The sequence below is a fragment of the Triticum aestivum genome, chromosome 4B (genome assembly GCF_018294505.1).
Source record: "Triticum aestivum cultivar Chinese Spring chromosome 4B, IWGSC CS RefSeq v2.1, whole genome shotgun sequence".
In the NCBI taxonomy this organism is placed as follows: domain Eukaryota; kingdom Viridiplantae; phylum Streptophyta; class Magnoliopsida; order Poales; family Poaceae; genus Triticum; species Triticum aestivum.
The window spans coordinates 48,933,132-49,004,600 of NC_057804.1; the positions used below are offsets into that span (position 1 = coordinate 48,933,132).

At 47.2% G+C, this 71,469-nt stretch overlaps 3 protein-coding genes across 3 annotated transcripts; 2 read left to right on the forward strand and 1 right to left on the reverse strand.

Moving 5' to 3' along the window:
- The first annotated feature begins 22,060 nt into the window (after window positions 1-22,060).
- On the forward strand, window positions 22,061-22,573 carry LOC123090932 (uncharacterized). Its single transcript, XM_044512287.1, has one exon. It carries the CDS (start codon window positions 22,142-22,144, stop codon window positions 22,430-22,432), a length of 291 nt encoding a protein of 96 aa, XP_044368222.1. The 5' UTR covers window positions 22,061-22,141; the 3' UTR covers window positions 22,433-22,573.
- Window positions 22,574-23,105: 532 nt separating this feature from the next.
- LOC123090931 (lariat debranching enzyme) lies at window positions 23,106-27,747 on the forward strand. Its single transcript, XM_044512286.1, has 10 exons — window positions 23,106-23,258; window positions 23,411-23,527; window positions 24,178-24,335; window positions 24,855-24,976; window positions 25,118-25,311; window positions 26,185-26,367; window positions 26,456-26,574; window positions 26,684-26,823; window positions 27,085-27,165; window positions 27,420-27,747. Exons 1-10 carry the CDS (start codon window positions 23,253-23,255, stop codon window positions 27,521-27,523), a joined length of 1,224 nt encoding a protein of 407 aa, XP_044368221.1. The 5' UTR covers window positions 23,106-23,252; the 3' UTR covers window positions 27,524-27,747.
- A 1,804-nt stretch (window positions 27,748-29,551) lies between these two features.
- LOC123089946 (uncharacterized) lies at window positions 29,552-37,051 on the reverse strand. The gene is made up of 7 exons (XM_044511475.1): window positions 36,931-37,051; window positions 35,712-35,765; window positions 35,371-35,615; window positions 34,348-34,455; window positions 34,119-34,205; window positions 33,740-34,002; window positions 29,552-29,932 (listed from the first exon to the last, which is right to left on the reverse strand). The coding sequence occupies exons 1-7, from the start codon at window positions 37,049-37,051 to the stop codon at window positions 29,872-29,874; spliced, it is 939 nt and encodes a 312-aa protein (XP_044367410.1). The 3' UTR covers window positions 29,552-29,871.
- Window positions 37,052-71,469: the final 34,418 nt, after the last annotated feature.

Consider the following 71,469-nt stretch of genomic DNA (forward strand, 5'->3'; position numbering starts at 1 on the left):
GGAAAATGTGGTTTCTCAAAATAAGTAGTAGGAACAGCTGGATCAACATTGTAAAAAAATAACTTTTTCTTCCTTAACCTCGGGGGGGTTTTCTTTACTTTCTATAGGAGGATGGTATTTGAAGCACTTATCCTTAGGAAGATCAACATGTGCAGGAAATGATTCACAAAAGGAAGCTACTATCTCATAATCAAGTCCATACTTAGTGCTAAATTTCTGAAAAGCATCTGTTTCCATAAAAGGTTAAACACAATCAAACTCAAGATTTATACCTAATTCATTACCTTCGTCGATCTCCCAATCTTCATAGTTGCGCTTAATTTTCTCAAGAAGATCCCATCTGAATTCAATAGTCTTCTTCGTAAAAGAATGAGTCGAAGAAGAATCAAGCATAGTTTGATCATTATGAGAAAGCCAAGCATAAAAGTTTTGAAGAATTATTTCTCTTGAGAGCTCATGATTGGGGCATGTGTGAAGCATATACTTGAGCCTCCCCCAAGCTTGAGCGATACTTTCTCCTTCATGAGGCCAGAAATTATAGATGTAATTCTGATCATGATGTACCAAATGCATAGGATAAAATTTCTGGTGGAACTCCAGTTTCAACTGATTCCAATCCCACGTGTTAGTATCATCACATAGCCTATACCATGTCAATGCCCTATACCATGTCAATGAATTTTCCTCCAAAGATAAAGGGGATACTTTCTTCTTAGCTCTATCTCCAGATAAACCTGCAAGCTTAAACAATCCACAAATTTCATCCACATAGATCAAGTGCACATCAGGATGTTTAGTTCCATTGCCTGCATAAGGATTAGCTAACAGTTTATCAATAAGACCAACAGGAATTTCATAAGCAATATCTTTAGTAACTTTAATAGGTGGTGGAGAGGCAACTCTAGTGGTTTCCGGTTGAGGGGAAGATACCCCGAACAAGCCTCTTAAAGGATTACTTTCCATAGTGACAAGTAGCAATAAATTTCAGCACATAAAAAAATGTTTTCTTACCAATTTCCACTTACCAAAGGTGCTTCACTCCCCATCAATGGTGCCAAAAAAGAGTCTTGATGAGCCACAAGTATAGGGGGTCCATCTAGTCCTTTCGATAAGTAAGAGTGTCGTACCCAACGAGGAGCAGAAGGAATGACAAGCGGTTTTCAGTAAGGTAGTTTCTGCAAACACTGAAATAAGCAGGAACAGATAGTTTGATAGCAAGGTAATTTGTAACGAGTAACAAGTGACAAGTGTAAATAAGGTGCAACAAGATATCCCAATCCTTTTGAGTGCAAAGGATAGGCTGGAACAACTACTTATAATGATGCAAACGTTCTTGAGGACACAAGGGAATTTCATCTAGTCACTTTCACCATGTTCATTCGATTCGCATTCGCTGCTTTGATGATTTGATATGTCGGTGGACCGGTGCTTGGGTGTTGTTCTTACTTGAACAAGCCTCCCACTTATGATGACCCCCTCTCGCAAGCATCCACAACTATGAAAATAGAATTAAGACAAAGTATAACCATAGCAATAAACATGTGGATCTAAATCAGCCCCTTACGGAATAGCGCATAAACTGGGGTTTAAGCTTCTATCACTCTAGCAACCCATCATCTAATTACTACTCCACAATGCATTCCCTTAGGCCCATAAATGGTGAAGTGTCATGTAGTCGACGTTCACATGACACCACTAAGAGAATCACAACATACATATCATTAAAATATCGAATACCGAATTCACATGATTACTTATGACAAGACTTCTCCCATGTCCTCAAGAACAAAAGTAACTACTCACTCATCATCATGATGTTCAAGATCAGAGGGGTATTGAATAACATAAAGGATCTGAACATTTAGTAAATCACAAAGCAAACCAACTAGCATCAACTACGATAGGTAATCAACACTACTAGCACCCCACAAGTAACAATCTATAGTTTTGATACAAAGATTGAAGACAAGAGATGAACTAGGGTTTGTGATGAGATGGTGCAGTTGATGATGATGATGAAGATTGGTCCTCCCATGATGAGAGGGTTGTTGGTGATGACGAAGGCTTTGATTTCCCCCTCCCAGAGGGAAGTGTCCCAAGCGGAATCTGCTCGCCGGAGAGCAATAGTGCTCCTGCTCTAGATTCGCCTCGTGGCGGCGGCACCTCATCCCAAAAGTCCCCCCATTAAAGTTTTAGGGTAAAATGAGTTATATACTAGAAGGAGAAGGATGGAGGTGGGCCAGGGCCTCTACATGGCACCAGGGCGCACCCTGGGGGCGCCCACGTGCCATGTGGGCACCTAGTTGGCCTCTTCCAGTAACTTCTTGGCCCAGTATTTTTTATATATTCTAGAATAATTCTCCATTGATTTTCAGCCTATTTGGAGATGTGTAAAATAGGTATCTCTATTGTAGCCTTTTCAGGCCCTGAAATCCAGCTGCTGGTATTCTCCCTCTTTGTGTAAACCTTGCATATTAAGAGAGAAAATGCATTAGAAATACTCCATGAAGTGTTATATTGAATAAAAACTTTATGAATAACAGCAATAAATCATGATGCAAAACAGATGTATCAATCCTCGTTACCCATAAAAGTATGGGTTACGAAGAAGAACTAATTCTCTCTTGCAGGAAATCTCTCAGGGATACCACACGCTTATTATAAGCCCAGAGATCTGCTATTGTTGGTGATTCGTTCTTGTGTCTTCCTGGTGGTTTGTCTCTTTGTTACTCACTGTGTCTTGTGTTTTTCTCTCGCTTGTCGTTGTGTTTCCTTTTTTGTTTCGTTCTTTGTTCTTTTCTCGTTCGTGTTGTGTTTTCTGTCATAAACATGCAATTTGATCTGAAGAAGATTTCGTTCCAACGTCCTTGGCTATGAATGAAATAAACTTCAAACTTCTATCCGTCTTGGCGTTTGCCCTTCCTCAAACCTTTCAGACTTCCATTCATTTTCTGAGATATACGTAGGTAACATTTGACACGTGCCAACGATCTCCACGATCGTGATCTCGTCCTTCGAATGTGGATTGTCCCGTGCTTCTCGGCCGTAGATCTCGAAGGGAGCGGTTTCACCCTTAGGCTATAAAAACCCCTCCCTGCTTCTCCTTCCTTCTTGTGTTCTCCCTCTGTTCGTCCTCAAACCTCCCTCACTCTCCACCCGAGCTCGAGCTCGAAGCAGTGTCGTCGTCGCTCTTCGCCGTCCAACTCCGGCGAAGCCTCGGCATCACTGTTCATGCCACCGCGGTACTTTCCTCCTTAGCGTTGTGCCATAGCTGATCTTTGCTGCCAAGTTAGGGCGCATAGATCTGGAGCTAGCCCTGTCTTGTTCCTTTTCTAGGGTTGTTCTTACCGACGCGTATTCTTGTTGTTTTATTCTCTTGCGGTAGATCTTTAGGGTTCTCTAAGTAATGGCATGTACGGTTTGTAGTTTTATCACGTACATGTTATCTGTGTTCTAGGGTTCATGTGCATTATGCCAAAAGATTAGATGAGTTGTTGTTCTGTCCTAAGGCGCATTGCAATTCCATCGATGATATCTTACAGATGCCATGAACTCCCCTGTTGCTTCTGAAATACTATCTGCTTAGTATTTTCTACGTATCTGCATGTCTGTGACCTTGTCTTATGTTGTCTTTTGCCCCTTCTTTTCGTCTCTCGGGTTTGGTCATGGCTCAAAGCTTAGAGAAGCGGTCTGGTTCTGAGGAAGATATCCCTCAAGTGCCACGAGTAGTTGAGCAGAAGAGATTGGCCATCACTGCAAAATCTTCAAAGCCACCAAGAGTGCTGAAGAAAAAGGTAGCTTCTGAACCAGAAAAAGAGGAAGATGATATTCCCTCAGCACACAGCCCGCCCGAGGATGATCTGGTCACTAACTCCAAGACACTATCTTCCGATGGAAATCCCAAGAAGAGTGGTCATGCAAGAGATAGGAATACAGCTGCAAAAATGTCCGATCAGGAAGCTTACAAGACCCATCCAGAAGGAGAAACTGCAACTGAAAGAAATATCAGGTTCCAAAGGATTCACCATCACTGGGCGAAGAAGTGGTTTAACTATGAAAATGTTCAGAGGAAGTATTAGATCTTGTTCGCCTTCAACCCTCCATGGAATGATTGCATAGCTGAAGCCTACCTTGGACCAAATGATGTTAAGGACAGGCCATCTCTGAATGAATTTGCTCATCCTGACTCTCTAAAGATAATTGCTACTTTTCCCAGGCAGAATAGAGAGCCAAAGCTAAAGCTAAGCGTGAAGAAAGAGCTACGAGGAGAAATCAAGTTGAGCAGAGAAATGTTGAATTGACTCAGCTAGATGTTCAAGAGAAGAAGGAATGGGCTTCTGCCCGAAAGGAAATAAACGCAACATCCCGAAAGAAATATATGTCCAGAAAATCCAAGAAACTTGCTTCTACCTCATCAGATGATTCCTTGATGAAGATGTTGGCAAAAAAATACCAATTTATGATCAACGAGCTCTTCTAGACAAGCCATACCATACTCCATCACCCTCAAAAGTTTCACCTCCATTGAGATCTTTGTTGGTGTCAAAACCGGTGGATCTCGGGTAGGGGGTCCCGAACTGTGCGTCTAAGGCTAATGGTAACAGGAGGCTGGGGACATGATGTTTACCCAGGTTCGGGCCCTCTTAATGGAGGTAATACCCTACTTCCTGCTTGATTGATCTTGATGATATCAGTATTACAAGAGTTGATCTACCACGAGATCAGAGAGGCTAAACCCTAGAAGCTAGCCTATGGTATGATTGTTGTTGTCCCCTACGGACTAAACCCTCCAGTTTATATAGACACTGGAGGGGGCTAGGGTTACACAGAGTCAGTTTACAGAGGAGGAGATCTACATCCGAATCGCCAAGCTTGCCTTCCACGCCAAGGAGAGACCTATCCGGACACGGGACGAAGTCTTCTATCTTGTATCATCATAGTCCAACAGTCCGGTCAAAGTATATAGTCCGGCTGTCCGGATACCCCCTTATCCAGGACTCCCTCAGTAGCCCCTGAACCAGGCTTCAATGACGATGAGTCCGGCGCGTAGATTGTCTTCAGCATTCCGAGGCGGGTTCCATCTCTGAATACTCCAAGATAAATTCCGAACACAAGGACCGTGTCCGGCTGTGCAATATAAATACCATATACCGCCGTAGAGAGAATAATAATCCATGAATCTAATCTGCTGACAATTCTTCGACAAGTGACATCACGCCTCGGCCCGATTTTTATTTGAATCGTTTTTCTTTTACAACCTGCCTCTGCACATATCGCGAGGCGGTTTCTTCGGCACGCCTTGTCAAAGCAAAGATCGTGTCCCCTTAACGCAGGATCCTCTTCAATACGGGCGTGGGTAAACCAACCTCACCATCAATTACGGTAACTGGGGAACGAGCAGGCTCCGTTAGGCAAGCGGGGAGGCATAAAGTTTTATCGCCTTTATAAAGGGGAAAAGCCTCCTCCTTTCTACCCATGCCTTCTTCTACTTTTGCTCGCCCCTTTCTTTTCGCCCGAGCCCTAGCGCCAAAGCATTCATCCTCCCCACCAAAAAAGGTCCTCCGAAAATGTCTGGATCCGGAGCAGGAGGCAAGTGGATGGCCTCCTCTGTCCAGGAGAAGGATATTAAAAAGCTGCGGGCGGCCGGATATCTCGCCAAGAAAATCGGCCACCGTCTTCCAACGGCAGGACAGACCCCGCGAGAGAGTCGTTTTCCTCCCCCATTTCGTCCGTGGGCTCGGGTTCCCCCTCCACCCTTTTGTTCTCGACATCATGTATTACTACGGGATTGATTTTCACGATCTATCCCCCAATTCTTTCCTCAACATCTCGACATTTATTGTCGTGTGTGAGGCCTTTCTCCGTATCTCGCCACACTTTGGGCTATGGCTCAAGATCTTCAACGTGGAGCCCAAAGTGGTGAGTGGCGAACATGCCGAGTGCGGAGGCGCCATGGTGAGCAGGATGCCCAAGGTCACATGGCCGACGGGTACTTTCAACGACTCCATCAAGGAGTAGCAGCAACAGTGGTTCTATATCACTAAGTCGCGTGGCAAAAAGTGGGCCGCTGCTCCTGAGTTTCGATTTGGAGCCCCTTTGCGGCTCACGTCCTGGCCCAAGAAGGGCATGAACTGGTCGTCGTCCGACGAACTGTCAGTGATCCAGGCGCGCGTCAAAGGTATGGAGGATAAGGCCAGCAGGCTTGTTGATGTGGTCCAGGTGATGCTGGTCCGCCTGATCCTTCCTTGCCAGCACAGAGGCTGTGATTTGTGGGAGTATGACCCGGCCGAGCACCAGACCCTACGGGAGCTATTCGGCTCCTCGCACAAGGACATCTAGAAGGTGCTCTTTAAGTCCGGCAAACCGTGGCCGGACTCTACCGCAGACAGCGGGTACCAATTGTCCCACCCCGCTAGTCCGGTAAGTCGTCATCACATCTTGGCTATTCACATGTTTCATTGATATGTCCCGAAGGGGATGTTTTTTAACGTGTCTTTCCACAATTGGTTCAGGGATGGACGAAGGTGGTGGAGCAGATTCATTGTCCGGGGCCGCTGCCGGAAGAACCGGCAGGACCTCTTCTGACAAAGATGCTGGTCCCAGCGCCTTACAAGGCGCCGGGGAAAGAGGCTAACAAAAAGGCCAAGGAGACCAGGAGCAGTCTCCGTCGTCGCGGTGCTTCGGACACGAAGTCCGAAGACTCCAGCGACCCTCCCTCCTCCGGAGAGAACGAGGAGGAGGATGAGAAAGAGGATGAGGAAGAAGAAGAGCCCGAGTCCCCTACAAGGGAGAGGAAGAAAAGGACAGTCTCCTCATCCTTAGAGGCAGATTCGCCTAAGAGGGGAAGTACATCCATCCCCGAGGCATCCACCACGGCTACCGACAGCAGCCCGGAGTGGGATCCCAGGGCCCGGCCCCTGGTAAAATTGTAAGTGCACGAAATTCGAACATATTCATGCATCCAGAATTTACTAGAATGTAGTATTTTGATTCACACCGTACTTTTTACAGTCCGGCAAGGTCTCCGTCCCAACAGGCCTCATTAGAGGACTCGTTGAGTTCTGATGCCTTGGAGAGTGAGACACCTCCCAGGGCCCCTTCCCCAAAGCCTGGCTGTGACACCGAGGTGTCGTCCAAAGAGGACCTGAGCCAGGGGGTGTACCTCGGGGGCCGGGCGCGCGGGAGCGGCAGTTCCCATGAATGTCGACGGCGGGGGCGGTCGTGGATCCGGCCAGCAGCCGGACACGGTCCCGGAGACCCTTAAGGCTCCGGAATCAGGCAGACAGCCCCTCTTGACTGGAGGGGGCGATCCTACTCCGCCTGCAACCTCCGTCCAACCAAAGGTGTCCGGCGGCCTATCGACAGCATTGGAGAGTGCGTCCATCATTAATGAACACCACGCCCTTATGGGCGTGGTGATAGAAAAGATTCAGGCCACCGAGAGCGGACTGAATGAATCCTGCGTCAGCCTTATAAAAGGCTTGGAGGTATGTGTATAAGACTGTCATAGTATAGATAGTAGCCCCTGATACACTGTTCGGAGAGAACAGGAACCGGACATGGGATTAATTTCCCATCCGTAGGAGACTTAGCTAATGACATTTATATTTTATGAATCAGGTGTCTGTAGCGGCTGCTTCCTCTCATACTGCGGAAGTGACCGGACTCAAGCAGAGTCTGGTGCGGGCCGAAGAGGAACTCGCCCGAGTGAAGAAGCGGCTGGAGGATAGACAAGGTATGTTTTGAAACTTGTAGTAAGTTTTAGCACAAGTAAGTAGTTGTGACTATCTTAAGTATATATATCATGCACTAGGGGCAAATGCCGAAATCGAGGCGCTCAAGAAGGTTGTTGCCTTGGCCGAAAAGAAAGCGGCCGCGGAGTAGGCTCTCCGTGAGAAACACGAGGCGAGGGTCGTGGAAGTTGAACGAGAGCTTCAGGAGGCCGTAGAAAGAAGCAAGAGCTTGGAGCAGAGTTTATCGTTGAAAGAATCCGAACTTGCCCAAGCTCTCCGGACCGCGAATGAGGCTCGGGAGGAAGCCCAGGCCGCGCTGAAGGATATTCAGGAGGTGTGGAAAATTGCGGCTGGTAAGGGCTTGTTTTTTTAAGGTGCCTTACGCTTTCACAGGGAAGATTCATGGTGACCCATTGAATCCTAATCTTTTCAGGGGCATTTGCAGATTTGCCGCGCAGCATATCTGATGCTGCCCAATTCTGCCGAGCTGAGAAGAAGGAAACTGCATAGAAGCTCTTCTGGTCGCAGTATTTGGCGCCGAATTATCCGGTGCCATTTGTCAACCAGCTCAAACAGCTGATCGAACTGCATCAGGCGGCCGAACTAGCCATGAAGGATTTCGTTATCCGGCTGTGGCCCACCGAGCCCATACCGAGCAGTTTCTTTGGGCTCGTGAAGCGGATTGGGAGGGCCTGCCCTTGGCTGGACGTCATTAAGCGGTCAATTTGCATAGAAGGGGCACGAATGGCATTTGCCCGTGCAAAAGTGCACTGGGGGAAGCTTGATGTTGAGAAGCTGATGACCGAGGGGCCGCTGGAGGGGAAGGAGCACCGCAAGCCCAAACTATATTATGATGGCGTCCTGAAAGGCGCCCGCCTCGTGGCTGAGGAATGTACGAAAGACATTACTTTTCCCTAAAAGCAGTTGTGCTATCCTTTGTAAGGCAAAACAGAGTCACTTATATGTAGGTGCCTGTTATGTGTAAATTTTATTCCTGCGCGGCCATTTAATATGATAGTCTTGAGAGTTGGCCAGTCGTCGGCTTCTGCCCCCACGTAGGAACTACGGGGGTGTTCGGGATACACCTGAACACTCTTTATCCCATTCTTGGGTCCATGAAGGAGGTGTTCAGCACAGCGAACTAGGCAATCGGACTATAAGGCTTTATCACTCTCACTTAGCCATAGGATTTCGAGTATGGGTGGCGCAGCCCCTGGTGTTCGGAAGACCGCACGGGGGGCTCTAATGGTGCCTGATCGGTGGATCGATCCTTCGCACGCTGCATTTTATTATTGCATTATGCGGAATAAATCCTTAAAGATTTGACAACCTCTCGAACAGCTGACCAGCTCTCGCCTTATCATGACAGTCGGTTTTCGACTTTCTCTACTGAGGTGTTCGTTCGGCAGAACCTGGACACAATCGCAGTAGTTCTCCCAGCGCTACCTTAGCCGATATTGCGGAACGTAAGGTACCAAAACATGGGAGCCGGGCAAACCCAACCAATGACCCAAGACATGATTCAGAACTGATGCATATAATGCTATAAGTTCGGGGTGCCGAACGACCGAGAAGGTGTTCGGACTTTAGACGCCATAGTACGGGTGCAAGGAAGCCCCTGACGTTCGAAGGCATAACACGATGTTCGGATGCCGTTATGACAAAATGTCGTTGAGAAATAGCAGATAAGCGTCAAATGACTCTACATGCTGTATTTAAGTAATACGTCTATGCGTATGAGTACTGTGCATGTTATAAAAGAGATGCATGACGGCAGAACCTGTTGGGGCCGGTCGGCGGTTGGCTGTGCGCGAGTCCGGAGGAATATCCGGATTGTATTCAGGTGGGGTGGAGGTTCCCCCTCTGTGCGTCTGAGCTGATTCCAAGCCGCCGGTCCAGTTATGCGCGAGGGCGAACCTGCAAATAATGCTGAAGAGGTGTGTGTAGGCAGTGGCTGAGCCAGGGATGTGATCTATCCGGCTTATGCTGGAGGATCTGTATGAGCTATGCTTAGGTTGGGGTATCATGAAGTAGTTCGGACTCCCTTGTCGGTGTCCGGGAGTTTGGCTGTCGAATCTAAGTTCGATTGAAAAAAACAATGGCTCACTGCTTCAGTGAATAAAGTAGCCGAATATTCTTCGGCGCCGAGGTGAAGCTCGGTTTTGACCGCAATTGTGACTGCATCACGTGGGTCTTGGGTGATAATGCGTCAAGTCGCAGTGTATCCTGGTGGTGCTGAATAGCTACTGTCTAGAGGTGTAAGACCGAAAGTTGGTATGACATTTTTTGTCTATCCGGAGACCATCGGGGTGGCGGGGCCTTGGTGGCCTTTACGCCTATTTGTGATACTCTAAAATGAGTTTTTTGGTGGGTCTGATCCTCGAGTGATTGGTCCCTAGACATGATAATCTGGGCTTCTTGCCCTAGGACTTCTTCATGCTCCTTCCGGTGCCGGCCTGCCGATTTGTTTAAAGACCCAGCATTCTCTATTGGTATGATTGGCTGCCGCTCCTGGGGTGCCATGAATTTGACATGGGCGGTCAAGTATGCGGTTCAAGCTGGAGGGGCCCGAATTAAGATGTTGAAGTCTCTTCTCCCGCTCAACGGGTTGAGGATTACGGGCTCCTGTGTTGATCGCCGTTCCCTGGGCGCCATTTTTTGCCTTGGGACGCTTATATTTGTTGCACCAAGGTGTGTAGACTCTGTTTTTGTCCGCTGATGCGTCGGTACTTGCTATGTTGCTGTTTGGTATGTAATGCTGGTCTTGTGCGCAGCCCCTTGCCGCAGTGTGCTGTCGGCAGGGTGTAGGCCTGCGTTTGATTTTTAGTGCCGCCTCCTCGAATTGAGGTAGTAGCCTGCACTTTGGGTAGTATTTTGTTCGGCGCTCAAGTCCGTATTCTTCGGCTGCCCGGGCTTTAGTCCGTCTGTGTGTGGGCATATTTTTATTAGCTTGAGGCTGCTGATGTTTCTTTTTCAGGCTTCTTGCAGTGGCTATAAGCTGGCGCTTGAAGCACTCCTGCTTTATGGGATCCTCTGGTACGCCGAAATTGTCGTTACCGAGGCTCACCTCGTCTCCGGAGGGAGGCATATAGTTATCGTCCTCCAAATATCCATTTGTCGCCTGTTCGTCTTGCCTAGCCTGCCCGTGTTCCTGTTCGGCTTGCTCGAAGGTGGGTTGATCAGGATCGCATTCCTCTTCGGCACCATCTGGATTTTCTTCTCTAGTGCCGGTATTGTTGTGGCGAGGCTTGGAGCGGCGCCGATGACGCCCATGTTTTGCTTTCTTCCCCGAGGGGTTATCTCCCATTGCCTCATCGTCGTTGGTTTCTTTGGGAGTATCCACCATATATATATCATATGAAGGGGTGGCAGTCCGGCGGCCTGTGGGCGGTGGTTCCTGCTCTTCTCCCGCATCGTCGTCTATACCGTCGATGTCTTCAGAGTCGAAGTTAAGCACGTCGGTCAAGTCATCGATCGTGGCTATTAAGTGGGTGGTGGGTGGGTAACAAATTTCTTCGTCGCCAGCTTCCCACTCGAGCCGGACATAGTTCGACCAGGAGTCTCCTAACAAAGAGAGAGACTTTAATGAATTCAGCACGTCTCCGAAGGGCGAGTGCTGAAAGATATCCGCGATGGTGAACTCCATGACTGAATCCCAGTTAGATTTGATGGGGACGGGCGCGCGCGGTCCGGAACACACTACCGAAGATGAGTCAGGGGGTCCGGAGGCATAGATTTCCTGAGGAGAGGAGTATGCGTTCGGATCCAACACCGATGAGTGTGCGGCCTTTGGGGCGGGGTCCATCCACCCATCCTCGAAAGGCATGACCTACTCTGGAATGAAGTCCGGAGCTATAGCAGGTGCGATGTTCCAAATACTGTCCGACTGCAGATCTAAGTCATGCACGTCGTGATTGTTCGGCGCTCCTGACATGGGCCCGAATCCGTCGAAGATCAAGTCTCCGCGGATGTCGGCAGTGTAGTTTAGGTTTCCAAACCTGACCTGATGGCCAGGGGCGTAGCTATCGATCTACTCCAGATGGCCAAGCAAGTTGGCCCGCAGTGCAAAGCCGCCGAACACGAAGATCTGTCCGGGGAGAAAAGTCTCACCCAGGACGGTGTTGTTGAAGGTTGGAGAAGCCATCAAGCCTTATCGTGACGGCACAGAGGAACTCTCAATGAAAGCACCAATGTCGGTGTCAAAACCGGCGGATCTAAGGCTAATGGTAACAGGAGGCTGGGGACACGATGTTTACCCAGGTTCGGGCCCTCTCGATGGAAGTAATACCCTACTTCCTGCTTGATTGATCTTGATGATATGAGTATTACAAGAGTTGATCTACCACAAGATCAGAGAGGCTAAACCCTAGAAGCTAGCCTATGTTATGATTATTGTTGTCCCCTACGGACTAAACCCTCCGGTTTATATAGACACCGGAGGGGCTAGGGTTACACAGAGTCGGTTTACAGAGGAGGAGATCTACATCCGAATCGCCAAGCTTGCGTTCCACGCCAAGGATAGCCCTATCCGAACACGGGACGAAGTCTTCTATCTTGTATCTTCATAGTCCAACAGTCTGGCCAAAGTATATAGTCCGGCTGTTCGGATACCCCCTTATCCAGGACTCCCTCAATCTTCTCCAAGGATTGGTCGTCCTCAGGCCTCAGATAAACCTCCGGGTTCTATGGCCCCGTCTGTGAAGAGAAAGATGTTGTCAGAAGAGAAACATGTAGCTTCTGCCAAGAAGGCAAAGTCAGATATTCCTGCTTCCGCATAGGAAAAATCACATGACTTCAATCTCTTTATTGGCATCATTGAAAGTGCGGCCTATGAAGGAAAATTAGCTGACTTAAGCAGTTTGGGCCTTCCTGATGATGTTGCTAGGTTGGTATGAAAGCACTTTGCCAAGCTGGGAGAGATTTCCAAGGAACTAAACCAAGTTGTCGAGGACAAGAAGCTCCTTGAGCAAATGAGGAAAGATGCCAGCAGTGACACTGAAAGGAAAGACCTGAACAAGGAGATCTCTTTGCTCACCAAAGCCCTCATTGTTATGAGGAAAATAAGATTGAGTGGCATTCCAAGCTGAAACATGATATTTCTGAGCTTTGTGATCGAAGAAATGAAGAGATCAAACAGCAAGCAAATCTTTCTCACCGAAGTATAAAAGAAGAAAAACGTCAGAAGGCTTTGGCTAAAGCCAGCAAGCCAAAAGTCATTGCAGATCATCGTATTCAGCCTGCTACTGCTGATGCACTTACTCCTCTGCAACAGTTACCTCCATCCCCTCATCTCGAGCAAGAAACCAAGCAACAAACTATCCCTGAGGTTGTCATTCCTATGACTACAGCTCAAGAGACTGATGTAGTGAACATCTTTCTGAACCTAGATGGAGGAAATGATCGGCCCGAGCAACAAGTCTCCGAGGAGAAATTAGATGAGGAAATTGAGGTTGAGAAGTCTGCTACTTCGCCTCCGAAGGAAATGCAAGTTGAGCCCTCCGGACCCAAGGAGGATGACAAGATTGAGGGGAGGCATGATGCTACCCAAAGGATGTACCACCCCAGTCACTTCATCTGGTGCCACTACCTAGATGGAAGTTGATCCTGCTACTGGTTCTACTGCTTTGCTACTAGAACAGGAAGAGAAGAATGATAAAGAGCCCATGGCTCCCGAAGTTATTGTACCAGCCGCCGTACTCCAAGAGACCGAAAAGAATGTTGTTGAGACCCAATTGTCTGATGAGGAATATTCACCGAAAGAAAAGGCCCTAGAGCCTCTAAGCCAGAAACCCGCCGAAGGAGTTCAAGCGAAAGAAATTGAAGGACAAACCAGTGCCCCAGTGCCATCAGCACCTGAGAAAGTGAAAGTGCCATGTGCTCAACCATGCAATCGAGCATATTGAACATGCTTTCCTGAAAGGATTTATGCGTTTCAATCATGGCTAGAACAGAGAAGTTATCCTTCAGTTCTACGCCACACTGTATGTCTTAGGAGAACTTGGAGACACATCCACCTGGATCTTCGAATGGATGACTGGATAGGAAAGGATGAAGTGCTCAACAGATCATTTTCTATTATTGCTGAATATTCCTCAATGTGAATTTGAGTAGGATAGAGAACACAACCTGCATTTCTAGGAAGTGTCCGATGAACAACTTCATATGCTGATGGACCCCAACCTAGTGGGCGATGAATGCATTTATGTGGATCCCAAGAAGCTGGCCTATGATCACAAAGTAATGTCTCACATCCTTTGCAATACCCTCGCACCAACGAACAGATCAACTTCTATCAATGGCATAGTGGGAAATGCTCTTCTGGCCATCTCTCAAGGCATTCGGTTCGATGTGCCAGACTTATTCATTCGGAACTTGGCTTGTGCTGCTGACAGTCCTTAATCTCTGAAGCCATATGCCCCATGGATAATGCTTGCATTGAGCAGCTCCTAAATGAGAAATTCTTCTGGGCTCTTATCCCGAAGGAATTCTTGACACCAGTATGTGACACTCTCTGTGTGGTGAAGAATATTGGAAAAAGAAAGGCATCTGCTGATGCTGCTGCAACTGGTTCTACACCTGAATCCGCTCCGAAGGTTACGAAAACCAAGGTTGAAATTCCTCCAAATGAAAACCCTTCCCTGTATGAAATCTCCATTCGCACACAGGAAACTTTGGGGAGCCACATCAAGCTGGATCGTAAGGAAAAGCTACAGCTGATGACTGAACTGAATTTTCTTCACAATCACACTCGCCAAATTCTTCTTCATGAGAAAGAGCCAAAGAAGCATTCATGGACTCTACTCAGGCAACATTACTCTCACAAGCAGGTGGCTACAAAAGGAATTATGAAGGATCATAACTACCTGGATTTGCTTAAGGTTCCTCGCATCCGGAGACAAACTCCAGTGCTCCCACATCGCTCAGACTCTACTGACCTGTTGTTTGTCAGCCACGATGATGATATTGAAGACACTGCTAGGACTCTCATACTCAAGCCAGATGCTCGCCCTACCAGCTCCTCAAGAGGCCATGCTGCTACTCCTGCTTTAGCCTCGACCATTCCTCGCACTACGGATTCTGATTCATTGAGTATTTTTAATTCTGATTCTGAAGATACGCTTGAAGAGTAGTTCCTCGTCTGCTATCTCTTTCCTTTTTGACACTTGTTGACAAAAAGGAGGAGTAGTACATCGAGTGATAGATGAACGGGGATTTGCAGGGTGTTTTCCATTCACAGTTTGCTTTTCTCAGTTGAGTGTTTTGGTTTCCCTCGAACAATTTGGTTTGAAGAACTTATCGCACCACCTGTGGTGTTGAAAAACTTGGTCTTCATGTAACGTTAATAACCCCGCCTACAATACTATTTGCTGCCATCCTATGGTTGCAGGTGCTATCGAAATACTACTCCTATGCAATGATTATCTTTGATGCTTATGCGTCATGCAGAAATTTGACAAGGACAAAGGGCCCTGTTACAAAGGTTGAGTAGTACATCATGAGATAGACAACCTATATCTGTTATGATTGGATTTATTCTGATCAAAATTCTTGATTATCTAACCTTGCAGGAAAACTACATTATTCCTTGTATATATTCTTGGGACAACTGCATTTTTACCCCTAGTTGGTTCCTACCCACGGGTTTTGCCCTTACTTTTCGAGCTTGCTCAGTTTTGCCCTTACTTTTTCCATCGAGGTCCCTCGAATGCCCTTTGACCATTTGACCAAAACTTTGAAAAATCATAACTAATTCATACAAACTCAGAAAAATGCAAATAAGATATCAAAATGTTCAGATAAACATTACCTTTATGAGCATATCATTTGCATTCAAGATAAAAGCATCGTTTAAACTACCCAAGGTAATTAATGTTATTAACATTATTAAAAATAAATAGGTATAAACAATATTTTTTTTCATGAATAAAAATTACATGCAAATGTAGGTGATGTTTTCTGAACATCCTGATAACTTATTTGCATTTTTCTGAGTTTGTATCAACTTGTTATGAATGTTCTAACGACTTTGACCATTATTTGGAAACTTCATAACAAGTTGATACGAACTCAGGAAAATGCAAATAAGGTACTAGGATGTTCAGAAAACATCACCTACATTTGCATATAATTTTTATTCATGAAAAAAATATTATTTATACCTATTTATTTTTAATAATGTTAATAACATTAATTACCTTGGGTAGTTTAAATGATGCTTTTGTCCTAAATGCAAATGATATGCCCATAAAGGTAATGTTTATCTGAACATTTTGATATCTTATTTGCATTTTTCCGAGTTCGTATGAATTAGTTATGAATTTTCAAAGTTTTGGTCAAACGGTTAAAGGGCATTCGAGGGACCTCGATGGAAAAAGTAAGGGCAAAACTGAGCAAGCTCGAAAATTAAGGGCAAACCCCGTGGGTAGGAACCAACTAGGGGTAAAAATGCAATTGTCCCTATATTCTTCGAATCATTTCCTTTGCAGGAAAACTACATTCGTTGGCTATCAACTCCGAGCTAGTCACTCATGTTTATCATCTCGAGTGGATTCAACTTGTGTTCTGAGAAAACCCCCATGACATATCCATCGTCACAAATCATGTCAAAGCACTTGTTATATCTATCTAACACATTTTTCAAAGATTATGTGATAGGAATTATCTCAGGCACTAAAGTGCATTGAAAGGACCTTCGATTCAAATCAGAAGTCAATGTCACTCATACAAAGGATTACCATGCTACCTCCCAGTTTATATTGTGCCATGATGCACACCCTCCGGGGGAGCCAGTCTTAATCTTCGTACTTATCTCTCATCTTTCATTTTTTTTTCCTTCGCATTACATTCAACTTTCATCTATCCTTCGATGTGAACTATTTTGTCAATAATCGTCCAAAAAAGGGGAGATTTTTGGTGCAATATCTGCCTTCCTATGTTTTGGAGATTTTTGATAGAAACAGATGTGGACTGATTTGTTTGCTAGTGCATAATAGAGAGAAATAGTCCATGCAAAAGCCAAAGAGAATATTGTCTCCGGTGTCAAGTTCGAAGAACTTCATTAGAGCATATTTGCGCTGCATAGAAGTACGAGCTATGTCTGTTGTAGATATGAAGATGAGAATAAAATCATGAAGGGAATTACCCCTTGAAGGTTTTCAATGCTGAAGTTAAGCACTTGTTTCAGTGTCGTCCGAAGAAATTGACTGCAGCGAATGGAAGTCGAAGACAAATTGAAGATGTAGCATTCTTTTTGTTTTTCTTCTTCTTTTCATTTGAGTCATAGGACCTCCATACTATTAAGAGGGGTATAGGTTCTCGGAGCATAGATCCGCTGTGATGCTTAGCCCAAACCTATGAAAGTTGTGAGAGAATTCTCTTTGTGCTCCGACAAATACTTGCCAGCAAGAGACTGTGATCTTCTTCACTGCGATAGATTTTGCTCGGACCGAGGAGTTAGCATTACTTGTTCCTCAAGTAATGTTACCGTTGCTCTGAAATCTAACCGTTGCAAACATGTTGGTTGGCCATTGGCTGGACCCCATGTCCAAAATGGTCATTTCCCTGCTGGGAAGGCTGTGGCTATAAATAGCCACCCTGCACCGGCGTTGTCCGGTGGCTGCTCCACTTAAAGATTCTGAGAAGATCGATTTGAGCACCCCCTCTTTGAGAGATTTGAGTTTAAAATCCATCGGGAGAAAATCAAGAGCCCAAACTTCGATAGTGGTTGAGCATCACTGTAGTTCTGAGTTAGAGTTCTTGTACCTATTACTCTTGAGAGCTATGCACTCTCTAGACGGATAGGTTTCCGCTCGAGTGTTGAAGAGTTGTTGTCTTCACCAAGCTGGATCTTCAGCAACCAAGAGTGATTGTAGCTTGCGAAGATTGACCGAAGGTTTGGAGATCGCCGACAAAGTATCTACCACGAGTGAATTCAACTGAAGTCTGATCAGCTTCAAGTTGAAGGAGAATAGGGTGAAGAGAGTTTATCTTTCGTGTTAAGTCGCAACCCCTCCAACAAGACATAGCCCTTTGGTAGAAGGATGAACTGGTCTACCAAATCTCTGTGTCACCATCGAGCACCACTAGTTCTATATTCTTCACTGTTTTACCTTCGGCAGTATTATTATCGTGTGCTCTATGTCGAAAATTATTTGATCAAATTTGTACTATGTTGCTTGTTATACGTATCACATCTTGTCGTGTCTGCTATCTTTCATGGATCACCTGCTTGCACGCATATCAACCTTTCATGGCACCTTAGTGATTACTTTCCTTTGAGATGTGATCTCTTACATCAGTTTTGCTCTCCATCACATATATCCATCATAGTTCTCTATCGTGATATTAAGTCTGTTGGCATACTGCATTACCATTATCATCATCAAGCCTATTGTAATCTATAATCGAACTGTTATTGCATCCTATCTTGAAGGTTTTATTCCTCAATAGTGAGCTTGACTGATTTCATATCTGCCGAATATTATTTTCGCTGCTGTGTGTGGGATCAGTTCAAAACTTTCGAAAGAAATTTTTGAATCTCCCATTCACCCCCCCTCTGGTCGATATACTCTCGGTCCCAACACACCACTTCCCATGGCAAGATAAATCAATCTAGTCGGCCAAACAAAATCAATAGATCGCAGAAGAAATACGAGACTATAATAATCATGCATAAAGGAGTTCAGAAAAGACTCAAATAACTCAAATACTTTCATGGATAAATCTGATCATAAACTCACAATTCATCGAATCCCAACAAACACACCACAAAAAGTGATTATATCGGATAGAACTCTAAGAACACCAAGGAGAACATTGTATTGAAGATCAAAAAGAGAGAAGACGCCATCTAGCTACCAAGCATGGACCCGAAGGTCTGTTGTGAACTACTCACGCATCATCAGAAGGGCAGCAAGGTTGATGTAGAGCCCCTCCGTGACTGATTCCCCCCCCCCTCCCGGCTGAGTACCGAAAAAGGCCTTCAGATGGGATCTCTCGAGAGCAGAGGGTTGCGGCGGCATAAAAAGTATATCGTGCACTCCCCTAAGGGTTTCTGAATATTTGGGAATTTATAGCGCATGAATTAGGTCAAACGGACAAAGGGGGGCCATAAGGCACCTGGGCGCGCCAGCCCCCCTGGTGTGCCCAAGTGGCTTGTGGCCACCTCCCTAGTCTTCTAGCCTCAACCCAAAGCTTCTAGTGTCCTTCATGCCCAGAAAAAAAATCTCCAAAATGTTTCATGGCATTTGGACTTCATTTGATATTGATTTTCTGTAAAGCAATAAACATACAGAAAACATCAACTGGCACTGGGCACTAAGTTAGTAGGTTAGTCCCCCAAAAAATGATTTATAAATGGTTAATAATGTATATAAAACATCCAAGATTGATAAAATAACAGCATGGAACAATAAAAAATTATAGATACGTTTGAGACGTATCACCAGTTGCTTGCCCTCACGCCACCCGGGTCGTCGGCAGTGGCGGCTGCTTAGCTACCTCTTGTCTTCGCCCCCTCTCTCTCTGGATCATTATTGTTTTCCCATGGATTACAATCTCAAACTGCTATTGTAGAATGTTCGCAGTCTCAATTCTGGTGCGAAAACGTGCCGCCGTGCTTAGCGTCATCTCCTCAGACATGCCGACCGTCGTTTGCCTACAGGAAACCAAGTTAGAGCTCTTCTCCCCGCCTTGGTCTCGGAGACGCTTGGACCTTCCTTTGATGCCTTCTTCTACCTTTCGGCGACGGACACCTGTGGCAGGATCCTACTCGCGTGGCGCAACTCCGAGCTAATGGACTCCAACCCAGTGTATGGCACTCATCACATCACGACAATGGTCTCCTCCCTCTCCGACGAGCACCCATTCTGGCTTACTGGCGTGTATGGCCCCCAGACCGAGGCCAACAAGATGGCCTTCCTCCAGGACCTCCAAGATGTATGTGCTCTCTCTGTGGGCCCGTGAATCATCGATGGGGATTTCAACATGATTGTGGCCGCTGCGGATAAGAACAACGTCAGGCTTCACCCGTGTCTTATGAGACGATTCCGCCGCTTCATGGCCGACATGGAGCTACGTGATCTATACTTGCATGGCAGGCGCTACACATGGTCGAACGAGCGCGAGAACCCAACCCTAGTCCGCATAGACAGGGTGCTCTGCACTAACACCTGGGAATCTGCCCACCCAACCTGCTTACTATGATGCCTCTCTTCCGTGCGGCTTCCGACCAGACCACTGCCCCCTCATGGTTGACTGCACCCCTGCGTTCTCCAGGCTTGTGGCGCTTCCACTTCGAGAAGTTTTGGCCGAAAATGGATGGCTTCCAGCAGGTCGTCGCTGATGCTTGGTCCTTCGTGCCGCCGGACCCCGGTCCATACCGATAGGCTAGCTTTGCACATCAACACATTACACATGTTGCGAGCCAACCTGTGGTTGGATGGTTAGAGGGACAGTGGTATCCCAGCCCACCAGGGTTCAAGTCCCGGTGCTCGTATTATTTCTGGATTTATTTCAGGATTTCCGCGCGATGTGCTTTCAGTGGGAGGAGACATTCCCATCGACGACGAGACGCTTACGGTGACTTCGTAATGCCCTGTACAATGCTAGGTACTTAAGGAGGTGCTTAGAAAAAAACAGTTTTTCTAAAGCACCAGTGCCTATTTCTGCAGGAGAGACACCTAATTAAGCATCTAGCCTATACAAATAAGCACCGGTGCTTAAGGAAAGCACTAAGCACCTTGCATTGTATAAGGCCTAAATTTCAAGATGATATGTCGGCTAATCTCTCAGAGGTGCTAATAGAGGTAGAGTGTGCGTATATGTGTTCATAGGGTGAATGTATACGCATATGTATGAGCGCTTACGTTTGTATCGTGTTAAAAAACACATTACACATGCATACACAGCTCCCAGACGAATCGATCTAGTTCTTAAAGCTAACATTTGCACTGTTGTGCAGACCCAACGTTCACTAAATTAAATATCGGTGCTGCATATATTATGATGATGAAGGCTCGGATGCTATGGCGGTCGTGCTGCGAGATGAGAAGGGACGATGCCTGCGGCTCAATGCACGTTTGTTTCATTCATACTACCGGATGTGAGGGCATCTTCAATGATTGTAAGATAGTTGTTGGTAGACTTTGTTACATAGGATTTTTGATGACGTGTCATGCAATAAATGAGGGAAGAGAGAAATGTTGTATGTAAATGAACCAACATCCTCTGCACAAGCACCAATGTAGAACGAGAGAGTACCTTATTTATTATCTTACATCCTATTGAACAAATTAGATATAATCCATTGAAGTTGTTGTATGTTAAGATGTTGGTTGATGACATGGTATATTTTACCAACAAACTAACATACAAGTTGTTAAAGATGCCCTGATGGCAATGGAGGAACGGCTATCTGGTATGGATTGGCTCTAGCCAACTCCCTCGGATTCCATCGGTTGAGGCATAGTCGAATTCTTTTAATGTGATTAATTGATTTCTAAACGCCAAAGTCAATGGTGGGATGCAGTTTTGGCCCTTCCGAAGGACCGGAGAAGAGGACCAAAAAGAAAAGTTTCTCCCATTAGGGCTCCTTTTAATATAAAGGAATCTTCTAGGATTTTTATAGGATTTGGATTCTTAGGAAAAAAAATCCCGTGATGGTCGTTTGATTTTCAATCCTTCGGATTTTTTTCATAGGATTTATTTGTATTACATTTTAGAGGAAACTTTTCATCCACTCAAACTTCTTTGTAAAATTTCCTTGTTTTTCATCCACTCAAACGTGAGAAAATGCATCCACTCAATTGCCTTTCGGCTTTCGCCCTCCGCCAATGACCGCCGATAGGTAGCGCACCTACGTGGCGGGTGGCGGGGCATGTGCTCGGCGCCTGGCGACGCTGACCTCCCACGCAGCGACGCGCCCCTGCCCGTGCCAGCGCCCAGCCCTTCAACCACCGCAAATCATTTGGCTCCCTGCAACCTGCATTTTCTACTTCATCCACCGTATCAACTTTGTTCTCACCATTTTTTTACCTGAAAAAACCTTTGTTCTCTCACCAGCACCCCCCCCCCCCCCCCCCCCCCCCAAAAAAGAAAGAAAATTCCTCCCATACCACGGGATCCCGCCCATACCACCGGCCACCCAGCCGGATCTCCAAACATGGCCCACCGGTTCCCCTCGAGAAACCCCGGGCGGCACGCGCCCGCATGCCGACGTGGCGGGCCCGCCCTATCCATATTCAACAGCCACGTCACGCCCATCCTCTCTCAGACGATCGCCGATAAATACCCCCGCTGCCGGGAAGCAAGACGAACTACATCCCAATCCAACCTAATCTAATCCAATCCAAGATCGTTGTGTTCCTTCTGAGAGTATCGATAAGAGCAGACATATACGTAGGTAGGCGATGGCCCCGAGCGCGTCGATGCTGTTCCTGAGCTACCACCAGCTGCACCACGGCCCCGCCGACGCGCCACACGGCAAGGATGGCGCCGACGGCTTCCGGTTCGGCCTTGGCAATGTCTTCTTCTCCCTCGGCGTCCTGGCGCCGAAGCGGCGGGATGCGGCGCCAGAGGCGACGGTGTTCGACGGAAAGCAGAAGCAGAGGGCGCGTCGGTCCGGCGGCGAGGAGGAGGAGCCCGCGACGCTGGCGAGCAAGTTCGATGAGGCCGTGCGGCTCAGCTGCTGGTCGTCGTGAAGCTTAATTTCCGCGTAACCCTGTAGCTTTTGCCTCTTTGGCCATGCAAGCATGTGCCGTGCCGTGCCGATCGACGACAATGGCGGCATATGTGTAGATAAAATGTGACTGTGCATATGAATTTCCTTCCTTTCTTTCTTTCTTTCTTTCTTCCTGTGAAATCCTGGGTGCTGTTTTCTGAATTACCCCGATCATAAGATTTGCTATACGTGAGCTCGATTTGCTATACCTTCTGAACTTGAAGCGCCTTTCAAAGGGATAATTTTCAAATTCTACCCAGAATCCCCTAATAAACCTCAAAAGAAAAGAAGAGACGGCTGAATTACCCTGCTCCCACACACCATCCTCAACTGCTATCTAAGCGGGCCTATGAACTTGCGAAGTTTTTCCTTTGAATGGTGAATTTGCGTAGTTTTCTTCACGCTCACATTCTCTCGAAAAAAAGAAGTATTATACCACATTTGAAAAAACAAAAGAGATCGGCGTAGTTTCCTTTGAATGGTGAATTTGCGTAGTTTCCTTGACATTTTTTAGCACATGTTATCCCTTGACATGATTTACAGTTTTTTTTTTGAGGGGGACATGGTTTACATGTGGCTGGCGAGACCAGTGCTGAATCCGGCGGACAGCAGAGGATTCGGCCCACAGCTCTAACTGGGCCTCCAGCAGAATTCTGCCCCAAACTTTACTTAACCCTCCTGCCCCAACCGCGCCATAGGGAAAAAAAAAAGAACTCGACACCCCCAACCTCTGCCCCTGCTGCTTCCCCCTGCCGTTCGCTGCCCCTTCCGACCAGCCGGCGCATCCCGCACGGCACGCCATGAAGGTGGGTGATCACTCGAACCTCTCCCGCTCTCCCTTTCTCTGGATGCAGCCGTATGTGCTCCGAGCACCGGTCAATAGGTTCCTGGTTCGGGGAGTCTCCCTGGCGTGCCGGCCACGTGCTCGACGTAATGCCTTGCCGGGTTTCCTGTGCAGATCGCGGTGGAGGGATGCATGCACGGGGAGCTGGACAAGGTCTACGACACGATGCAGCGGCTCGAGGCGGCCGAGGGCATCAAGATCGACCTCCTCATCTGCTGCGGCGACTTCCAGGTGCGCTCAGGCTGCAGGCAGTCCCCTCTGCCCACGCTCCTTCAGGCTTTGTTCGGTTAATCCTCTCCCCAAGAGGATTGAAGGGGATTGGCAAGGATTGGTTCATATTTTGACTTAGAAGAGGTTTAAATCCTCCTCAAACCCCTTCAATCCACTCGGATTTACACGCAACCGAACAAGGCCTCATTGGAGCTGGAGTTGCTTTTTCCCCTTGAATACATTGCGAGGTTACAATTTGGCTCGACGCTGGTGTATGCTGTTTCGCATCATGTCGTGCACGCACCTGCTTGGGACATGGGATCTGTCTGGTTCACGATGGCCTAGCTGCTGGCTGGTGGTTTGTTTGAACCTAATATCTGTTACTCGTTGGAATAGATAGTTGATCTGGATAGGGTATCACAGCATTTTCTAAGTCTACCACACGCTTCCCTTGAATTGAATGCTGCAATATGTCTTACTGGGTCTGGTCGTGTTGGGTCCTTTGTTATGGAAATGTGTTTATTTTACTGTCCTTAAGAAGGTCATATCTGGATCGGTTCTATGGAGCATGGACAATTTGATTTTTCACATGGTTATAGTTTAATGTTCGGTAGTAATTCTATGTACGTGTTGATATATTTCACATTCTGACATTGCACCTTTTCATGCAGGCTGTAAGGAATGAGAGTGATTTACAGTGTGTAAATGTCCCACCAAAGTTTCGTACCATGAACTCGTTTTGGAAGTACTACTCTGGGCAAGCAGTTGCCCCATACCCAACTATCTTCATCGGCGGGAATCATGAAGCAGCCAATTATTTGTGGGAACTGTGAGTCTTTGTCACTTATGCCCGACACAACTTTCAAAATACCAATCCGTGGTTTAGTTTAGCTGTGGGACCTTATTCTATATTTTCACTTTGTAGGACAATAACTAGAATTTGCATGTAAAAAATTGGGAAAGATTGAAGCACAGTAATCTGAGAATTCCCATGATATTTACTCAAATTTACAATCTAAAAAAAATCAAACCGGGACAAGGATTATCTATGTATGGAAGTGTGTTGTCCAATAGCCACATATATACTCCTGGCACTGTGGTCCTTGTAACTATTCATAGAAACTTCGGGATGTAAATAAATAGAATTAAAGGGAGAAATGCATTGTTTTCAATCTAAGGCTGTGTCTGGTTTTGAACTAATATCTGCTTAAGAGTTATTAACAAGACGATCAACAGCTTTCGATTTACTCAACATATTTGAGTATTGTTGTTCAATGATGAGGTGTTGTTTTGCTTATTGAAAAATGCAATGCCTGCTGTTTTCTAATTGTGGTGTAACCACTATCAGGTACTATGGAGGATGGGCAGCACCTAACATCTACTTCTTGGGGTTTGCTGGTGTTGTTAAGTTTGGAAATATTCGAATTGGTGGAATGTCAGGAATACATAAGCAACATGATTATTACCGAGGCAAGTTTATTAATATCTTGCTTGGGATACTTTCCAGAGGTTATTGTCTAGGGAGTAGAAGCCTATTGAAGAAGGATCCTAAACTAGAACTGTAAATGTCATTAGAACCTGAACAGAGATTATTATTGCCAATCTATGCAGGACACCATGAGAGGCCTCCATACGATAATGCTACTATACGATCAGTGTACCATGTAAGGCATTACGATGTTCTCAAGCTAATGCATGTGAAGGAGCCTCTAGATATATTCATGTCACATGATTGGCCTCTTGGCATTACTGAATATGGAAACCGGGAGAGGCTCCTTCGAGAGAAACCGTTCTTCAAAGAAGAGGTAATACCAAGTTGCCAATTGACATAGGGGATTATTTTGTGTTACACATTTGTTATGTCCACATAGTACACGACCCACCCATCGCCAAGTTAGGGGGAAGATTCCAATGATTTATTAATTTGGTAGTTTATCATCTAAATTAAGATCTATTTTAGCTTGGGCGTTAAGCCAACTAGACATAAGATCTACGATTTGTTCTTAGATTGGATTGTTAGTCCTCTATAAGGAGAACCCTCTGTGAGGAATAGAGCCAAGCAAGAATTAGAAGAGTGGTTCTTCTATCTTGCCCCTGGAGTGAGAGCCTTCCCTCCTATCTACCTAGATCCTAGTAAGCAACATATTCAAGCCATGGCAACTCTCTATAACATATGCCTTTCGTAACTCATCATCCACCAACCTTGTGAAAATGCCTCAAGGGAGTGTGTTGACTTTATTGTGTGACAATGTCACATTTTGAGTCAAAGCCGAAGAATAATATAATAAATAAGCGATGCCACATTTTTCATGATGATTACTGCAGCGAAACAGTTTCCAGTGCTGTGCCAGCATCTGTGATCAGCTAAAGATTGTTTTTTTCTCTCCTTTTTTTGCTAATTAATCTTGTCAAGGTACACTAGATAGACCTTAGTATTTTAGCTAAAAATGATAATGTTATTCTTACATTGTTAGTCGGTGGCACCTATGGGCAACAAAACTATGCCTATTTGGAAAACTAATTTCTATGGCATCAAATTTCGTATGGTGAGCTGATGACTACTGTGGTCTGACATGCACAGTGTTTGATTGAGACTACTTCCTCAAAGAAGGAATGCTTCATGCTTCCCTACACACATATGAAACTATTGTTAATGTTCTGTTCTCTTGCCATTTCAGGTCAACGAGAGAACATTAGGCAGTGAATCTGCAGCAAAATTACTGAACAAATTAAAACCACCGTACTGGTTTTCAGCTCATCTTCATTGTAGATTTCCAGCTATCATTCAACATGGCGAGGATGGACCTACGACTAAGTTTCTTGCTCTTGATAAGTGCCTTCCCGGGCGGAATTTTTTGCAGGTACTACTATCTCCTCTACCACAGACATTTGAACCACTACAAATAAGTTCCTTGCACATATTTGTTCTGAGATGTCAATCAATTTTAGGTAATAGACATTCCATCCAATCCGGGACCATATGAAATTCAGTATGATGAAGAATGGCTTGCAATAACACGGAGATTCAATAGTGCTTTCCCCTTAACTCGGATGCCATGTACAATTCGGTTGGTGCATAAATTGTTTTGTCTTGTTTGTTTGTTGCAGTGTAATGAATATTCTGAAAATATACAATAAATGACAAAGCTGGAGTAATTCAATTGGCTTATCTGACAGGAATGAAGAACTTGATATTGAAGATGACCGGCAGTGGGTTAGGAGCAAGTTGAATGCTAGAGGGGCTAAGACATTTGATTTTGCCCAGACTGCTCCACCTTATGATCCGTCCAGGCCAATTTATAACCCCCCCATAGCAGGTAAGCTTTAATAGTCATGTCTTCACTGTGAGCCATAGATATTATGGATTCTACGGTAAAAATGTTTCTTGATCTTGAGCTACCATACACTTTTATGTTAGTTCCACAATTTCATCTTATGTTACAGTTCGTCGCTTTCAACCTAGTTGTTTTTGTATATAAAGTATCACAAAATTAGTATCTGATTCTAAGCATTTGAATGTATGCCCTTTCTTTGTCAAACTTCTGATGTGTGCTTTAAATGGTTCTTGTGCTACACAGTTCCTTGCAGAAACCCACAAACTGAATCATTTCTCCAGTTTTTAGAGCTCCCATATCTGCTGGACTCGTCTAATCCTGGCGGTATGTTTCTCGCTCTTTGGTAAATGCTTATGGCTGTAGCTCAGTCTCTCTTGTGTTAATATTTAAACTCTTGAGTTTCATGCATGCCAACCGATAACTGGTTGGTTGTCGGTCTGACCTAGTCAGTTTGCACTTAATGAATAGTACTTTGGTTTACGCTCACTCAAACTATTTTTGTTACCAAAAGAAGAACCGTTGTTCTGCCGTGGTTATACTTTGTGATGACTTGTGGTTACTCATCTTTTGGTCAACAGGTGTTGATATAAATGTATCGAGCTCTCAGGCAGCACCTGCACTTGACAACGACGACATAGAGCTCCCCGATGAAGTTGAAGACGACGAAGATGATGAGGAGTGAAGCACTTAAAGTAGTGGACTCGTTGGAGGTTTCACCAGGACAAGTTCTGTTGTATTATCCCTGCGTCCAGGGTTTTGTTGCCAGCTATCTTGATGGATGTTATTACCTCTGTAGAGCATAACTGCAGAAGGAAAACTAACTTGTAGACCGTAGTACCGTACAGTAACCTTGCTTGATTACGAGGTGTAACCGGAGTTATTATATGCTAGCACAAGATTTTTTTAGAGATATTACGTCTTTTTTTAACTAACAATGTCAATCTTCTTTATTTTAGATTTTGTTGACGAGTCTCTGGTATCAAGTATCTATATATATTTTTCAGAACAATGATTAATTTTATTAATCAAGTGAGGAGATTGCTATAGATTGGAGAAACCGAAACAAAACAAAGCACAACTAGAAACTCAAGAGTTACATCAAAGCATCTGAAATCACCAAAGTTCTGCTAAACACAATGTTGATAGCCTATGCACACGGTAAGGACATACTAGGCTAAACTCAAAGGTTTCGAATAGCAGCACGAGCGCAGCACAAGGGGTAAAATCTTATACCGTTGAACGTACCGTGACCAGGGACACTCCTCAAAAGACAAGCCGTCAAGCTGCTGATTCATCCTCAAAAGACAAGCTGTCAAGCTGTTGATTCATCACCGGACCACTAAAAGGGAAGACCATGGCCGCGATGGGACGAAATAGGAGAAACTAAAACATCACCAGCTCCTCGACGTCGCCAGTGAAAACCACAACGGGATGTGGATGAAAGCCGCATGAAAGGAAGATCCTAATTCAGTGGCGGAGTTTTTTTTGTTTTTTTTGTGTGCAGGAAAACAGTGGCGGAGCTTTGTGGAGACTGGTACGCTCATTTTGCATCATGTTTTCCTACTGTCATTTATAATGTTTTGGGTCAATTTCACTTTATAATGCGATTATAATGTCTTCCCTCTCTTATTATGCAAATCTATATGAAGAGGGAAATTGCCGGCAGCTGAAATTTTGGACCCGAAAAAGTTACAACAGAGATAGCCATTCTCCGGAGCTCCAAATGACCTAAAATTTTACGGAGATTTATTTTGGAATCAATAAAAATACTAGAAAAAGAATCACGAGGAGGGGCCACACCAGTGGGCCACAAGCTCAGGTGGCGCAGCCCCGAGGCGCGCCATGTGACTTTGTGGGCCCACCAACAGGCCTCCGTAGCCCTCCTCCTATATGATGCTATTTGCCCTAGAAAAAAATTCAAAAGAAGACTTTGGGACGAAGCGTCACCGTCTCGAGGCGGAACCTGAACAGAAGCACTTTGCTCTCCAGCGGAGCGATTCCGCCCGGGATACTTTCCTTCCGGAGGGGGAAACCGAAGCCATCGATATCACCAACGATCCTCTCATCATGGGAAGACTCATCTCCATCAACATCTTCACTAGCATCATCTCCTCTCAAACCCTAGTTTCTCTCTTTTATTCAATCTTTGCCCAAAATCTCAGATTGATACCTGCGGGTTGCTAGCAGTGTTGATTACATCTTATAGTTGATGCTAGTTGATTCACTTGGTGAAAGATTATATGTTCAAATCTTTGATCATAAATTACTCCTCTGATCTTGAACATGAATTGTGAGTAGTTTTATTTGTTCTTGAGGACATGGGAGAAGTCTATAAGTAATTATGTGAAATTGGTATTCGTTCAATATTTTGACGAGGAGGTTGCTACACAGCGCCCGCGCGCTATGCGGGCGGATCTTGCGGCCGGCAATTAAGAAAAGTGACCCTATCAGTCCCCCACCCCACGTGCTAAAGAAGGCAAGTACAGCTTCCCCATCTCGTTGCAACGTCCCGACAACCAGCCATCCTTTCCCTCACGTGATCCACTGATCCTCCCCCTCCACCCAGCACCAGAAAATCCTACGCCCATCAGCCCAGATCCCCCGTGCAACTCCTTCCCCCAGCCACCGCTGGATGCCATGGCCTAGCGTTGTGGAGCTCTACTCCCACAGCGAAAAAACAGAGTAAAATAGAGACAAAAACAAGGCAAAAGATCATGGGGAAAATTCTGAAAACACAATTGCGTCTGCAACTCTTCTTGCTGATCAGGCAAAAATTCTGGTGAGTTGTGGGCAAAAATATTAGCAGAGCTGGGAAAGCTTCTCCCAGTGAAAAACAACAAAGGTAAAAGGGTTGTTCCAATTATTTTGGCCATGAACTTCTTTTAGTTCTAGAACTAGTGGATTTCCCACTCTCTACCTTCTCCCATAATCTTCTAGTTGCAAAAATTGCCCCTGTAACAAAGTGTTTGCAGAACATGACTTGGATCTTGTCCCCTGTTCTTGCATCCCCGTACCCTGTAGAACTGGATGCTAGATAAAAGTTGCTGAATCTTGAATTGTATCTTCTCTATTGTCTTGCACCTTGCTTCTGCTAAAAAGAAAAGAAAAGAAGCAGAGTTATTTGTGTTAGTAATCTGTGTATAGTAAAAGCTGGTCAATAATTCATTTGTAGTTGCTTACAAAAAAAACTTGTAGTAAAGTCGTGTTGCTTACAAAAGCACAAAAGTAGCCAAGCGCAAAAAGCCTAAAAACTAGTTGTAGAAAAAATTCATGCAACCCTGTAAAAGCTGCTCACTGAGTTTGGTTTGTTTTGGTGATTTTTGAAATCCTGTAAAGCAATTACACGTCAGGTACAAGCCTTGCAAGTTCAGGATGTGCTTCCTCAAACCAGTTATAGCAGCAAAAAAGAGAGTAAACTATGACTCTCCTACAATGTAGAAATCACGGTACTTGTACTGCGGAAACCTCTCCAGGCAATTCACAATGAAATTGTATGAATCATGAGGTTCTGTAGTAGGTGGACAAACAGTATAACAGAATCACAAGCTCTTTAGTCTTTGCCTATATGAACACTTCACACTATCTACATACTCCCATTATTGGGATGCCAATGGCAAGGTTGAAAGAGGAGGCAACAGCAACATACCAAAGGATTTTCTTGGAAATTAAATCCACCATAGTGCTGATAAATCCATGCCCACGTAAGGGGGAGGGGGGAAGCCTTCTACGTCTTAATGAAAAAAGAGTAACGAAAAAATCCAAAGAGTTGGTGTGTGTGCCAGGGAAATGTGTGCGCTGTTTGCAAAAGTCAACTTTAGTATCCCCCACCCGCCGACCCGCCCGAACCCCCTACCACCCTCGTTAGGCAGTTTAGGCGACTAGGTCAACTGGTTAGGCGACCTAGCACGCCGGGGTAGGCGAGTTGGTATTGCCGGTTGAGATCGATTTCCAATGGTGTGTGGGGGTTCCGTGTGGGCGAGTAGGTCGACGGCTTAGGCGACCTAGCACGCCGGGGGTAGGCGAGTTGGTATTGCCGGCTTAGGAGATTTCCGAGGGGTGTAGGGGGTGCGTGTGGGCGACTAGGTCGACTGGTTAGGCGACCCAGCATGACGGGGTAGGCGAGTTGGTATTGCCGGCCGAGGTCGATTTCCGATGGTGTGTGGGGGTCCCGTGTGGGCGAGTAGATCGACGGGTTAGGCGACCTAGCACGCCGTGGGAAGGCGAGTTGGTATTGCCGGCTTAGGCTATTTCCGAGGGGTGTGGGGGGTGCATGTGGGCGACTAGGTCGACTGGTTAGGCGACCTAGCACGCCGGGGGTAGGCGAGTTGGTATTGCCGGCTGAGATCGATTTCCGATGGTGTGTGGGGGTCCCGTGTGGGCGGGTAGGTCGATGGTTTAGGCGACCTAGCACGCCGGGGGTAGGCGAGTTGGTATTGCCGGCTTAGGCGATTTCCGAGGGGTGTGGGGGGTGCGTGTCGGAAACTAGGTCGACTGGTTAGGCGACCTAGCATGACGGGGTAGGCGAGTTGGTATTGCCGGCTGAGGTCAATTTTTGATGGTGTGTGTGTGGGGGGGTCCTGTGTGGCCGAGTAGATCGACTGGTTAGGCGACCTAGCACGCCGTGGGAAGGCGAGTTGGTGTTGTCTGCTTAGGCTATTTCCGAGGGGTGTGGGGGGTGCGTGTGGGCTACTAGGTCGACTGGTTAGGCGACCTAGCACGCCGGGGGTAGGCGAGTTGGTATTGCCGATTGAGATCGATTTCTGATGGTGTGGGGGGGGGTCCCGTGTGGGCGAGTAGGTCGATGGTTTAGGCGACCTAGCACGCCGGGGGTAGGCGAGTTGGTATTGCCGGCTTAGGCGATTTCCGAGGGGTGTGGGGGGTGCATGTGGGAAACTAGGTCGACTTGTTAGGCGACCTAGCATGACGGGGTACGCGAGTTGGTATTGCCGGCTGAGGTCGATTTTCCGATGGTGTGTGGGGTCCCGTGTGGGCGAGTAGGTCGATGGTTTAGGCGACCTAGCATGTCGGGGGTAGGCGAGTTGGTATTGCCAGCTTAGGCGATTTCCGAGGGGTGTGGGGGGTGCGTGTGGGAAACTAGGTCGACTGGTTAGGCGACCTAGCATGATGGGGTAGGCGAATTGGTATTGCCGGCTGAGGTCAATTTCCGATGGTGTGGGGGGGTCCCGTGTGGGCGAGTAGATCGACGGGTTAGGCGGCGTAGCACACCGTGGGAAGGCGAGTTGGTATTGCCAGCTTAGGCGATTTCCAAGGGGTGTGGGGGTGCGTGTGGGCGACTAGGTCGACTGGTTAGGCGACCTAGCACGCCAGGGTAGGCGAGTTGGTATTGCCGGTTGAGATCGACTTACGATGGTGTGTGTGGGGGTCCTGTGTGGGCGAGTAGGTCGACGGGTTAGGCGACGTAGCACGCCGTTGGAAGGCGAGTTGGTATTGCCAGCTTAGGCGATTTCCAAGGGGTGTGGGGGTGCGTGTGGGCGACTAGGTCAACTGGTTAGGCGACCTAGTACGCCAGGGTAGGCGAGTTGGTATTGCCGGCTAAGGTCGATTTCTGATGATGTGTGGGGGACCCGTGTGGGCGAGTAGGTCGACGAGTTAGGCGACCTAGCACACCGGGGGTAGGCGAGTTCTATTGCCGGCTCAAGTCGATTTCCGATGGTGTGGGGGCCCCGTGTGGGTCACTAGGTCGACTGGTTAGGCGACCTAGCACGCCGTGGGTAGGCGAGTTGGTATTGCCGGCTTAGGCGATTTCTGAGGTGTGTGTGTGCGGGGGAGGGGGGTTGCGTGTGGGCGACTAGGTCGACTGGTTAGGCGACCTAGCACGCCGGGGTAGGCAAGATGGTATTGCCAGCTCAAGTCGATTTCCGATGGTCGTGGGCGTCCAATGTGGGCTCGTAGGTCGACAGGTTAGGCGACCTAGCACGCGTGGGTAGGCGAGTTGGTATTGCTAGCTTAGGCTATTTCCAAGAGGTGTGGGGGGTGCGTGTGGGCGACTTGGTCGACTGGTTAGGCGACCTAGCACGCCCGGGGAGGCGAGTTGGTATTTGCCGGCTGAGGTAGATTTCCGGTGGTGTGTGGGGGGGGGGGTCCCGTGTGGGCGAGTAGGTTGATGGGTTAGGCGACCTAGCACGCCGAGGGTAGGCAAGTTGGTATTGCCGGCTTAGGCGATTTCCGAGGGGTGTGGGGGATGCGTGTGGGCGACTAGGTCGACTGGTTAGGCGACCTAGCATGACGGGGTAGGCGAGTTGGTATTGCCGGCTGAGGTCGACTTTCAATGGTGTGTGTGTGTGGGGGGGGGGGTCCCGTGTGGGCGAGTAGGTCGACGGGTTAGGCGACCTAGCATGCTGGGGGTAGGCGAGTTGGTATTGCTGGCTCAGGTCGATTTTCGAGGGGTGTGAGGGTCTTGTGTGGGCGACTAGGTCAACAAGTTAGGCGACCTAGCATGCCGGGGGTGGCGTGAGGTGGTATTGCCGGGCTTAGGCGATTTCCGAGGTGTGTGGGGTGTGTGTGGCCGACTAGGTCAACTGGTTAAGCGACATAGTACGCCGGTGGTGGGCGAGTTGGTATTGTCGGCTTTAGGCGATTTTCAAGGGGTGTCAGGTGCGTGTGGGCGAGTAGCTCGACAGGTTAGGCGACCTGTCAGGAGTGGGCGAGTTTGGTATGGCCAGGCTTGTGTGATATTCAAGGGGAAGTGTGGTTGTGTGGGCGATTGGGGCGATGTGTTAGGCGACATGGTGATGATATTAACTTATGTTGTTGTTTTTCTTACTAGTTGTGTATATGTGCCTAAAAATGATCTTGCTTCCTTACTAACAGGGAAATAAAAAGACATTTTAGGGTGTGAAAAGAAAAAGAAAAAATATACAGGCTAGGCTAGACTTGCATGTTGTCCTGCTTTGGGCATTTGATTTCTTGTAGTTTGCAATCTTTGATCTGCACGCTTGAGGTGTTATAGTGCTTCTCCCAATTTGCTTTAATCCCCTCCATGATTTTGTTTGCGGTTGACAGGAATGCCTTATCTTTGAGCGTCCTTGCCGAGTCTAGCATCTTGAAACGCTTGTCCCTAATTTTCAACACCATCGACCAGTAGTGGCCCGACTCCTTTGGATTCTCCTTGTCAAGAACCTCTAGTGCCGGGAACGAAAACTGGTCATGCATGTGAAAAGAGTTGGTGAGATGGGCACAAAAAAAAGGAGAACAGAGCAGGCCCCCATGCAGAAAAAAGGCCATGTAACTGGAAAAAGAAATTGTGTTGATCTTACTGATTCGCATCGGCTTAGCCTCTGTGTCTTGTTGTCAAAATGTTTGTCTATGTCACTCTTGATGAAAATGTTGTTCTGGAAGTAAGTCTGAATCCACATGGTGAAAGAAAAAAAAAGAAAAAAAATGGTAAGTGCTGACATTTTTAGTTACAGTGTTGTGTATCCAAAAAAATGTTTAAAGTCGACACTTAAGCTCCCTGCTGAAAACTATTCATTTCCCACTCTGTACCTCCTCCCATAATCTTCTAGGGCTGATTGCAAAAACATGATTACTAGAAATCCCTGTTCGTTTCGCACTCAAACTATTTGTTTCCAGGTCTTGAACAGCACATGATTGCTAGAGAATCATCAAAAGGAAAAAAGGGCATAAATTAACTGATTGTTAGAGGTTATCAGTAAACATGTTCAGAGTTCTATAGCGGGCATGCCACTCAACTACAGTGTGAACAGCATTGTAATCATCTGGAGCAAAAAGGCGAGGAAATGACAGGACATTTCATATCTAGAAGTAAAAATGTGTGGTTGATGTAAACATAAAATAGGATTAGAAAATGTTGCATGACGGTTTGTTCAGAAGAGGAATAAATCCCAGGATGTAGCCTGTACCATGGGGTCAAACCTGGGACCCCTATTATAATTTGATTTTGATTATTAATTTTTCTATGAGCACATGAATTACAGTATTTGTGTTGTAATGAACACAAACTGATCACATCCCCCCCCCCCCCCCCCATGCGAAAACACAAAAAAAAGACCAAGTAACCTGACAGAAATTGGCCTTCTACAAAAAGGACCAAGTAACAATCCATATTACAGTACTTAAGCTTGCCTACAAACACAGAAAAAATGGACAGCATATATTTGCCTACAGAAAAAACATAGATGTTGCCTACAGAACCCTCGTCCAGCTTAACTAGTGTGTGAGTTTGCCTACATATATACAGGTTGAGTACTTGAGTTGCCTACAAACACATAAAATGGACAACATATATTTGCCTACAGGGCAGATATGCCGGCAACAGAGATGAGGTTTGTTGTAGGCAACGTAATTAGGCAACCAACACAAATATGCAGGCAAACAGAGATGAGATTTTTCTGTAGGCAACAGCTCTGACGCGATTTTGGTTTGAATCGCCGACTGGGACTACGATTTCACCTCCCCGCTCGCGATTTTAGTCTCCAATTTGCTCCCCTACCGCTCTTCCTCTGGAGAAGACGAGAAAAATGGAGGAATAGCCGTCGGAAAACTGACTTGCAGTTCGTAGATGTGGCAGAGACGCGTTGGTTCCCCGTCGGCCAGCCGCCCACACGCGCCCCCTTCCTCTCTTCTCCCCGCCGCGCCCGCGGCGCCGCGTCTCTCCCGTCGGTCCACGTCCTGGCCACGCGCGCGATTCCCCTCAGCCCCGATGTGGGTGGTCGTTCCAACCGGAGAGGCTCTCCCCGTCGGCGGTGGACTCTCGCCGGCTACTGCCGTCAAATTCCGGCGGCTAGGGATTGCTCAATTCTGTCGCCCCGTGTGGAAAGCGTGAGGGACGGGAATGGAAGATGGGGAAAAACCGAAGAACTGGAGGGGCTCGTTTCAGCCAAACTTACGAAACGACAAAACGCACCGCACCTTGGTGGACAAAATTTCTGTTTTGACCTTTTCTGTAAATTAATCACGAATTGACTTCGTTTTAAAAAGATTTTTGAATCTGATCTTTTTTGGTCACGCCAACATCTTTGGCGTCTGGTTTGCACGGCAGACGCCAGAATGCGTGGCGTTTGGCCCTGGCCCACACTTGCCTAGTTGGTGCTGATGTGGCGATGCGGAGACACTTGGTGTTTGGGGGAAACGCCATAATCCTTGGCGTTTGGTCCTACTCCATCACTTAAACAAAGAAAAGGAAAGGCTATATGCACCATTAATGAAGTTGCTTCTGTAGTATAAAAAAATCTCTTAATTAACTCCCGTAATTAATGGCCTGATTGATAGCCCAGCCCATGCTAGAGCTAGCATGTATGGTTACCTCATCGTGAGAGGGTGCTTGGATACGTTTTAGTCCCATGACTAAAAGTAGTCGGACTAAAACTTGCTAGCCTCACCCATGCTTGGATACAAATACTAAATAGACTAAAATGAGTTAATGAGCATTTATTATTCTCCAAACTCTCCAATCCCGAACTTGCATGTGTTAAAAGAAAGGAGTTAAATGAGGAGAGAGAGGACTAATCTACATTTTAATAGGGTTTCCCTGACTAAAAGTTTTTAGTCTCAAGACTAGTTCTAGCCTCTCTTTAGTCAGAGGTGAATGGAACTTTAGCCTCTAAAAGAGACTAGTTTTAGTCAGACTAAAAATAGTCCCTTGGATCCAAGCATGGCCTGATTTGGTATCATGCACGCAAAAAGAAAAGGAGAAGAGAATCAAGAGATCTGCCTTGAATTTAAGGGATTAAAGTTACAGTATATGAGATGATCTCTTGACCAAATCACCACTTGTTTTTTTCTTCACGAGAATTTGCAAGCTGCTAGAACACACAAACGTAGTCTTCACACATACCCATCTGGCTATGTTTAGCAAAACGAGAGACATTGTCAAAAAAAATCGAAATTCAGGATTCGAACAAAATACCTTGGTCTTGGCGTAGGCATGTCTAGACAACAAATGAAATACTCCTCTGTGTAGGTTTATTAGAGCATCTACAACCGGACTTGGCAAATCGGACCCCTCAAACATTCGCGAACGCGTCTAGGCGCGTCCGTGGACAGTGACCGGTCATATGCCTTAAGAAATGCACTCCACATCCACAGAGTCCGACCGCTGCCGTGCACGGGCCTCCTCCCAGGCGCGGCGGAGTGCAAGTCGGACGGCCATCTCCTCCTCGGGGCCGCGTGAGATAAGCTCGGAGTCGACGGATCTGGAGGTGAAGGACTCAGATTCGCTGCCCGCCATGCCAGAGATGGTCGGAAGGAGTCGGAGACGAGCTTGGGTGGCAGAGCAGAGTGGAGGGGAGGGGAGTGAAGTGGCTAGGTTTTGTTCCGGTGAGCGGATAGGGAGGAATTGGGGGTCGGGTGCGCCAGCGTGGGCCGGGTCCGACGTGGCGGGCATGCCTAGACGTCTCCATATCCGTCCTATATTTGGCCTGGATATGAGGGGTGCCGGTCAGTCCGGGCGTTTGAGGGGGGCACCGTCAATGTGGGCGGCAGACGGACGGACCGGCTGCCGTCGTGTCGTTTGAACGTGGAACATACGCCAGCACCGGGAAGCGGTGCGAGCGGCGCTCTTTCGGTCGGCGCGCTGCTTCAATGATGGCGCCAATGAGTGGCCGCGTCCGCTCTGGTCCTCATGAATGCGGACACTGACGCTCTGGATCCACGCTGACCGTTTCGAGCGGGAAGCGTGCACCGATGAGGGAGGAGGGTTTGGATGGGCCAGGGATGTCAGAAGCGGGCGTGACAGCAGTCCCGACTCCCGGAAAGCTCCCCCACATTTTTTTCTCTGGTTTGCGAAAGAAAAAGCATCGGGACCACGCCGTGGACCGATACAGAACCATGTTGGATGAATTCTTTGTCCGAACAGCACGGTCCAAACGGTTGCGGAAGATTTGAGGGTCAGCGTTGGAGATGCCCTTATAATAGGCTAACAACCGCAGATATTACAGAAAAGCAAATCATCATGCGAATTAATTAATTTAAAACCGGATCACCATATTAATCTCCTAAAAATCTGCTCCATCTCACCCTCACGGCTCATCCAAAGTCGATCCGTACAGAAAATTTGTCGCCACTGGTTGCATTTAGGTGCGGGTTAATTCGTTTTGCAATGATGGTTAGCAGGCTTTTAGTTATGGGAGTAATTAATCAAGAGAATTGTTTATAGAAGCAACTCCAGTAATGGTGCATGTAGCTTTTTTGGTTTAAGTGATTGAGTAGGACCAAACGCCGAGAGCTATGGCGTCTTCCCCAAACGCCAAGATGGATGGCGTCTCCACATCGCCACATCAGCGCCGACCAGGCAAGTGTGGGCCAGGGCCAAACGCCACGGACCCTGGCGTTTGCCGTGCAAACCAGACGCCAAAGATGTTGGCGTGACCGGAAAATGTCAGATTCGAAAATCTTTTCAAAACGAGGTCAATTCGTGATTAAGTTTACAGCAAAGGTCAGAACAGAAATTTTGTCCCACCTTGGTCGGATTTTTTGATGGATGGTCGTCTTGCAGCCGCTCCAGCGTTCCTAATAGCACGCGCGCCAGTCAGCGTTTAGGTTTTGATGATATATGTGTTGTTCTTTTTTTAGCGGTGTGGTGTGTACGTCGACTATACGACACTTCATTATATTTGGGCTTGAGGGAAGGCATTGAGGAGTAGTAAGTAGATGATGGGTTGCGAGAGTGACAGAATCTTAAACCCTATTTTAAACACTATTCCGTAAGGGGCTGATTTGAATCCATATGTTTCATGTCATGATTAGATTTATTTTAATTCTTCTTCCGTAGTTGTGGATGCTTGCGAGAGGGGGTAATCATAGGTGGGTTGCATGTTCAAGTAAGAACAACACCCTAGCATCAGTCTATCGACATATCAAATTATCAAAGTAGTGAACGTGAATCAACCAAACATAATGAACGTGACTAGGCAAGAATTCCTATGTGTCCTCGAGAACGTTTTGCTCACTATAAGAAGTAATCTAGGCTTGTCCTTTGCTATAAAAAAGATTGGGCCACCTTACTGCACCTTGCTACTATTATTACTTGCTACTTGTTACGAATTATCTTACTATCAAACTACACGTTGCTACTACTTTTAGTACTTGCAGAGAATACATTGCTGAAAATCGCTTATCATTTCCTTTTGCTCCTCGTTGGGTTTGACACTCTTACTTATAGAAATGACTACGATTGATCCCCTATACTTGTGGGTCATCAAGAATCTTTTATGGCGCCATTGCCGGGGAGTGAAGCACCTTTGGTAAGGAAACATTTATATTAAGTGCTGAAATTTATCTTTACTTGTCACTATGGAAAGTAATCCTTTGAGGGGCTTGTCCGGGGTATCTTCACCTCAGTCGAAAGTGGCAAGAGCCGCTCCGCAACCTACTGAACCTACTAAGAATATTTATTATCAGATTCCCTCAGGTGTTTTATAGAAGCTGCTAGCTACTCCTTACGCAGGAGATGAAATAGTACATCCTGATATGTACCTAATCTATATAGATAGTTTGTGGATAATTTAAGCTTACATGTTTATCCGAGGATGGATTTATGAAGAAATTATTCCCTTTATCTTTGGGGGGAAAGTCATTGTCATGGTATATGTTATTGGATGAATCTGAAACATGGGACTAGAACCGATTGAAGCTGGAATTCCACCAGAAATTTTATCCCATGCACTTGGTTCATCGTGATTGGGAATTATATATATAAATATAATTTTTGGCCTCGTGAAGGATAAAGTATCGCTCTACCTTGGGTGAGGCTTAAATATATGATGCATATATTCCCCAATCACGAGCTCTCAAGAAAAGTGATTATGCAAAAAAATTATGCTCGGCTTTCTCATGAAGATAAAACAATGCTTAATACTTCTTCTGCTGGCTCCTTCATGAATAGAACTATTGAATTCAATTGTGATCTTGAAAGGAATAAACGCAACTATGAAGATTGAGAAATCAACAAAGGTAACGGGTTAGGTATAAATCTTGAGTTTGATTGTGTTAAGTTTTTCATAGAAGCAAATGCTTTTCATAAGCTTAGCACAAATTATGGACTAGACTCTGATATAGTAGATACATTTTGTGAATCATTTGTTGTTCATGTTGATCTCCCTAAAGAGAAGTTGATTAAATTTCATCCTCTCATTGAAGGAATTTGTGAAGAACCCGTTATTGTTAAAACTGAAACAATTGCTTATACTACTAATCCAGTTGTGCCTACCACTTATATTGAGAAACCTCCTTTCCCTATTAGGATTAAGGAACATGTTAAGGCTACATATGTAGTTCATAAAAGTAATGTTAAAATACCTAATCCCTCTAAACAAATTAAAGTGAAACCTAAAATTCAATAGCTAAAGATCTCTTAGTTGATAATATTGAAGGGCATCCTATTTATTTATGTAAGGAAGCTACTAGAATTGCCAAACGAGTTGACACTGAACAAGATAAAATAGATAAGAGTAAACCAGTTGTTGGCATGCCCGTTGTTTCTGTTAAGATTGGAGATCATTGCTATCATGGCTTCTGTGATATGGGTGCTAGTATAAGTTCTATACCGTTCTCTTTATATCAAGAAGTCAAGAATGATATTGCACCTACGGAGATAGAAGATATTGATGTTACTATTAATCTTGTGAATAGAGATACTATTTCACCGCTTGGGATTATAAGAGATGTTGAAGTCTTGTGTGGTAAGATCAAATACCCTACTGATTTCCTATTACTTGGATCACCTCAAGATGATTTTCGTCCCATTATATTTGGTAGACCTTTCTTGAAAACTGTTAATATTGAAATTGATTGTGTTAAAGAAAAGGTAAGTGTTAAGTTTGGTGATATAGCTCATGAATTTAATTTTTCCAAGTTTAATAGACAACCGCATGATAAAGAATTGCCTAGTAAAGAAGATATTAGTGGTCTTGCTTCTATTGTAGGGCCTCCTACTGATACATTAGAACAATACCTGCTAGACCATGAAAATGATATGCATATGAATGAAAGAAATGAAATAGATGAGATATTCTTTAGGTAAGCACTTGGCCTTAAGCATAATTTGTCTGTTAAGACTTTGGGAGACCCTCTTCCACCTAAAACTAATCATGTGTTTGAATTGAAGAAACTTCCTGATACATTGAAATATGCTTGTCTTGATGAAAGAAAATATATCATGCTATTACCAATGCTAACTGTTCAGTGCACGAAGAAAATAGGTTACTCAAAACTTTGAGAAAGAATCGTGCATCAATTGGGTATACTCTCGATGATCTTAAGGGCATCAATCCCACTTCATGTCAACACAAGATTAATATGGAGCCTGGTGCTAAACCAATCGTCGATCATCAGCGTCGTTTGAGTCCCAAAATGAAGGATGTGAAGAACTGAAATATTAAAGCTTCTGTAAGCAGATATTATTTAACCTATAGCTGATAGTAGATGGGTAAGTCATGTCCATTGTGTCACTAAGAAAGGTGACATCACCGTTGTTCCTAATGATAGAAATGAACTTATCCCGCAAAGAATTGTAACTCGTTATTGCTACTTGTGAGCTACGTTGAGATTTCCTTGAAGAGGAGAGGATGATGCAGTATAATAGAGATAAGTATTTTCCTCAGTTAGGAACCAAGGTTATCAATCCATTAGGAGAACCAGGCAACACCTCGTTAGCAGTATCTACACACAAAATAACAAATACCTTGCACCTAATGCGAACAAGGGATTTTCGATCCCTCGGGATTAATTGCAAGGATCAAATCTCGTCGTGATAGATAGAACAAAAACACAAACAAAATTAAATTAGAGCAAGGTACTTTTGGATTTTAATATATGATAAAAATAACCTGAGGGCCATAGTTTTCACTAGAGGCTTCTCTCAGCATATGGTGGGTAAACAAACTACTGTTGGTCAATTGATAGAAAAGTGAATAATCATGAAGATATCCAAGGCAATGATCATGTATAGGCATCACGCCCGAGACAAGTAGAACGACTCCTGCCTGCATCTACTACTATTACTCCACACATCGGAAGCTCCGGCACACATCTAGAGTATTAAGTTCATAAAGAACGGAGTAACGCCTTAAGCAATGTGACATGATGTCGACAAAGTAAACTCAATCAATATGAATAAACCCCATCATTTTATCATTAATGGCAACAATACAAATACGTGTCTTGTCCCTTCTATCACTGGGATATAGATCACCGCAAGATTGAACCCATCACAAAGCACCTCTCCCATTGCAAGAAAAATCAATCTAGTTGGCCAAACTAAATCAATAGATCAGAGAGAAATACAAAGCTGTAATAATCATGCATAAAAGAGTTCAGAGAAAACTCAAATAATATTCATGGATAATTTGATCATAAACTCACAATTCATCAGATCCCAACAAACACACCGCAAAAAGGAATTACATCGAATAGATCTCCAAGAACATCGAGGAGAACATTGTATTGAAGATCAAAGAGAGAGAAGAAGTCATCTAGCTACTAGCTATGGACCCGTAGATCTGTGGTAAACTACTCACACATCATGGAAGGGCGGCAAGGTAGATGTAGAGCCCCTCTATGGTCAATTCCTCCTCCGACATAGTGCGGGAGAAGGCCTCCAGGTGGGATCTCTCGAAAATAGAAACTCGCGGTAGTGGAAAAAGTGTTTCGGGTGGCTCTCTGTTGGTTTGGGAATATTTCAGAAATTATACAGGTGGAATTAGGTCAAGATGTGCCACGAGGAGCCCACAAGCTCAGGGGGCGCGCCTGCCCCCTGGCCACGCCCCTAGAGCTTATCGCTCCCTCGTGACTCGTTTGGTCTTCTCCCGAACCTTCTAGGGTCTTTTGGTCCAGAAAAAATCATCAAAAAGTTTCGTAGCCTTTGGACTCCGTTTGGTACTAATTTCCTGAAAAGCCAAAAACAAGCAAAAAACAACAACTCGCACTATGCACTAGGTTAATAGGCTAGTCCTGAAAAATGATATATATATATATATATATATATATATATTGCATATAAACATCCAAGATTGATACTACAATAGCATGGAACAATAAAAAATTATAGATACGTTGGAGACGTTTCATGGTTCCATAAAATCCTTACTAATTATGATGTCAACCATAGAATTGCTCTAATTTATCATCCCCAGTCTAGTGGTCAAGTTGAATTTAGTAATAGAGAAATAAAGTTAATTTTGCAAAAGACCGTTAACCAATCTAGCAAGAATTTGTCTAGAAACTTGATGATGCATTATGGGCATACAGAACTGCGTATAAAAATCCTATGGGTATGTCTCCATATAAAATGGTCCATGGAAAACATGTCATTTACCTCTTGAGTTATAACATAAAGCTTATTGGACAATTAAAGAACATCACTATGATTTCGAACTTGTCGGTGAAAAGAGATTATTTGATATTAGCTCTCTAGATGAGTGGAGAACACAAACTTATGAAAATGCTAAGTTATATTAAGAAAAGGTTAAATGATGGCATGATAAGAGAATCCAAAAGAAAGAATTTAACGTAGGCGATAAAGTTCTATTATACAATTCTCATTTTAGATTTTTTGCAGGAAAATTTCTCTCCAAATGGGAAGGTCCCTATGTCGTCGAAGAAGTTTACCGCTCTAGAACTATCAAGATTAATAACGCCGACGGCACTAGTCGGGAGGTCGTTAATGGGCAAATAATTAAATATTATATTACAGGTACACTCATTAATGTTGAAATAAATATTATTCAAGTAATCACTCTAGAGGAATATCTGAAGGGAACCTTCAGGAGTACTTCAGAATCCTGAGAAAGGAATAGGTATGCGATACGTAAGTAAACCGACTTAAAAAATTCCATAAAAATATTTTTTGTTCATTTCCGAATATATAAAAATTTAGGAAAATAAGAAACAAGTAGGAAAGTGCACGAGGGGGCCACAAGCTTAGGTGGCGCGCCCACCCAAGCTTGTGGGGCCCTCATGGACCTTCCCGACTCCATATTCCTCCCAAAGACTTGTCCTGCAAGGGAAAATTTTGTTATATATATGTTTCACTGTTTTGACCTTCATATCGCAAATTTAACCTCTGATCTTGTTTCGGGCTACATTTCTGGCAGATCCAAATCGCCAGGTTCTCCATGGCTCCTCGAAGGCTTTTCACCAAGCACTATATCATCCAACTTTCTCCTGGCAAACTCCTCTTCAGCAAGGTCTATTATGAATGGTCATCCAGTGAAGAGGACGCTATCGGTCAAGAGGAAACTAAGGAGGCTATCGGTGGCAAGATTGATGGAGATGAAGAGAACAAATTAGAGTCTCCCTTCAAGGATATGAAGAGGGATATTCCTTCTATTCTCTTTATCCTTATCTTTCTTTGTCTGATATTAATGCATTAAAGGCCACTGATGCAGTCTGTGCTCAAAACATGATATTCATTCAAGAATTTATTGCTTTAGAGGAACAGAATCGTGTGCACTATGATACCATCAAGAAGATGAGCGAGTTAGAAGCTTGGAAGACGGAGAACAAGTCCAAAACATCATCACCAAAGAAAGAACCTTGAGTACATGAGTATGGGCACCACCCTTGGCTTGTTCCAAGCTTGGGGTAGCTGCTCCGGTTGTTGGGAAACGTAGTAGAAAACAAAAAAATCGCCCTACGATCACCTAGAAACAATATGAAGATGCATAACGGGTTTGGATCAACAATCGTTAACGACTCTGGGAGTGAAGTGGAAGTAGACAAGTCGGTGTAGATCATACTTGGAGTCCCTCGAACGTTGATGACGATCACACAAACCACCCTCAAACGATCCCTCGAACGGAAGACCGAAATAACAACCTCTCTACTTGGTTGAAAGCGTACGATCTTCACGATCCGGCAGCGCTTCACCATCCAGAGCTAATCATCGCCGGAGAATTAGAGGGAGGAGATTAGAACCACATGGGCTTCTAATTATGAGGATTAGAGGTGTCTAGGGTTAGCTCTAATTGATCAACTAGGACCAACGAGAACTAGAACTAGATCAACTAGAGGAGGCTCCAAAACTTGTATTATCAATATAGCAAAATCCCCTAATGTATATACGTTGGAGGGGAGGGAGAGGGCACCCACAAGGGGCAAAGTCCCCCTTGGGGCGCCGGCCATAGGGGGAGGAGTAGGACTCCTCCCCAAGTCCAATTCAGCTCCCTTACAAGGAAAGGAGGGTGCCTTCCTACTTGGGCCCTTGTGGCCCGAGTTGCCTTCAACCTCTTGGCCTTTATAGGCCCATTGATATTTAAATTAAAATGTTCTAGATATTTTTAGACCATTATATATATATAATGTAACACCTCTAAAAACATTTTCCACCTACATATATTTATTGGTAATACCCGGTATGTCACACCCCAAATTTTGGCCCTTTCTTTTTTTTGAATTTCTTTGGATTTTGCTTTGGATTTATTTTTTCTATGGATCTGTAGAAGCAATAGTTGGCGAGAAGACCTTGACATTACGATCTAGATCAAGGTGTCATGCTGGTGACGATGGAGATCATGCCGATGCTTTCGAGATGGAGATCAAAAGCACAAGATGATGATGTCTGTCGGATATTGGGTTCCGGCAAAACCCTTAAGGTTCGAACACTGGGGTGCGCATGAAGATTTCCCCCTACCGAATTGTCGGTGTCCTGGATATGGGGGTATCCAGACTTGCCCGCCTTCGGCCTGCGGCGTGGTTCATTAGTGGCCCAGTTCGGCTGTCTACATTGACCCAGGTTCAAGGCCCTCGCGAGGGGCCAAGCCTCATGGGGCAGATGGCACAAGGCCTCCCCAAGAGCGGCCTCACCAGGCAGGCTCGCGAGGAGGCGGAGAGATCAAGGCGAGGAGTACCTTGCGAGGTGCACATGACGCAAGCCATGACGATCAAAGACCAGACGGGCGCCAGGCGGGCGCCAGCCAGTGCAGTGTCCTTATTTCCGCTTCGGTGCTAAGGGGGCAAGCGCAGGCGCAGAGTACCAAGGCAGCAGGCAAAGGTTTCCCTATCGGTGCAAAAAGACCAGGACCAGGAGGACGGCAAGACGGAGGTCACCGTGGAGCCCAAGACGGCGTCATCGCTAGTGCTTTTGACAGTCGAAGACCACCTTTAGTCCGGATAGCTTGTACTAGTTGTCCCCCTTCAAATCCCGCCATTTGGAATCCCTTCCTGATCAATATTTGGGAAGAGGACCAAGGCCTCTATAAATAGGACTAGCCACTCCCAAGGCAAGGGCATCGACCAATCGAACCTTGACCAGAACCACCCACACCAACACAAGAACTCCTCCCCTCGCGAGGTTGTTCTTCCCCTTGTACTGTTCCTCATGAGCCCAAGAGGCAATTCACACACCACACACTGGAGTAGGGTATTACACCACAATGGTGGCCTGAACTAGTATAAATCTTGTGTCCCTTGTGTTGTTCATCTTGCTAGCTTAGATCCGCGGCGTGGTGAGGGAGTAGATCGGTAGGAGAAAGATCTTCGCGTGCACCCCAGAGTTCGAACCTTAAGGGTTTTGCCGGAACCCAAAATTCGACATTTGGCACGCCAGGTAGGGGTGCACAGGAGCTCTCCTTTCCGCCAGCTTTCTCTCCACCAACACCGTGCTTCGCCCTCATGGCAGACAATGCGCCACCAACTCCGACGGCCAACGCCAGCGCCGGGGCCAAAGGCTCCGAGCCTTGGCCCCCACCCTGCGGCAGGTGTAGTGGCCACACAGGTTCAAGCCAGAGATGCCGCCACGCTATGACGGCATGACGGACCCGCTGGTCTTCCTGCTAGCGTACGAGGAGGCAGTCCTCAAGGACGGTGGCGACGACAAGGTCATGGCCAACTAGTTTCCCCTGGCCCTCGCCGGGGTTCCGCGCGCTTGGCTCCTCAACCTGCCCACGTCTTCCGTTGCCTCCTGAGAGGAGCTGCGCAACCTCTTCCTCACCCACTATGCGGCGCCAGCACCACCGGTCGTCGCAGCTCTCTTGGGTGGCTCGCAAGCGCCACCCTCGGACCGCCACGTCAAGCCATTCGTCCTCCAGATCGGTGCCGCCCTCACGCGGCAAGGAGCTCCGCCGGGCTGGGTGGCGCCCAAGGCCGCTGACCTTCAGTTCGGACGATCACTAATGACCCACAAGTATAGGGGATCTATCGTAGTCCTTTCGATAAGTAAGAGTGTCGAACCCAATGAGGAGCAGAAGGAAATGATAAGCGGTTTTCAGCAAGGTATTCTCTACAAGTACTGAAATAAGTGGTAACAGATAGTTTTGTGATAAGATAAATTGTAAAGAGCAACAAGTAATAGAAGTAAATAAGGTGAACAAGGTGGCCCAATCCTTTTTGTAGCAAAGGACAAGCTTGGACAAACTCTTATGATAGGAAAAGCGCTCCCGAGGACACATGGGAATATCGTCAAGCTAGTTTTCATCACGCTCATATGATTCGTGTTCGGTACTTTGATAATATGATATGTGGGTGGACCGGTGCTTGGGTACTGCCCTTACTTGGACAAGCATCCCACTTATGATTAACCTCTATTGCAAGCATCCGCAACTACAACAAAAGTATTAAGGTAAACCTAACCATAGCATGAAACATGTGGATCCAAATCAGCACCTTACGAAGCAACACATAAACTAGGGTTTAAGCTTCTGTCACTCTAGCAACCCATCATCTACTTATTACTTCCCAATGCCTTCCTCTAGGCCCAAATAATGGTGAAGTGTTATGTAGTCGACGTTCACATAACACCACTAGAGGTTAGACAACATACATCTTATCAAAATATCGAACGAATACCAAATTCACATGACTACTAATAGCAAGACTTCTCCCTTGTCCTCAGGAACAAACGTAACTACTCACAAAGCATATTCATGTTCATAATCAGAGGGGTAATATTGTGCATAAAGGATCTGAACATATGATCTTCCACCAAATAAACCAACTAGCATCAACTACAAGGAGTAATCAACACTACTAGCAACATACTAGCACCAATCTCGGACTTGGAGACAAGAATTGGATACAAGAGATGAACTTGGGTTTGGAGATGAGATGGTTCTGGTGAAGATGTTGATGGAGATTGCCCTCTCCCAATGAGAGGAGCGTTGTTGGTGACGATGGTGATGATTTCCCCCTCCCGGAGGGAAGTGTCCCCGACAGAATAGCTCTGCCGGAGCCCTAGATTGGTTCCGCCAAGGTTCCGCCTCGTGGTGGCGGAGTCTCGTCCCGAAAGGTTCTCTTCTATTTTTTTCTCATCGAAAGACTTCATGGGAGAAGATGGACGTCGGAGAGCCACCAGGGGGCCCACGAGGTAGGGGGCGCGCCCAGGGGGGAGGGGGGGTGCCCCCACCCTCGTGAGCAGGGTGTGGCCCCCCTGGCCTTCATCTTTGGTGACGATTTTTCTTTATTTATTCTAAGGTATTCCGTGGTGTTTCAGGACTTTTGGAGTTGCGCAGAATAGTCCTTCAATATTTGCTCCTTTTCCAGCCTAGAATTCCAGCTGCCGGCATTCTCCCTCTTCATGTAAACCTTGTAAAATAAGAGAGAATAGCCATAAGTATTGTGACATAACGTGAAATAACAGCCCATAATGCAATAAATATTGACATAAAAGCATGATGCAAAATGGACGTATCAACTCCCCCAAGCTTAGACCTCGCTTGTCCTCAAGCGAAAAGCCGATAACAATAAATATGTCCTCATGTTTAGAGGTAGAGGTGTCGATAAAAACAAAATACGGACATGAAGGCATCATGATTATTTCATAACAGCAACATATATAGATTTTTTCATATGATTACTCATGTTCAAGTAATGACCCATTCACAAAGCCAAAGCATGAATCAGAAACATTATTGGGCACTAACAATTGTAATCTCAGTCATTGAAGCAATTGCAATTTATCATAACATCGGAAAGAGTCTATGTCAGAGCTTAAAAGCAAGTCCACATACTCAACTATCATTTAGTACTTCATAATTGCTAGCACTCACGCGATACTTGTGGTTACGGAGTTTTAATCGGACACAGAGAAAGATAGGGGCTTATAGTTTTGCCCCACAACCTTTTACCTCAAAGGTAATGTCAACAATAATAATTCATGCTCTCCCACATCCAATTAGATATGTATATCATACTCTTTCCAACATGCTGAGCTTGCCAAAGGATAAAAAGAAAAAGAAAAGGTGAGGATCACCGTGACTCTTGTAAGGTAGAGGGTAATAATAAAAGATAGGCCCTTCGCAGAGGGAAGCAGAGGTTGTCATGCACGTTTAGGGTTGATGCACAAAATCTTAATGCAAAAGAACATCACTTTATATTGCCCCTTGCATGTGAACCTTTATTATGCAGTCCGTCGCTTTTATTGCGTCCACAACAAGTTCGTACAAAACTTATTTCTCTACATTAATAAGTCATGCATATTTAGAGAGCAATTTTTATTGCTTGCACCGATCACAACTTACTTGAAGGATCTTACTCAATCCATAGGTAGATATGGTGGACTCTCATGGCAAAACTGGTTTAAGGGTGTTTGGAAGCACAAGTAGTATTTCTACTTGGTGCTAAGAATTTGGCTAGCATGAGGTGGAAAGGCAAGCTCAACACGGTATAGGATCCATGACAACATACTTTATCTCGAATGTAAGAAAACATAACTCATTATGTTGTCTTCCTTGTCCAACCTCAACTCTTTAGCATGTCATATTTTAATGAGTGCTCCCAATCATAAAAGATGTCAATGATAATATATCTATATGTGAAACCTTTCTTTCCTTATTACTTCCTATTAATTGCAACGATGACCAAAGCTATATTTGTCAACTCCCAATAACTTTTAATCATCATACTCTTTCTATGTGCAGTCATTACTTTCACTAAGATCAATATGAGCTCCTTGATTCTTTTTATTATTTTATTCTACTCACCCAAGATCATGGCTGAACAAGCCCTTGACTCAACACTAATCTTTATTATATAGCTCATGGACTCGATTACAAAGAAGGATCATAGAGCAAAACTCAAACTAAATCATGCCAAGACTTTATTCTACTAAATCAAGATACTACTAATAGGATCGAACTAAGAAAAACTGTAAAGATAGGAGTTGTGATGGTGATACGATACCAGGGCACCTCCCCCAAGTTTGGAAGTTGCCAAGGGGAGTGCCCATACCCATGTGATTATTTCTCCTTCTTTGTCGTTGGCGGTGAAGGTATTATCGATGATGCAGTCTTGTCGTCCAACTTCCACGGCATAGGCTCTCCATCATAGAAGGATGATCGAGTCTCCGGAATCCTCAAATCTGCAGCCAAACTCATCCTTTTGAATCTATATTCATACTCACAGTTTTGATTTTGCAGATCATAAATTTGGGCTTGGAGGTGCTCGATCTTCTCTTGTAGCTTAAAGATGGCCTCATCGGTGTTCTTGGCATCCGGCTCGTAGTTGTTGGTGAACTCCGAGAGCATCTTGTGGCTAGCGTTGATTCCACGCTCCACCATCCCCTGGCACTTGAAAACTTGTTGCTCCATTGCCTCAAGCCTCGACTCCACACTTCTGGTTCCCTTTGGTCCCTCAACATCACGGATGTGCAGCAACCCATCACGCATCTCAATGGTTTGAGGGTGCCGCAGCACCTCCGCGAGGTAAGGGTTAATCACCTTCTCGAAGAACTTGTCCTTGGAAGCACTTGGGGTCGTCATGACGATCTAGACCTGTCAGAAAAATAGCTCGAAACAAGAACAGGGGAGATTTGCGTGATACGAGAGTCAAAACCTTCGGGAGTATATATAGTGAAATTTTACCGACCAAAATACGTATCGTGCAAGGAAACGGAGTCCGGAGGGCACACGAGGTGCTCACGAGGTAGGGGGGCGTGCCCAGGGGGGTAGGGCGTGCCCTCCACCCTCGTGGAGGCCTCGTGTCCTCCCCGGACTGCTACTTATTTTTCTATTTTTCTAAATATTCCAAAACAGAGATATATTGCCTTAAAAATTGTTTTGGAGTCGGTTTACTTATCGTACCACATACCAATTCCTTTTCGGAGTCTGGAACGTTCTGGAAAGTGTCCTTTATGTACTCCGCCGGGGTCACGGTTTCAATAATATTAGTTTCAACATTTATAGGATTACCTGAGATATAGTGTTTGATCCTTTGACCGTTTACCACCTTCGGATTTGTGCCTGCGAAGTTGTTGATTTTTATGGCTCTGGAACGATAGACCTCCTCGATAACGTAGGGACCTTCCCATTTAGAGAGAAGGTTTCCTGCAAAAAATCTTAAACGAGAGTTGTATAGCAATACATAATCACCGACATTAAACTCACGCTTTTGTATCCTTTTGTCATGCCATCTTTTAACTTTTTCTTTAAGCAACTTGGCATTTTCATAAGCTTGGGCTATCCATTCATCAAGTGAGCTAATATCAAATAACCTCTTCTCACCGGCAAGTTTGAAATCATAATTGAGCTCTTTAACAGCCCAATATGCCTTATGTTCTAGTTCGAGAGGTAAGTGACAATCTTTTCCATAGACCATTTTGTACGGAGACATACCCATAGGATTTTTATAAGCAGTTCTATAGGCCCACAATGCATCATCAAGTTTCTTGGACCAATTCTTTCTAGACCTATTAACAGTCTTTTGCAAAATTAATTTGAGCTCTCCGTTGCTCAACTCTACTTGACCACTAGACTGCCGGCGATAAGGAGATGCAATTCTATGATTAACGTCGTATTTAGCAAGCATCTTACGGAAAGCACCATGAATAAAATGTGAACCACCATCAGTCATTAAGTATCTAGGGACTCCAAACCTCGGAAAAATAGCTTCCTTAAGCATTTTAATAGAAGTGTTTTGCTCAACACTACTAGTTGGAATAGCTTCTACCCACTTAGTAACGTAATCAACAACAACTAAAATATGAGTGTAACCATTAGAGGCAGGAAAAGGTCCCATATAATCAAAGCCCCAAACATCAAATGGCTCAATAACAAGCGAATAATTCATAGGCATTTCTTGACGTCTACTAATATTACCAATTCTTTGACATCCATCGCAAGATAGAACAAACTTACGGGCATCCTTGAAGAGAGTAGGCCAATAAAAACCGGATTGCAATACCTTATGTGCAGTTCTATCTCCAGCGTGATGTCCTCCATAAGCTTCAGAGTGACACTTGCATAGGATCTGTTCCTGTTCATGCTCAGGTACACAACATCTAATAACACCATCTACTCCTTCTTTATAAAGATGTGGGTCATCCCAAAAGTAATGTCGCAAGTCATAGAAAAACTTTTTCTTTTGTTGGTATGTGAAGCTAGGCGGTATAAATTTAGCAACAATATAATTAGCATAATCAGCATACCATGGAGTGCAGAAGTACTTATGACATTTAATTGCTCATCAGGAAAGCTATCATCAATAGGTAGTGGGTCATCAAGAACATTCTCTAGCCTAGACAAGTTGTCTGCAACGGGGTTCTCAGCTCCCTTTCTATCAACAATATGTAAATCAAATTCTTGAAGCAAGAGAACTATCGGGGAAACTGATCCACGAACACCTATGGGACCGGCAGACCGAGCCCCTTTCGGTTCGGCGGGGGGTGGAGGTCGCACGAAGAGCAGATCGAGGTGAAGCACACGAGCAGTTTACCCAGCTTTGGAGCTCTCCGGAGAGATAATACTCCTACTGCTACTTGTTTGATTGTATTATGTTCTTGCTCCAGAGAGCTAAGTGTTTTTCTGGCTTCGAAATGATCCCAACCCCCTCTACGTTGCGCATGGGCCTCCTTTTATATGCTAAAGGGGTCACCGATAGGTGGCAATGTAGAGAAGGGTAAAAATGTAAAAAGAGAGGTGGTTGGTACAACTACCTGCACAGTGTACTCTACCTAACCCTGACGGCAGGGGACAAGGGCATTAAATGCCCATCTGTGTCGCCCAAACAGTGTAGAAAAGGACCGTCAGGGGCGCTACCGCCTGCCACGATGGCGATCTTGTCAGCATCGCATGCCACCGCTTACCGCTGGCTACACAGCCTTCCGCCACACGTGCCTGGAGAGGCCCCAGGGGCGACACGTTGGTGGATGCGCTGGAGCGTGGGCACAGAGTGGCCGCTTGCCGCGGCAAGCGTCTTGCCGCGGTCGTTGTCTTGTCGCGCCCGGAAGCTTGTCGCTCACCGGGCCTTGCCGGGACGCGTGGTGCATCGCGGCAAGTTCCTTGAGATGCCTCGGCTGGCCTTCCCGGCAAGATCCTCTTGCCGGGGCCTTGTCTTCTTTACTTGAGTACTTTGTTCTTGAATGGCTCCAAAGGAGCCACGGAGTATCTTGGCGGTCACCCGGCAAGCCCTTGCCGCGGGGTGCTGCAGCTGCCCGTGCACAAGTTCGGGGTACTAGGTACCCGTACTCTAGTACACTGACAGAGCCCCGGGCCTGGGCCACACACGGTGCCGAGCGCTGTTGGGCCAGGCCCAAAAGAGGGCACGGGCACACGCGGCCGGGCAACGCCGTATCTTACTCCGTATCCACCGCGCCCTCCCCCAACGGCACGCGTCGAATGCGGCGTCGTGGGAGAGATCGTGGGTGGTTTCTTTATTTGGAATGGCGAAACATCCGCCCCCCCTCTTTATAAGCAGGGGAAACAGGGGCAATTCTCCCATCTTGCCGTTTGTTGCTTCCACTCCAAAAATCTCCCTCCCTCCTCAAAGCAGAAAGAGAGCAGCGCTCCACCTCCCATCGCCACCAGCACCACCAACGCCATCGATCTCTCTCGCCACCCCGCCATGGCTCCGAAAGCCGACAAGGGAAGGGCGTGAAGTCGGCCGAGGCGCAGCGGCTCGCGGCGCTGCGGAAGGAGCGGGCCATCTTCCCCCCTCAGCTCCGTGCCAAGGAGCTGAGGGAGTACTATTACCTCTTCTGGTCGACGGAGACGCGAGCGCATCCGCGTACGAGGGTACTCCCGGCCGCTGCTTCGGAGTTGGCTCCAAACGGGTACCCCTTCTTCGCGCTGTTCTTCTATTGTGGGCTCTGCCCGCCCTTCTCGGAATTCTTCTGCGACATTATGAACACCTACGGGCTCCGCCTCCTTGATTTCACCCCCAACGCCGTTCTGACCATGGCAGTTTTCGCACATCTGTGCGAAAACTTTGTCGGAATCCCACCCAAACGTAGCCCTCTTCCGCCATTTCTTTATGCCCCGAGTCGAGAGAGGAGAGCCCCTTGCCGGAGGAATCGCCTGGATCTCGAGAGTCGGCAAGAAAGAAGCTTATCTGGAGGGAGAGCTTCGCAGCAAATGGGAGGAGTGGAGAGCGGAGTGGTGCTGGATCGTCGAGGAGAACCCACAGCCATTCACTGCCGTGCGCCAAGCCCCAATAGTACGCGGCAACGATTGGAGCAACATGGCCCCGGAAGATGACAGGCTGAATATCGCCGTCACCCGAATCCTTCACCTCAGGCTTGCCGGGCTCACTGTAGGCGCCGTTGGCGCAGATTTCCTTCGCCGCCGGATCGCCCCCCTACAGGAGAGAGGGAGACCTGCCTGGGAGTTTAAGAACTCGGCGGATATCATGAGGTTGTGCCCGGGCCTTAATTTCAACTTCACCGTCCTGGAGCTGGATGCGATGCTCCTGGAGCTGTTCAAACGCGATCCTCAGCATCCATTCATGTTGCCGAGGAGCGTTGTTCCGTTGTGCAACAATTCTTCGCTCGGCCGGATCCGTGTGATGATGCCGTTGTGCGATTCGCACGGAATCGCCCCAACTTGGCAAGAGCCTGCGGATGACGTCGTGCGGGCGTTCTTCGACAGCCTGGAGGAAGTGCCGATCCGCGCCGACGAGCAGAAGAGACTCACCCATGACACTACCAACGCGGAGCTGCAGCGCATCGCCACTAGGACGGAAGAGGCTGTGGCAGCAGCTGCCGCGGGCGAGTTCGGGTTCACCAAAGAGGAGGCAGAGGCAGCAGAGGCGGCAAGCCTTGCCGAGCGCGAGGAGTTTGCCGGCGAGGAAGATCTTGCCGGCCCTGAAGCTGAGCCGAGCGAGCCCGGCGAGGAAGAGCCCGAACCTTCAGACAGCTTGCCGCAAGTGGAGCCCCCGGCTGCACCAAGAAGGCGTCTCCGCAAGGCCGGGGACGTAGCGGGGAGGCAGACGGGTCAACAGCCACCGAGCCGCGCGACACGCTCTACCGCGGCAAGCACCGTTACCGCGGGAGCGCCTCACGCCGCTGCCGCAACTAGAGCGGAGTCTTCCCGGTCCACCGCTGCTGCTCCTGCCAAACGGGCAAGGGAGCCTACTCCTCCGCCTCGTCGCACCGGAGGCGAGCCGGACTTTGATCTTTCCGCGCTCAGCTCCGACGAGGAAGAAGAAGAGTAAGATTTCTTGCTGTCCTTGTAGTCCTTCAATCTTGTTGCTTTCGTCCTGTGTCTGACTTGCTTCGATCTGAACCCATTCCTTTTTAGGACGCTAGCCCAAAGAGCGGCGAAGAGAGCCAAGGCCTCAGTGATTGTCATCGAAGATGATCCCACCATGTCAGCAGGGGGCGTGTCTGAGACCACCTTGACGGACCTGGCAACTACTCCCCAAAGCAGCCCCCAACGCAGCCCCCAACGTAAGTACATGATTTTACTTCTTGCTGACAGGCGCTCATGGTTGCTCTTTTTTTGCTGATATCTTGATTGTTGAATTTGTGTAGGAGCAGAGCAGCCTCACCAGGAGGGCCCGGAAGCCGGCCCCGAAGTGCCATCTGCTTCGACTACACCACCAAGGGAGGAGTCCCCGGCAAGGGAGCGCTCTCCGGCAAGGGAGAACTCTCTGGCAAGGGCCAGTTCTTCGGCAAGGGACGACACCAGTGATCCTCCGGCGGTTGAGACCGCGACCGCAGATCCTAGCACAGGTAATCCACTTGCCTAAGAACTTGTCCTCGGGTTTTTCTTCTTCTGACTTTCTTTTTCCATATTCGCTTGACTTCTCTCCCTTCTTCGTTCTTCAGATCCATCCTCCACAGAGCCGATGGAAACCGAGGCCGTTGAAGGAGAGGCCAGCACTGATGAGCCCGCCGGCGAAGAGGCTGCCAAGGCTGCCGCCGCAGAAGCCGGCGAGGGATCCGGTGACCGCACTGACGGCCCCGAGGCCGCAGGAGCGTCAGGCGCTGCACCAACCACCGATCCCTCCGCCGCTGCCGTAGCGCCGGGCTCCGAAGAGCCCCAGCTCGGCGCCTACTTGAAGGCCGGCGATGGCGTCTTCATCAAGCTCCCCTGGGCTTCGAGCTCCAGGGCGCCGGTCGAAGGAGAAACCTTTGACGGAGAGGTGCTCGCTTCCGCTGGATTGACACTGGTTGACGCGCCAAGCAGCAGCGACGAGCCTGAAGAGGAGCGGCTGCTGCGGAAGCTGACGTCGCTCTACCGCGCCCGACAAGCCAAGCCGGCCTCCCGAGAAGCACTTGTCGCGAAGGCGGGAGTCGACATTGAGAAGCGCGTGGAGGAGCTCCGGGGTCTCAGGCAGGAGGCTCTCCGGTCCCTGGCGGAGGAGCGGGAGCAACTTCTTGAGGAGCGGAAAGCTTTCCTCCTCGAGAAGGCTAAAGCCGAAGAGAAGCAAGTGCTTGTCGCTGAAAGCCTATTTGCGCAGGAAGGAGAGTTGGCGAAGCGCAAGGTCAACCTTGACAGCCACAAGGAAGAGCTTGCCGCGCGCGAGCAAGCAATTGGCGGCGCTCTCAAGGAAGCAAGGGATGCTGCCGCGGCTGCCGAGGCCGCCAAGGCCGCCAAGAAAGAGCTAGAGGCAAAAGTAGCGCAGCTGGAGGCCAATCTCAGGACGAGCGGCGAGGAGCTTGCCGCGCTCAAGCGCGAGCGCGAGAAGGATGCTGCCACCCATGGTGAGCTGCAGGGTCTTCTCGCGGAGAGGAGCAAGGAGCTCAGCACCGTCAAGGACTCCAACGCGGATCTTGAGCTGAAGCTGGCCACGCTGACTCAGACGCTGGACGGCGCCAAGGAGCGAGAGGTGACCTTGTCGGAGAAGATCAAGGCCGACGAGGCGCTGCTGGCGAGCATTGCCGTCACCCAGAACTCATTTAGGGAGACTGTGGAGCACTGGACCGAGGGTCTGGTGAATATCGCCGCAGTCATCGACGGGGAGCTGGCGCAGCTAGGGATGGAGGACTTCGGGTATTCCTCCGACGAGCATCTCCAACCCAACGCCAAGCTCAGCTTGTTCTTCAAGGGCGTGGCGACGGCCCTCCAGCGGCTTCGGGAGAAGATCCCAAAGCAGCTGGCCGACGAGTCGCGTAGGATTTGTGCGGGAGTTCTTCAGAAGGTGCTGGTGAAGGTGGCCTTCCGCAACCCAGGCCTCAACCTCACCAACGTCCTCAGGTCCTTGCCGCCCGACGCCGATCTGGAAGCGCTCAAGGCCCTTGTCGCACCCATTGTGGACAAGGTGAGCGAGATCAAGAGGGTTGAGGGCGGTCGCGTAGACTAGGCCGCCCTTCTTATCTTTTTCCTTGTCGCTGCTGGTCATGTCATGGGAACAATCTGTTAGAGCTGCGACAAGTTATCTTGTAATATAACTCTATTTTGGGTAATGATCGCTATGTTATTTCCTTTACTAGATCCCTTGCTTTGTATGTCTTTACCCTACGCTTTTTAGGGAACTTGTCGGCGCAGGCACCCGAGCCGCGAGCGCTGAGTGCGGGACGTCAGCAGCCTGCTGGCGGTGCCGCTCCGACAAGAAACCTTGTCGCGACTAGTTGCAGCACACTTAAGTTGTTGAGCGGACTCGAAACAAAGTAAGGGCGCAACTAGTTACGAGTTGGTTCCTCCGCGCACAGGTTTTCCATACAAAGCACAGTCGTTCGAGGAAGATAACTTAAAAACTAAAACTAATTGCTCAGACTTTGGCAACTTAGCTTTTCTGTCGTTTGCTTCCCGGCAAGGTGAACCTTCCTTAAACGACGCCTGGCCCACACTTGTGTGCGAGGGAACCTTTCTTTCCTTTGTTTGAGAAAAAGAAAGAAGAGAAAAATAAAGATATGGGGCCTTTCGGCTCGTTATTGCTTACCGGGGGTAGGTGCTGCACAAAGTGTCAGATAAAGCATGCAAATATAAAGTAAAAAGCATGAAATTGACAAGATGTGCGGAGCACATGAGCTTTACTTATGCACGGGGTCTGCGCCCGGCTTTGTACAAAGGATTACATGCAACATCGGCAAGACTTGTACAAAAGGTGGTTGCTGGAACAGGTTCCGGCAACCGCGCCCTACGGGTAAAACTTACGAAGATGCTCAATGTTCCAGGAGTTGCTCACCGGAATGCCATCTTCGGTCTCAAGGCGGACAGCGCCAGGCCTAGTGACTCGTTTCACCCGGTAAGGGCCTTCCCACTTCGGCGTCAACTTGTTGGAATTCTTGGCGGACTGAACGCGCCGAAGAACAAGGTCGCCTTCCTCGAAACTTCTGGCATTAACTTTGCAGCTATGGTAGCGGCGCAAAGCTTGCTGGTATCGAGCAGCTCGTACAGCAGCCTGAAGACGGTCTTCCTCAAGGAGCAGCGCGTCATCTTGTCGCAGCTGCTCTTGCTCAAGCTCATCATAAGCGAGCACTCGAGGTGACCCGTATACGAGTTCCATGGGGAGAACTGCCTCTGCTCCATAGACTAGAGCGAAAGGCGTCTGGCCAGTGGCTCGATTTGGCGTCGTCCTGATCGACCAAAGAACCACCGGCAGCTCCTCGATCCAGTTTCTTCCGCACCTGTGCAGCCTGTCGAAAGTCCTGGTCTTGAGCCCACGCAGCACTTCAGCATTTGCCCTCTCCGCTTGACCGTTGCTTCTCGGATGAGCAACAGAAGCGAAGCAGACCTTGGCGCCAAGATCTTGGACGTACTGCATGAAGGTGCGGCTCGTGAATTGTGTGCCGTTGTCGGTGATGATCCTGTTAGGGATCCCGAAACGGCAAACAATCGACCTAAATAACTTGACTGCTGACTGTGCTGTCACCTTCCTCACTGGTTCCACTTCCGGCCACTTTGTGAACTTGTCGATTGCAACGTACAAGTACTCAAAGCCCCCGACAGCTCGGGGGAAGGGGCCGAGGATATCGAGCCCCCAGACCGAAAATGGCCAGGATAAAGGGATCGTCTGGAGAGCTTGAGCTGGCTGGTGTATCTGCTTGGAATGGAACTGGCACGCTTCACACTTGGTTACTTGTGCAGTTGCATCCTAGAGGGCTGTCAGCCAAAAGAAACCTTGCCGGAAAGCTTTGCCGGCAAGTGCTCTCGCGCCAATGTGGTGACCACATATGCCTCCATGTATCTCTGCCAACAGCTTCTGTCCGTCTTCCCGGCAAATACACTTCAATTTCACACCGTTGAGTCTTTTTCTGTACAGTATGTTATCGACAAACTGGTACATACTTGACTGCCGGGCTACTTTTTCTGCTTCTTCTTGCTCTTCGGGAAGTTCTCCTGTCTGAAGGAGACGGACAATTTGCTGTGCCCATGCTGGATCTTGTGGCTCGACAACAAGGACTAAAGGCACATCTGCTGCTGCGGGAACATCCGCTTCTACGGCGAGAACCTGCGGCTCAGCCGGAGCTTGATGTTCCCCGGCAAGCTTGCCGGAGCAAAACTTGTCGGGAGCATCTGCTTCAACGGAACAAACCCTAAGGCTTGCCGGAGCAGACTGCTCCTCAGCACTCTTGGTGTTGATCTTGAGGGCTTTCTTGGCGGCGGCTTCGGGGAGCTCTGCCGGAAAATAGTCACCAGAAATCAACTTTCTCTTCTTGCTCTGTCCAGTTGATGGTGTCACGGATGGTTGAGTCAGCTTGAGCACAAAGATCCCTGGTTCCACAGGTAACTTAAGTGCGGCGCACTTTGACGGGCCATCAGCAATGTCATTCTGAGCTCGTGGAACATGTTCCATCTGTAGGCCGTCAAAGTGCTCTTCTAGCTTTCTCACTTCATCAACATAAGCTTCCATCAACGGACTCTTATAATTCTTGTTCACTTGGCGGACGACAAGCTATGAGTCACCCCTGACAATGAGCTTCTTAATCCCAAGGTCTGCCGCGATCCTGAGACCAGCAAGCAAGCCTTCATACTCTACAGTATTGTTCGTTGCTTGCTCCTTGGGAAAGTGCATCTGGACTACGTACTTGAGGTGCTCTCCGGCGGGTGCGACAAGTAGCACGTCCGCACTGGCGCCTTGTAGTGAGAAGGCACCATCAAAGTACATCAGCCACTCTTTACTTGCTTCCTTGACGGGGATGCTCATCTCTGGAATTTCTTCATCTGGTGTCGGTGTCCACTCTGCTATGAATTCTGCCAATGCTCTGCTTTGGATAGTTGAAGTGCTTTCAAACTTGAGGCCAAAGCTTGACAGTTCCAGTGCCCACTCGACAATCCTGCCTGTTGCTTCTGGATTTTGCAGTATCCTCTTCAACGGAAAGCGAGTGACAACTGTGATCTCATGTGCTTGGAAGTAATGGCGCAACTTTCTCGAGGCCATGAGAAGGCCGAAAAGCAACTTCTACACACCAGAGTACCTTGTCCTAGCCCCCTGCAAAAGGGAACTGACAAAGTAAACTGGGCATTGCACCATTCTCTTCTGCATCTCCTTATGCGTCTGCGCAGATCCATCTTTGTCGGGACCAGAGCCTGCCGGACAAGAGCCTGCCGGACCAGAGCTTGCTGGTGAAGCCCCCTGCTTGTCGCTGGATGCATCTGCCGTGGTTGCTGGCTCATCATCTGCCTCCCTCTCCGCCACTAACGCAGCACTAACCACTTGACTGGTTGCTGCTATATACAACAACAACTTCTCTTGTGGCCTAGGTGCGACAAGTGTTGGAGTGGAGGACAGGTATCTCTTCAAGTCCTGCAGCGCAGCCTCTGCTTCCGGAGTCCATTTCATTGGACCTGCCTTTTTCAATATTTTGAAAAACGGCAGGGCGCGCTCAGCAGATCTAGAGATAAACCTGCTGAGAGCAGCCACGCAACTGGCAAGTCTTCGTACATCCTTGACGCGCTTTGGTGCTTCAATCTGCTCAATGGCCTTGATCTTGTCGGGATTGGCTTCAATTCCCCGCTGAGACACAAAGAACCCGAGAAGCTTGCCGGAGGGGACTCCAAACACACACTTCTCGGGGTTCAGCTTGAGGTTGATCTTGCGCAGATTTACAAATGTTTCGTCTAAATCTTGAATCAGGGTCGTCCTGTCTTTGCTCTTGACCACTATGTCATCCATGTAGGCTTCCACATTTCTGTGCATTTGCGGCTCAAAAGCGTGATGGACTACCCTTGCAAATGTTGAACCAGCATTCTTTAAACCGAAAGGCATCCGTACGAAACAGTACATGCCACACGGGGTGATGAATGCGGTCTTCTCCTCATCCTCTTCTGCCATGAAGATCTGATGGTATCCTGAGTATGCATCAAGAAATGAAAGCAAGTCACATCCGGCTGTGGAGTCAACAATCTGGTCGATGCGCGGCAAGGGAAATGGGTCTTTGGAACAAGCTTTATTGACATCGGTAAAATCGATACAAAGCCTCCATTTCCCGTTGGCTTTGCGTACGACAACAGGATTGGCCAACCACGTAGGATGGAGCACTCCTCTAACAAGGCCTGCTGCTTCCAACTTCTTGATTTCTTCTGCAATGAATTCTTGGCGCTCCACCGCTTGTTTCCTGACTTTCTGCTTGACGGGCCGCGCATGAGGACAGACGGCAAGATGGTGCTCGATTACTTTCCTGGGAACACCGGGGATGTCCGACGGTTGCCATGCAAACACGTCAATGTTCGCCCGCAGGAAAGCAACGAGCACGCCTTCCTATTTGGGATCGAGAGTGGTACTGATGGTGAAAGTACCATCAGTGCCGTCCTCCTTGGCAGACACCCTCTTGGTCTCTGGTGGAGCTGCCATTGCCTTCTTACACTTGCCGGTGGAGCTCGATGGTGCGTCCTCGACGGTAGCGCAGCACTCCGAAGAGGTGCGCTTGCCGGAGTGGGCATCAGAACTCTTGCCGGACTTGGTCTTCTTCCCCCCCGGGAGCTTCAGTGGCAAGTGACTTGCAATCTGTTGCGGCCGTTGCCTCCCGGTAGATCTTGTCAGCGCAGATAAGAGCATCCTTCTTGTCGCCAGGGACAGAGATGACGCTTATCGGGCCTGGCATCTTCAGTACGTTGTATGCATAGTGAGAGGCTGCCATGAATTTGGCGAGTGCTGGACGGCCGAGTATCCCATTGTAAGGCAATGGAAAGTCAGCAACGTCAAAAGACCCTCTCAGTCCTGAAGTTCAGCTCGCTGCCAAATGTTACCGGCAACGTGATCTTTCCCTTCGGCTTGCTCCTTCCCGGATTGATTCCTTGGGATGTGCCGGTTTCTTCAAGCTCGCTATCAGGGATCTGGAGTTTCTGGAGTACCGCGGAGGAAATCAGGTTCAAGCCGGCCCCGCCGTCAACTAGCATCTTTGTGACCTTGAGGTTGCGGATAGTTGGTGAAACCAACATCGGCAAGCACCCGACCGCAGTTATGCGATCAGGGTGGTCCTCAATATCAAAGATGATAGGCGTGCTGGACCATTCCAGAGGCCTGCGTGACTCGACGGGTGGTTCTGCTGCATTGACTTCCCGCACCCATTGTTTGAGCTGGCGGTGTGAAGTATGCAGAGAAGTACCGCCGTCAACGCACAGGACCTCTGTGGCTTTCTGGAACTCCTGCTCATCGGTCTCGTCATCATCCATGTCTTCGTCGTCGTCGTCATCTTCATCCTTGTTGCGGCCACGGGGACGTCTGTCTCCTTGCCGCTGCTTGGTCTTGCCGCGGCGTCCTCCTCGGCCGGGACGTTTCTTGCCGGATCCTCTAGTACCTTCCTGGGCTTTCTCCTTGTCGCGCCGCTCGTATTCAGCCTTTTGCTGCCCGACAAGCTGCTCGACTTTCTTGCAGCTCTGGAGGTCATGGCCCTTGGTGCGGTGGATCTTGCAGTACTGCTTGTTGGCGCTGTCCTGCTTGTCGGCGACCGCCGCAGCTGCGGCAACCTCCTTGCCGGAGCCACCAGCTTTGGCTTTCTTGGCGCCACCTCCGTTGCCGAACTGCTCGACAACTAGCACCTCTTTGCCTTTCTTCTTTCTGTTATTCCACCGCCGGTTTTTCCTTGCCGGGGCAGTATCCTCACTGTCAGATCCTCCTGCTCCTATATTCTCTCTGGGGAGTCTCCTCCCTTCCTCAGCACGTGCACACTTGTCGGCCCAGGCATATAGCTCACTGACGCCTCTGATCTTGCACATTGCCATCTCCTCCCGCATCCTGCGGTTCCGCATGTTCTGATGGAACGCGCTGATTACCGCAGCAGGGTGGATATCTGGGATGTTGTGATGTACGTTGCTGAATCTTTGAATGTACTTGCGCAGGGGCTCTCCTTCCTTCTGGGCGAGCAGATGAAGGTCGCTTTCTTGGCCATGAGGCTTGTGGCCGCCTGTAAAGGCGCCGACAAACTGATGGCACAAATCAGCCCAGGAGTATATGGAGTTGTCCGGCAAGTGCATGAGCCAGGATCTGACATTGGGCTTGAGCACCAGCGGGAAGTAGTTGGCAAGGATCTTGTCGTCTCGCCCCCCAGCAGCTTGCACCGCAATGGTGTAGATGCTGAGGAACTCTGACGGGTGCGTCTTGCCGTCATACTTCTCCGGTACATCTGGCTTGAAATTCTTCGTGCTGGGCCACTGGACTTGCAGCTCACAAGTGAACGCAGGGCAACCTACCACGTACGGCAAGTCGCCTGGTTCCCCTAGCGCATGCATGTCAACAGAGGGCCCAGCGTGCTTGTCGGATTGACGTCACGCTTCTCTTCGGCGCTCGATGCGAGTTCGAGCGCCTTCTTGTTGTCTATCGTGAAGAACTTGGCGCTGATCGCGACGAGCTCGTGGATCCGACGATGCGGTGAAGTCGCTGTCGAGGTGGATCCGGCGAGTCGGCGATCTTGGCCTTCGGGGTGGAGAGTGCATGGTGGTTGCACCCCCACCAGTTTCGTCGCCACCGGCTCGTGCCTGGCAGTCCTGCCGCGGCAGCGATGTATTCGGCTGCCACGGAGTGTCGCCGTTGGCGTAGCCGATGAGGCTCTGAATGGTGGCCCTCCATTCGTCGATCTTGTCCGACATCGGTGGGTAATCCAGGAGCAGTTGAGCTCGCGCCAAAGCTTCCGTTGGAGTGGTGGGCGGCAGTGGCGAACGGCGCGAGGAGCGGGACATGCTCGAACTTCTAACTATGTTAGAAGGAGCAGTATCCCGTCCAGGCGACCGTGTCTCGCTCATGCCGGCACGTTGATGTGCATGCTGGTCTTGAGTGCCCCGAGACCCACCAGCTTGATCTTGGTCCAACAAGTGTATGGTACTGCGAATACCATGACGCTGTCGGTCCTGCGCCTCCTGAGAGGGGCGTGGCGGATGTACGGACACCAAGGTTTGTGCAGCCTTGTCCTTGGACCTGGCAGCACCGTGAGCTTCCTCGTCGATGTCTGTTCTCCCACCAGCGTCAACCCCACCACCCGTTTGTTCCGGTGGTGGTGAGATCGACGCGGACGGAGCAGCTGCCTCCGAAGCCTTCTTCTTCGGTGGCATGTCGATGAAGAAAATGAAGATCTAGCTCGTGTGAACGCCGGATTAGGTTCACACAATCTCGACGCCCCCTACCTGGCGCGCCAAAGATGTCAGGGAAACTGATCCACGAACACCTATGGGACCGGCGGACCGAGCCCCTTTCGGTTCGGCGGGGGGCGGAGGTCGCACGAAGAGCAGATCGAGGCGAAGCACACGAGCAGTTTACCCAACTTCGGAGCTCTCCGGAGAGATAATACTCCTACTGCTGCTTGTTTGATTGTATTGTGTTCTTGCTCCAGAGAGCTAAGTGTTTTTCTGGCTTCGAAATGATCCCAACCCCCTCTACGTTGCGCATGGGCCTCCTTTTATATGCTAAAGGGGTCACCGACAGGTGGCAATGCAGAGAAGGGTAAAAATGTAAAAAGAGAGGTGGTTGGTACAGCTACCTGCACAGTGTACTCTACCTAACCCTGACGGCAGGGGACAAGGGCATTAAATGCCCGTCTGTGTCACCCAAATAGTGTAGAAAAGGACCGTCAGGGGCGCTACCGCCTGCCATGATGGCGATCTTGTCAGCATCGCATGCCACCGCTTACCGCTGGCTGCACAGCCTTCCGCCACGCGTGCCTGGAGAGGCCCCCAGGGCGACACGTTGGTGGATGCGCTGGAGCGTGGGCATAGAGTGGCCGCTTGCCGCGGCAAGCGTCTTGCCGCGGTTGTTGTGTTGTCGCGCCCGGAAGCTTGTCGCTCACCGGGCCTTGCCGGGACGCGTGGTGCGTCACGGCAAGTTCCTTGAGATGCCTCGGCTGGCCTTCCCGGCAAGCTCCTCTTGCCGGGGCTTTGTCTTCTTTACTTGAGTACTTTGTTCTTGAATGGCTCCAAAGGAGCCACGGAGTATCTTGGCGGTCACCCGGCAAGCCCTTGCCGCGGGGCGCTGCAGCTGCCCGTGCACAAGTTCGGGGTACTAGGGTACCCCTACTCTAGTACACCGACAAGAACCCATCTAATGAGTCTAGGTTTTACATCTTTCTTTTCTATAAGATATTTAATAGAAGCATGGTTTGTATGAATAGTTACTCTAGAATCAACAATATAGGGTCTGAATTTATCACACGCAAATACAACTGCTAAAAGTTCCTTTTCGGTGGTAGCATAATTTCTTTGAGCATTGTCTAGAGTCTTACTAGCATAATGGATAACATTCGATTTCTTATCAACTCTTTGCCCTAGAATAGCACCTACAGCATAATCACTAGCATCACACATGATTTCAAAGGGTAAATTCCAATCAGGTGGCGGAACAACAGGTGTAGAGACTAATGCTTTCTTAAGTATTTCAAATGCTTCTACACAATCATCATCAAAGACAAATGGTACATCTTTTTGTAATAAATTAGTCAGAGGCCGAGAAATTTTTGAGAAGTCCTTAAAGAACCTCCTATAAAATCCGGCATGACCAATGAAACTTCTTATACCTTTGATGTCCTTGGGACATGGCATCTTTTCAATAGCATCAACCTTGGCTTTATCAACTTCAATACCTCTTTCAGAAACTTTGTGCCCCAAGACAATACCTTCATTAACCATAAAGTGGCACTTTTCCAAATTCAAGACAAGATTAGTTTCTTCACATCTCTGCAAAACTCAATCAAGATTGCTTAAGCAATCATCTAAAGAGGAACCATAGATGGAAAAGTCATCCATGAAAACCTCGCAAATTTTCTCACAAAAGTCAGAGAATAAGCCATCATGCATCTTTGAAAGGTAGCAGGTGCATTACATAAACCAAAAGGCATACGTCTATAAGCAAAAGTACCAAAAGGGCATGTAAAAGTAGTCTTTGATTGATCTTTAACTGACACAGGTATTTGAGAAAAACTGGAGTAACCATCTAGAAAGCAATAATGTGTATGTTTGCATAGTCTTTCTAGCATTTGATCAATAAAAAGTAAGGGGTAATGATTTTTCTTAGTAGCCTTATTTAATTTGCAAAAATCAATTACCATCCTATAACCTGTGATAATTCTTTGCCAAATCAGTTCATCTTTATCATTACGGACAACAGTAATACCTCCCTTCTTAGGGACACAATGGACAGGACTTACCCACTGACTATCAGCAACGGGATAAATTATACCTGCCTCCAGAAGCTTGAGTATTTCTTTTCTTACCACTTCTTTCATTTTAGGATTCAAATGTCATTGAGGATCACAAACTGGTTTGGCATCAGCTTCCAAATTTATTTTATGTTGACATAGAGTGGGACTGATGCCCTTAAGATCATCCAGAGTATATCCAATAGCGGCACATTTCTTCTTCAGAGTTTTCAATAATCTTTCTTTTTCATGCTCTGAAAGGTTAGCGCTAATAATAACATGATATATTTTCTTTTCATCAAGATAAGCATATTTAAGATTATCAGGCAACAGTTTAAGCTCAAACACGGGATCACCCTTGGGTGGAGGGGGATCCCCTAGGATTTCAACAGGCAAATTGTGTTGCAGAATAGGTTCCTGTTTAAAGAATACTTCATCTATTTCCCTTCTTTCATTCATGAACATATCATTTTCATGGTCTAGCAAATAGTGTTCTAAAGGATCACTAGGAGGTACAACAATAGAAGCAAGACCAATAATTTCATCCTTACTAGGCAATTATTCCTCATGAAGTTGTTTACTAAATTTAGAGAAATTAAACTCATGAACCATATCATCCAAGCCAACAGTAACAACATTCTTTTTGCAATCTATCATAGCATTAACAGTACGCAAGAAGGGTCTACCAAATATAATGGGACAAAAGCTATCTTGTGGAGAACCAAGAACAAGAAAATTAGCGGGATATTTGGTTTTCCCACACAAGACTTCAACATCTCTAACAATTCACATTGGAGATATACTATCTCTATTTGCAAGTTTAATTGTAACGTCAATTTCTTCTAACTCAGCAGGTGCAATCTCATGCATAATTTCTTTATATAAGTCAATGGGTATAACACTAGCACTAGCACCCATATCACATAAGCCATGATAACAATGATCTCCTATTTTAACAAAAATAACAGGCACACCTACCACAGGTCTATGTTTATCTCTATCACAGGGTTTAGTAATTCTAGCAGTTTCACCAGTGAATTGAATAACATGCCCATCAATATTATCAGACAAGAGATCTTTAACAATAGCAATACTGGGTTCTACTTTGACTTGCTCAGGAGGTGTATAGGTCCTAGTATTGCTTTTACGAACAACAGTTGAAGCTTTAGCATGATCCTTCATTCTAACAGGGAAAGGGGGTTTCTCAACATAAGAAGTAGGAACAATAGGATCATTATACGTGACAATCTTTTCTTCAACTTTAATAGGTGTAGCTACTTTTACTTCTATGGGAGGATGATATTTAAACCACTTCTCCTTGGGGAGATCAACATAAGTAGCAAAATATTCATAGAAAGAAGCTACTATCTCAGAGTCAAGTCCATATTTAGTGCTAAACTTAAGGAAAATATCAGTATCCATAAAAGATTTAACACAATCAAACAAACTTAGGTGTCATACCTGACTCCTTACCTTCGTCGAGGTGCCAATCTTCAGAGTTGCGTTTAATTCTATCCAATAAATTCCATCCAAATTCAATAGACTTCATCATAAAAGAGCCAACACAAGAAGTATCGAGCATGGTGCGATTATTATCCGAAAGCCGAGCATAAAAATTCTGGAGAATTGTCAATTTCGAGAGCTCATGATTGGGGCATGAATATAACATTGATTTAAGCCTCCCCCAAGCTTGAGCGATGCTTTATCCTTCGCCAGGCCAAAAATTATATATATAATTGCGATCACGATGAACAAGATGCATAGGGTAATACTTTTGATGAAATTCCAATTTCAATCTTTTATAGTTCCATGATCTCGTATCATCACATAGCCTATACCATGTCAATGCGTCTCCCTCCAAAGATAAAGGGAAAGCCTTCCTCTTAACAACATCATCGGGTATACCTGCAAGCTTAAATAGTCCACAAATATCATCCACAAAGCGTAGATGTTCGTCAGGATGCTTTGTTCCATCTCCTGCGAAAGTGTTAGCTAGCAGTTTTTCCATCATACCCGAAGGAATTCCAAAAGGAGTTTCATTTTCAATAGGTTCGGTAGGTTCAGTAGGTTGAGGAGCAACTCTTGGCTCAACTGGACGGGGTGAAGATACCCCAAACAAGCCCCTCAAACAATTACTTTCCATAGTAACAAGTGACAGAAAATTTCAGCACACTAAATAAATTTTTCCTTACCAAATTCCACCTACCAAAGGCGCTTCACTCCCCGACAACGGCGCCAGAAAAGAGTCTTGATGACCCACAAGTATAGGGGATCTATCGTAGTCCTTTTGATAAGTAAGAGTGTCGAACCCAATGAGGAGCAGAAGGAAATGATAAGCGGTTTTCAGCAAGGTATTCTCTGCAAGTACTGAAATAAGTGGTAACATATAGTTTTGTGATAAGATAAATTGTAAAGAGCAACAAGTAATAGAAGTAAATAAGGTGCAGCAAGGTGGCCCAATCATTTTTGTAGCAAAGAACAAGCCTGGACAAACTCTTATGATAGGAAAAGCGCTCCCGAGGACACATGGGAATATCGTCAAGCTAGTTTTCATCAGGCTCATATGATTCGTGTTCGGTACTTTGATAATTTGATATGTGGGTGGACCGGTGCTTGAGTACTACCCTTACTTGGACAAGCATCCCACTTATGATTAACCTCTATTGCAAGCATCCGCAACTACAACAAGAGTATTAAGGTAAACCTAACCATAGCATGAAACATGTGGATCCAAATCAGCCCCTTACGAAGCAACGCATAAACCAGGTTTTAAGCTTCTGTCACTCTAGCAACCCATCATCTACTTATTACTTCCCAATGCCTTCCTCTAGGCCCAAATAATGGTGAAGTGTTATGTAGTCGACGTTCACATAACACCACCAGAGGTTAGACAACATACATCTTATCAAAATATCGAACGAATACCAAATTCACATGACTACTAATAGCAAGACTTCTCCCTTGTCCTCAGGAACAAACATAACTACTCACAAAGCATATTCATGTTCATAATCAGAGGGGTAATATTGTGCATAAAGGATCTGAACATATGATCTTCCACCAAATAAACCAACTAGCATCAACTACAAGGAGTAATCAACACTACTAGCAACCTACTAGCACCAATCCCGGACTTGGAGACAATAATTGGTTCCGCCAAGGTTCCGCCTTGTGGTGGCGGAGTCTCGTCCCGAAAGGTTCTCTTCTATTTTTTTCTCATCGAAAGACTTCATATGGGAGAAGATGGACGTCGGAGAGCCACCAGGGGGCCCACGAGGTAGGGGGGCGCGCCCAGGGGGCGCCCCCCACCCTCGTGAGCAGGGTGTGGGACCCCTGGCCTTCATCTTTGGCGACGATTTTTCTTTATTTATTCTAAGGTATTCCGTGGAGTTTCAGGACTTTTGGAGTTGTGCAGAATAGTCCTTCAATATTTGCTCCTTTTCCAGCCCAGAATTCCAGCTGCCGGCATTCTCCCTCTTCATGTAAACCTTGTAAAATAAGAGATAATAGCCATAAGTATTGTGACATAACGTGAAATAACAGCCCATAATGCAATAAATATTAACATAAAAGCATGATGCAAAATGGACGTATCAATCACCCCGTCAACGTCGTCAGCTCGGGAGCGCTCCCGATGCTCTGCACGCCCACCATCTGACAGGTGGCCGTCACCAGGACCCTCATCGACGGTGAGGCTGGCCTCAACGTGCTCTCGGTGGAGGCCTTCAGCCTCCTCCATGTACCGCTGGAGCGGCTCCGACCTAGCAGGCCATTCTCAGGCGTTGGAGGCTGTTCCACCAGCTCCTTGGGGCAGATCTGCCTTCCTGTGACCTTCGGCACCCACGACAATTTCCGCATAGAGCTATTCAACTGCGACATCGCGCCTATCGGCCTCCCATATAACACCATCCTTGGGTACCCCGCCTTGGCCCGGTTCATGGCGGCAACCCATCCAGCCTACAACCTCATGAAGATGCCCGGGAGCAGTGGCATACTTACCATAGCTGGGGATACCAAGGATGCACTGCTGGTGCTTAAGCTCGCTCTCAAGGCAGCCGCTGCGGCACAGCCCACCGACACGGGCAACACCAAGGCCAAGGAAACTGCGCCAACCAAGAAAAAGCAGTTGTTCACCCAGGATAAGGCGGAAACCAAGTAGATACCAGTTGAGGAGGATGGATCCTCCGGAGCCACCTTCACCATAGGTGCCAACCTCAGCCACAACCAAGAGGAAGCATTAGTGAAATTCTTGTGCGCGAACAAGGATGTGTTTGCATGGGAACCCAAGCAGCTGGCAGGGGTCCTGAGGCAGGTGATTGAGCATCACCTGAATATGTGCCCTAATGTGCGTCCCGTAAAGCAGAAAGCCAGGCGGCAATCCATCGAGAAGCAGACCTTCATCATCCAGGAAACTCTCAAGCTAGAGGCAGTGGGGGTCATTCATGAGGTTCGCTACGCCGAATGGCTGGCGAACCCCATGGTCGTACCGAAGAAAGGAGGAAAGGAGCGCATGTGCGTCGACTTCACCAACCTCAACAAGGCCTGCCCTCATGATCCGTTTCTGCTCCCCCGCATCGACCAAATCATTGACTCCACCGCTGAGTGCGACTTGCTGTGCTTCTTGGACGCGTTTTAGGGCTACCACCAGATCAAGATGGCGGTAGAAGATGTGGAAAAGATGGCTTTCCTAACCCCATGCAGGGTATACTGCTACACATGCATGCCGTTCGGTCTACGCAATGCAGGCGCGACCTTCCAGCGGCTAATGCACATTGCTTTGGGCCGACAGCTCGGGAGGAACACTGAGGCTTACGACGATGACATTGTGGTGAAGTCTCGGGAGGCGAGGACCTTGATCCAAGACCTAGAAGAGACCTTTGCGAGCCTTCGCAAGGTGGACCTGCGGCTCAACCCGGAGAAATGCGTCTTCGGGGTTCCTTCAGGCAAACTTCTGGGTTTCCTCGTGTTCCACAGGGGGATCGAGGCCAACCATA

Bases quoted from the DNA above. Each gene is read 5' to 3' on its own strand.
- LOC123090932 (XM_044512287.1), top strand. From the start codon at position 22,142: ATGGCCCCGAGCGCGTCGATGCTGTTCCTGAGCTACCACCAGCTGCAC.
- LOC123090931 (XM_044512286.1), top strand. The intron at 23,528-24,177 runs GTGCGCTCAGGC...CTTTTCATGCAG, and splicing joins TCTGCTGCGGCGACTTCCAG to GCTGTAAGGAATGAGAGTGA. The intron at 26,824-27,084 runs GTAAGCTTTAAT...TGTGCTACACAG, and splicing joins TTATAACCCCCCCATAGCAG to TTCCTTGCAGAAACCCACAA.
- LOC123089946 (XM_044511475.1), bottom strand. From the start codon at position 37,051: ATGGCGGGCAGCGAATCTGAGTCCTTCACCTCCAGATCCGTCGACTCC. The intron at 34,206-34,347 runs GTACAGAGTGGG...ATGTGGATTCAG, and splicing joins CTAGAAGATTATGGGAGGAG to ACTTACTTCCAGAACAACAT. The intron at 34,003-34,118 runs GTAAGATCAACA...ATGCATGACCAG, and splicing joins GGCTAAGCCGATGCGAATCA to TTTTCGTTCCCGGCACTAGA.